The 71556-nt window shown below is 36.3% G+C and overlaps 5 protein-coding genes across 6 annotated transcripts in view; 1 reads left to right on the top strand and 4 right to left on the bottom strand.

The window, feature by feature from the left end:
- Positions 1-25232: 25232 nt before the first annotated feature.
- LOC113750458 (wall-associated receptor kinase 5-like) lies at positions 25233-28094 on the bottom strand. Its single transcript, XM_027294429.1, has 3 exons — positions 27224-28094; positions 26957-27133; positions 25233-26395 (listed from the first exon to the last, which is right to left on the bottom strand). Exons 1-3 carry the CDS (start codon positions 28092-28094, stop codon positions 25233-25235), a joined length of 2211 nt encoding a protein of 736 aa, XP_027150230.1.
- Positions 28095-30529: 2435 nt separating this feature from the next.
- LOC113750045 (dihydrodipicolinate reductase-like protein CRR1, chloroplastic) lies at positions 30530-32958 on the bottom strand. The gene is made up of 10 exons (XM_027293961.1): positions 32746-32958; positions 32501-32623; positions 32321-32395; positions 32169-32234; positions 31938-32033; positions 31592-31708; positions 31372-31464; positions 31168-31269; positions 30983-31069; positions 30530-30882 (listed from the first exon to the last, which is right to left on the bottom strand). Exons 1-10 carry the CDS (start codon positions 32866-32868, stop codon positions 30850-30852), a joined length of 915 nt encoding a protein of 304 aa, XP_027149762.1. The 5' UTR covers positions 32869-32958; the 3' UTR covers positions 30530-30849.
- Positions 32959-51643: 18685 nt separating this feature from the next.
- On the top strand, positions 51644-53586 carry LOC113750878 (BAG family molecular chaperone regulator 3-like). Its single transcript, XM_027294815.1, has 4 exons — positions 51644-52132; positions 52244-52500; positions 52724-52876; positions 52986-53586. Exons 1-4 carry the CDS (start codon positions 51883-51885, stop codon positions 53403-53405), a joined length of 1080 nt encoding a protein of 359 aa, XP_027150616.1. The 5' UTR covers positions 51644-51882; the 3' UTR covers positions 53406-53586.
- Positions 53587-54122: 536 nt separating this feature from the next.
- On the bottom strand, positions 54123-60296 carry LOC113748578 (protein COFACTOR ASSEMBLY OF COMPLEX C SUBUNIT B CCB2, chloroplastic). 2 transcript variants are annotated; one of them, XR_003464414.1, is made up of 8 exons: positions 60056-60296; positions 59850-59968; positions 59600-59671; positions 58646-58789; positions 58307-58460; positions 57693-57878; positions 57241-57443; positions 54123-54771 (listed from the first exon to the last, which is right to left on the bottom strand). XR_003464414.1 is itself a non-coding variant. In XM_027292048.1 (7 exons), exons 1-7 carry the CDS (start codon positions 60258-60260, stop codon positions 54755-54757), a joined length of 897 nt encoding a protein of 298 aa, XP_027147849.1. In that variant the 5' UTR covers positions 60261-60296; the 3' UTR covers positions 54123-54754. The 2 variants fall into 2 exon arrangements, 1 of the variants encoding a protein (XP_027147849.1); XM_027292048.1 differs by lacking the exon at positions 57241-57443.
- Positions 60297-68685: 8389 nt separating this feature from the next.
- Positions 68686-71556, bottom strand: part of LOC113749652 — a 3047-nt gene continuing 176 nt past the window's right edge. Inside the window, exons 1-3 of the mRNA XM_027293471.1 lie at positions 70388-71556; positions 70214-70305; positions 68686-70138 (exon numbers count right to left, since the gene is read on the bottom strand). The exon at positions 70388-71556 is cut by the window's right edge and continues 176 nt beyond it. Coding sequence (XP_027149272.1) covers positions 69709-70138; positions 70214-70305; positions 70388-70417 — 552 coding nt within the window. The 5' untranslated portion in view covers positions 70418-71556 and the 3' untranslated portion in view covers positions 68686-69708. The remainder of the gene's footprint in view (positions 70139-70213; positions 70306-70387) is intronic.

The following is a 71556-nucleotide window of genomic DNA, read 5'->3' as shown; positions in this document are numbered from 1 at the left end:
TATTTCAGGGAGTAGATCGAAAATACCATAATAAAAGCCAATTTGATGATTATCAGGAAAGAGCTCAAAGGGCAGGCGTCCGGGGGTATTTTTGGAATATCAAGACGTGACCTTCTTTGGTAATTTACAGTAATTTGCAGAAGACAGCATAAAAGAAGAAGAGGAACGGAGGGCTTCAGTGTTCTTTCCCTTGGGGGCTAGAGCCGCCGCGCAGAGGCCAGGGGGCTATCTTGCTTCCTTAGTTTTTCGTCTTTTAGCTTAGCTTGTTTTTCACTTTTTCTTCTTAGCTTTTGGGTAGTTATTCTCCACGGATGGCAGGAGGAATTGGAGCTTCTCCTTTGACTTTTCTGCATGGTCCTTGAATAGTTTCTCCCTTCTTCGTATGTCAGACGCATTGAAACAATCTATTGCTTCTTGTAATTTGCTTTTCGCCTTGAATAGAACGAATTGAGTTTTCCTGATTCTTGGGCACAATGGCTGCAACTTTTGCTTTAATTTGGTGTGGATTTTGTTCATTAATTATGAACTAATCTCCTCACTCTAGTCAAGAAACAACGGAGGCTTTGGCTTGCCTGAAATTGTGAGATCGATTTAATTTTATCTTTTTCTTTTATTTATTGGTATTCGTATATTCTTTGATTGCTATGCTTATGGTTATTTAATTAATTGATTGTCTTGGATCCGGATAATTAGTCGATTGGGTAATCTATTGTCAATTAGGGCATTAAATCCGTAATTGTTTAATTGCTCTAAAATAGTGACAACTGGCATGATTAGGTTTGTGTCAGGGAAACACGCGAGCTAATCTAAAATAACCCTGGTAGTGCGTTATTTGATTAGAATAGGGCTCCTCTAATACGTAAGGCAATTGGGGAATTAAATTCTATGGGCGTACCTAGGATTATTTCTCAATTAGAGCAGTGATTAACGGGCGTACCTTAATCATCGACACAGTAAGGAGGGATTGACTGTCATCGCTTGTTTGGCAGTTATAACCTATTTATTAGTAAATAATTGGAATTGCCTTTGCTTATCGATGATCAATTAGGTGAATCATTACTGAAGTTATTCCTTGGCTAGATCCTTAATTATCGCTCATTTGATTTTAGTAATTTGTTATTTAATTTCTAGTTAGCTATTTTATTTTTATTATTTTACTTTTAGTTGAATTGTTTAAATTGTCACCCCTGAGATAAAAACACCCCCTTGTCACTGAGAATTCGAAAAGAAACAATTACTCCCAGTCCCTGTGGATTCGACCCTGCTTACCGCTATCTACAGAAATTACTTTTAGTTTGAGCAGGTTTTATTATTGCACAGGCTTCGACAACCTGTCAATTTTTGGCGCCGTTGCCGGGGACTGGTGTCAGATTAATTTGTTTCTTTTTGAGTTCACCTTGTTCTCATTTTTAATTTATTTTCTCTTATTTTTTTTATAGTTTATGGCTGCTAACATTCCATATTTTGATGATAGACTGGACTTTGTTCCTGAATGGGGTTATGAGACTCATGTTTTTCCTAATGATCAATGGGCTGTTGCAAATTGTGGAACTTATTTTGATTCAGGTTATTCAACTGACACATGCCCCGCATTTCAAGATAATCTAAGTGCTCCAATTGATACTTTTGGAGATTTTTCACCCCAATATCAAACGCAGCATGACCCTTATTCAAACGGGTATGATCAAGGATGGTGGGATAATTCCAATTTTGATTATGCGACCGGGCCAATGGATTTTCAACAGCAAGTGTCTCAGCAATCATCCTCCGTGTCAGGCATGTCTCTTGAAGAAATGATGGAATTACTAATTGCTAATACAAATCGATTTCATCAGGAGACACAGAGCCTAAATCGATTTCAGCAGGAGACACAAGCGAGCCTTCGCGACTTGGCAGATCAACTATGTCTATTGACATCCAGAATAAATCGATTGGCTTCTCAAATGGAAGAATTGCCCGCACAAACCAATATCAATCTTGAGGAAGATGAGAGTGCAATTGTCCGGCCAAATGACATGGAACTGCAAGAGTTTCAAGAAAACGGATTTAAAGATGCAGTTGAAAAGGAAGCTGAAGTGCAAGAAATGGAACCCCAACCGCAACCCATTCAAGTGAATGAATCCAGTGAACAATCTCCAAATGCGGTGACATCTTCTCCACTCCTTAATCAATATTTTCCTGACTCCTATTCTTCAATTCCTATTACTGAAATTGATTTTATTACACCAGAAAATTTGAAATTTCATGACAGGAATAAGTTAAGAGTGGCAATGGAAAAATATCTTGAACCGAAGAATGCGTGTGATGGAGGAGTGAGTGGAGAATGCAGATCATTGTTGACTTGTTTAGCGCCATTCACTAGTCCATGGAAGCTCGTAGCTCGTGTGCTCAAGGATTATTCTATTTATGAGGGTTATCAGGACTATATAGAGGATGAAGCAGTAAGACGAGCCACAAGATTTTATCCTCCATGAGCAAAACATGATAATGTCTAGCCAAAGTCATTAAAGAAAGGCGCTCCTTGGGAGGCAACCCAATTATTTTTTTTAATTGTTTGTTCATTTTCGTGTGGTAGTTTAGATGTATTCTCCTTGAATTCGACTGATTTTGGATTTCAATTTTCGTTTTTGCTGATTTATAGGTGCCCTTCAGTCATGACGCGCCCGCATGGTGACAGCAGGATGCTCACGATCAGAAACTTCTGAAACTTCTGGGAGCTCTCTTGCCCTCATGACGCGCCCGCGTCACGTTCGCGGGAAAGGTAAGGATTCAAAAAAAAAAAAAAAAAAAATCTTCATCGCAGCGTTGGTTTCCAATGTTAAAAAAAAAAAAAACCAAATTCCTTTCTTTTTCCCTTCTTTCTTCTTTCTTTTTTCTTTCTTTCTTTCTCTCTTTCTTCTTCTTTTTCTTTTCTTTCTTTTTTCTCCCCTGTTTCTTCTTCCTCCCTGTCGACCGAAGCTTCTCACCTCGCGCGCCGCTGATCTCCCCTTGTGCGCCGCGCCCCAGCTCCGACCACGCCACACGCAGCTCCTCCACTCGCAAGCGGCCGCCCAAGCTTGTCACTGCCCCAGCTTGCGCCGCCGTTCCTCTTTGGCCAAGACCCAGAGAATCTCGCGCGCAGGCCAGCTTCTCAGCCTCGCAGCTCGCCCGGCAGCCGGCCACCCGCGGCCTCCGCCACCACTTCGCAGGCCGCCGTAGCTGCTGAAGTTTCCACTGCGCGCCGCCACCGCGCAACGCACACCTCCACCAGCTTATCGCAGCTTCTACCTCCACTAGCCATCACCTCCCGACGCCAGCTGCCGCTGCTCCACAGCTCCACCACCCAAGGTCACTGCCCCTCCATCATGCGACCATCATCTGCTTGGTACCTTTGATATGAGGCGCAGGTATTTGTTTTTCCCAATTTATTGGCTAACTTTCTAGGGTAAATTACTTATTTTTGAAGTACTATTTCTGAAATAGATTTCTAGATTGAATTGGGCAGAGACTCTGGGTTCTATATTGAATTTTGGTTTACGGGTCCCTGCTAAATTATTTTACTGAATTCTTGAGATTGATATTTTCTAGACCCTCTGATAGCTATTTTATTTGGAAGATATTGGGAGTTGATTTTGGGGTTTTCTGCTTCTGTGGGGCGTTCGTTGAGATTCTGGGTTGGGCATTTAGGTGCCGCTTCTGTGTACCACTGGTTGCAATTTGTAAGAGGTTCTTGTGGCTGCTTTAATTTTGCTCTGTTTTGATTTTTTGTTATGCACCATTGATTGTTAGGCTTTTGTGCTGAAAGTGTTGCTCCTGTTAGTCTCCGAACTACTGTTGCTGGAATTTCCCTTTTCTTGGGTCATTTGCTGATTTTGATAGGATGAGTTTGGTATTTGACTGTCCAATTGGAGACAGTTGTTGAGGTTATGGGTGGAATTGTGTCCAATTACTGAAATTTGTTATTTTGATTAGCACTAGCACCGCTCTTAGTTTGTTCGATTTGTTGTTTTGGTGCATTGTTGGGAGCTGTGCTCTGGTATTGTGGGGCAATTTCTGGGTTGTTTGTTGAATCGGAAGGGCATTGTGACCCTTGCATCGCTTCTTGAAGTTGGTTAACTAATTTTGGTTTACTGGGTGTGTTTAGCCTCTTGATTTCACTTGCCTTCCGTAGTCGTTGCAATTGAGTTCATTTGCTGCCTTTGTTGGAGTATCTGTTGCGAGTGTGGCATTGTATAGCTTCTACTGTTGGCTGATGCATTGGGGGCCATAGGTAGCATTTACTCTGCTCTGTTATATCTATTTCATTGATTGTGGACTACGTTTTACACCAGTGGTACTGGTTGGGGTATTTTGCCTAGCATTTGTTATTTCTAATTGGTTGGCTGCCTGATTGAAAAGAGAAAACTTGTAATTGTGTGGTTATTCTCCAACTTTTATACTGCTATTACTGGAATTGCTGCTTTTGAGTTGAGAAATTAACTGTCTACTTGGAGGCTTTGTTGAGATTTTGGGTGGACAGAGTTTTGCATTTGCTGGTTGAATTGAGTATGATGTCTCAGAACTTGGGCGCGTACTTCCACCACATTGGTTTCCTCCACCGTCCCCGCCTACCTCTTGGCCACTCAAAGAGGGAAGTTTCGTTGTCCTCTTCACTTTAATTGCTTTAATTCCTCCATTGAGGACAATGTAGGATTTAGGTGTGGGGGGAGCAGTTATGGTGCTAGTGTCTTTCATTCATTTCCTTTTTCTTCTTTTTAGTGATTAGCTCGTATGTGATGCCAAGTTTGATGTTGGATTGTTGCCTCTATTTCTGCTTTTGCCAAGTTTTTAAAATAAGAATGTATCAAGTTAATGGGGTTGAATTCAAGAACATCTCTTTGGTGAATATCGATGATTGTTTTACTCTTATAATTTTTGGTTAACTTTCCTAGGCATAGAGAATGATTATTGGCATTTTCATGTGAATTGGTCCGGTTATTAACTTTAGTTCTCCATGTTTGAAAATGAGGCTAGCTGATGCAAATTTTCTTTTGATTTTTGTTTTATATTGAGTTTTTGTGTTATTAGTTGTGAATAAGAGTTGATTGTACTCCGATAGTCTTTACTACCGAGTAACCGGGGATTTTCACCAAAAGTGTTGATTCTCGCGTCAAAAAGTAGTAATTCCTATGAGTACGTGGTCACGTGGCGATAGAAGCTGAGTAACCGGGCTTCTTCATCTGGCCAATGTCGGAGTTCGCGTCAAAAGGCTCAAATGGCTAGCGACTAAGTCTTTTGTTACTATTGAAAAAAAAAAAAAAAAGAAGAGAATAAAAAAAAAAAAAAAAGAGAGAAAGGTAGAAAAAAAATTGTGGAAAAAAGTGAAGGTTGTGTTAGTGTGTAATAAAAGTCAGCTTGCCGAATTATGGATTTAATGTTGAGATTTTGGTTAATAGTTGGACCATTTGCTGATAAATGTTATGTATTATTCCTTCTTCTTAGATTAGTTAACATGAAATTAGAGGAGTTTATGGTTTAGAAGCTAACCAGGAGTGATGTTTCTTGGACTTGACCATTGATGCTTGATTATTATTTTTCTTGGTATCTTGGCAATTTGGTGGATAGAGCAGTGGCCATTATCAAATTTTGGTGTTCGTTTACTACTCTTATGCTTGAGGACAAGCATGGTTTAGGTGCGGGGGGAATTGATAGGTTGCAATTTTATCATTTATTTTATTATTAATTCTCCCTATTATCTGACCTAATGTGGATTAATTGTTAGATTCTACTCACTTTTGATATTTTACATTTATTTCAGGGAGTAGAACGAAAATATGATAACAAGTGCCAATTTAACAAGAAAAGAGTCCAAGTAATAGAGCTTATCCCAGGGGCATTTTTGGAAAAGGAACACTGGAACCCAATTTGGTAATTACCGCAAAGGCTAGGACGGCTGGAGGGTTTTCTTCTTGCTGGTGGGCCGCCGCAGAGAAGGGTCACTTTTGGATTGCTTTTGTTGACTTTTCTCTTGTGGGCTTTTGGCTGAATCTTCAACGTGGATGAGCGAATGACGAACATCACCCGCCAAGTGGCAAGGATGTCTCAGAACTCGGTTTCCCTCCACTGTTCCCTCCTATCCCTTAGCTGGTCAATAGGGAAGTTTCATTGTTCTCTTCGCTTTCATTACTTTATTACCTCCATTGAGGACAATGTAGGATTTAGGTGTGGGGGGAGCAGTTATGGTGCTAGTGTCTTTGTGTCTTTCGTTCATTTTCTTTTTCTTCTTTTTAGTGATTGGCTCGTAAGTGCATGCCAAGGTTTGATGTTGGATTATTGCCTCTATTTCTACTTTTGCCAAGTTTTAATAATAAAAGGGTGTCAAGTTAATGTGGTTGAATCCAAGAACATCTCTTTGGTGAATATCGATGATTGTTTTACTCTTATAATTTTTTGGTTAACTCTCCTAGGCATAGGGAATGACTGTTGGCATTTTCATGTGAATTGGTCCGGTTATTAACCTTAGTTCTCCATATTTAAAAATGAGACTGGCAGCTGCAAAGTTCCTTTTGATTTTTGTGTTATTTTGAATTTTTGGTATTATTTGGCTGTGAATAAGAGTTGACTGTACTCCGCTAGTATTTACTACCGAGTAACCAGGGATCTTCACCAAAAGTGTCGATTTTCGTGTCAAAAAGTAGTAATTGCTATGAGTACGTGGTCACGTGGCGATAAAAGCTGAGTAACTGGGCTCCTTCATCTGGCCAATGTTGGAGTTCGCGTCAAAAGGCTCGAATGGCTAGCGACTAAGTCTGTTGTTACTATTGAAAAAAAAAAAAAAAAAAAGAGAAAAGTGGAAGTTAGAAAAATGTGAAAAAAAAAGTGAATGTTGTGTTAGTGTATAATAAAAGTCAGCTTGCCGATTTATGGATTTAATGTTGAGATTTTGGTTAATAGTTGGACCATTTGCTGATAAATGTTGTGCATCATTCCTTTTTCTTAGATTAGTTAACCTGAAATTGGAGGAATTTGTGGTTTAGAAGCTAACCGGAGTGATGTTTTTTTTTGGATCTTGATCACTAATGCTTGATATATATTTTTCTTGATATCTTGGCAATATGGTAGATAGAGCAACAGCCGTTATCAAATTTCGGTATCTGTTTACTGTTCTTATGCTTGAGGACAAGCATGGTTTAGGTGTGGGGGAATTGATAGGTTACAATTTTATCATTTATTTTATTATTAATTTCCCCTATTACCTGATTTGATATGGATTAATTATTAGATTCTACTCACTTTTCGTAATTTGCATTTATTTCAGGGAGTAGATCGAAAATACCATAATAAAAGCCAATTTGATGATTATCAGGAAAGAGCTCAAAGGGCAGGCGTCCGGGGGTATTTTTGGAATATCAAGACGTGACCTTCTTTGGTAATTTACAGTAATTTGCAGAAGACAGCATAAAAGAAGAAGAGGAACGGAGGGCTTCAGTGTTCTTTCCCTTGGGGGCTAGAGCCGCCGCGCAGAGGCCAGGGGGCTATCTTGCTTCCTTAGTTTTTCGTCTTTTAGCTTAGCTTGTTTTTCACTTTTTCTTCTTAGCTTTTGGGTAGTTATTCTCCACGGATGGCAGGAGGAATTGGAGCTTCTCCTTTGACTTTTCTGCATGGTCCTTGAATAGTTTCTCCCTTCTTCGTATGTCAGACGCATTGAAACAATCTATTGCTTCTTGTAATTTGCTTTTCGCCTTGAATAGAACGAATTGAGTTTTCCTGATTCTTGGGCACAATGGCTGCAACTTTTGCTTTAATTTGGTGTGGATTTTGTTCATTAATTATGAACTAATCTCCTCACTCTAGTCAAGAAATAACGGAGGCTTTGGCTTGCCTGAAATTGTGAGATCGATTTAATTTTATCTTTTTCTTTTATTTATTGGTATTCGTATATTCTTTGATTGCTATGCTTATGGTTATTTAATTAATTGATTGTCTTGGATCCGGATAATTAGTTGATTGGGTAATCTATTGTCAATTAGGGCATTAAATCCGTAATTGTTTAATTGCTCTAAAATAGTGACAACTGGCATGATTGGGTTTGTGTCAGGGGAACACGCGAGCTAATCTAAAAGAACCCTGGTAGTGCGTTATTTGATTAGAATAGGGCTCCTCTAATACGTAAGGCAATTGGGGAATTAAATTCTATGGGCGTACCTAGGATTATTTCTCAATTAGAGCAGTGATTAACGGGCGTACCTTAATCATCGACACAGTAAGGAGGGGTTGACTGTCATCGCTTGTTTGGCAGTTATAACCTATTTATTAGTAAATAATTGGAATTGCCTTTGCTTATCGATGATCAATTAGGTGAACCATTGCTGAAGTTATTCCTTGGCTAGATCCTTAATTATCACTCATTTGATTTTAGTAATTTGTTATTTAATTTCTAGTTAGCTATTTTATTTTTATTATTTTACTTTTAGTTGAATTGTTTAAATTGTCACCCCTGAGATAAAAACACCCCCTTGTCACTGAGAATTCGAAAAGAAACAATTACTCCCAGTCCCTGTGGATTCGACCCTGCTTACCGCTATCTACAGAAATTACTTTTAGTTTGAGCAGGTTTTATTATTGCACAGGCTTCGACAACCTGTCAGGGTTCCTGAACGTTACTAATTGCATTTCAGCGCTATTTCCTTTTTTAACACTACGCCATCTTCTGTATATGGACTCTTTACTTTTTTTTCATCATTTGTGCTACAATTGCAACATCAATTCATATGAGCACGAACTCCAGTCATCGTGGTGGAGGGAACGGAATTTTATCAACTTTTCTGTGTTGAAAATTGTGGAATCAGATGATTGACTTTTCCCTCTATCACCTCTCTAGATAATAGAAAAATCGCCAGTAGAAAACTTGGTTTTTTTGTCCCATTAGTTTCCCAGCATGTACCCTACTGCCACCACTACCAAACAAATGAACGAAGAATTGCAATTATAGTAGATGAACAGAATAACCTTAAGATTTACCGCGTCTTGGCTGTTGCAATCGTGAATGAACTTATGTTCTTTGCCACTCTACCTTGGCTGCTCGGGATCAGCCGTGTGGAGCACTCTAGGAACTTATTCTCTCGATCCCAAGTATTCCCATAAGTCTAGTCAGTCTCTTTCAGGGACTTCTACCAACTTTTCTGTTTTGAAGATGAATAAATCCGAAGAGAAAAATTGATTGACCTTTTCATCTATCACCTGTCGAGATAATAAGAAAATTTCCAATGGAAGAGTTGCTTTTTCCCACAGAAGAAATATAATAGTTTTGGTCCTAAATGTTTAGCACCTGTGGGATTTTAATATCTAAAATTTTTGATAAAAATAAATCTGGTTTTCAATATTTAGAATTTGGACAATTTTAGTCCGTAAAATTTCAATAAAAACTAATCTGGTCTCAAATGTATTTAATCTGAAACCAATCAAAGTACCTAACTCATATATCCAGAACTCATTTTCACTCTCTATTCCAACCCCACTCCCCCTTAAGCAAAAGATTCCCTACAGGTTTTTGTATATAATTTCACAAATTTCTTTATTTTATTTCTATTTTTGTGGTTAATTAATTACTCACGTGTCATCACATAAGTTAATATTCTTATTGTCTAAAGTCAGGTGCCTTTTTATTCTCTTTTTTTACTCAATCTAGTGAACATGTGACTGCAAATAACATGATTTCGTTAGTAACTAGGGAAAATCCGTCAATCACACTAAATTTGCTTCAATTGGAAATATTGGGAACCATATTTATTTTTGCTGAAAGTTAGGAACTAAAATTACACTGGTGCCAAACATTGGAGATCGAGGACTAAATTCACACAAGTGCGAAACACTAGGGACTAAAACTTTATTTTTTTTCCTTTTCCTATCAGTATGAAATAACCCTAAGTTGGTTCACCACATCTTAATTAGTCGATGCAATCGTGAATAAACTTGTGTTCTTGGACACTCTAGTCTCATAAAGACTGCTTACCTTGTGCATAAATGTTGCCTGCACATGCATTTGCTGAGGGCATGTGAAGCACTCCTAAAACCTAGGATGGTTGACATACAATTGAACGCAGTCGTCAAGATTCCAATTGGATTTTAGATATCTCTATGGGGATTATTGAGAATAATTAGGTAGATTGTAGAAAGAATCAAAGGGAGAGATAGAAGCAGAAGCATGGAGCAAGAATAATAGGGAAGGATGAAAGAAAGAAGAAGGTGAAAGAAAGAAACAGAGATGGAAGAATATTCAATGCAAAAGGATTGGGACTTTCATTCACTCCGTAGCTGATTACAGCTTCCTCATACAATGACTATTTATAGGCTAGTATACTCTCTTCCATTAGTAGGATCTAACTAACTGCTATAACAACAAACCTAACCAATTGATACAATTGAAATTGAACTATTGGCTAATATATGATTGCTAATGTATCCTCTGATGAAGCTTGATGCTTTTTGCTAAGACAACAAATGAAGAACTGTTTGTTGGTCTATGATTTCGAGCTTGATTTGCTTATGGTGTTTACTGTAGAAGTTGTCACAGTAGCCTCGGACGCCTTCGAGTGGTTGCTCATGCTACAAGTCTACGACATAACAAAGCTGTCAAGGAAAGATTTCCAAGTCCACCCTAGTCTTCCTATTTATTCATGTTTTTTTTAAAAAAAAAAAATTATTAACCATACTTTGTCCATAATTTTCACTTGATATGCGTGAAAATTCACAAATGTGTTTTTGGATGCAACGTATGTCATGAAAGTAATTAAGATATATGTTTGTAATGCATATCTTCTAATATTTAGTATGTGGAAACCAATATTTTAGTAATTGTGTGTCAGTGTATTTCTCTCTAAAATTCATTCTCTCTTTCTTCTCTTTAAGGCTCCCCTAACAAAAATGGCCTTCAAATCTGATCTTTCTCCATAGGAGAGAACCTTTTTTTATACCTTTTATTTGCTTTTTTAAAATAAATTCCCTCTAGCAAGGAATTTTCTTTGCTAGCATTTCTTGGTAAGTATTTCTTCTCTCCTAATTTTTTCTAGTGAAAATTTTATTCTATCCTAGGATTTCCCTTGTAAGAAATTTTTCTCTTTTTTTTGTCTTTTTTTCTATGAGGTTTGAGATTTCATATGGCTTCCTAGATTTGAAAATTTTCACATCTACCATGTTAGCTGAATTTCTCCTTGGGCTTCAATCATTTTTTAACAAATGTTATTTTTAAAAACATGCACAAATCTTTTGAGTTATAGTGATTCACCTGGATGCATGGAAGATGTTTTGGGATTTAATGTTTTTCATATTCATTAATATCTATTTGCTCAATAGATAGATTGAGATTTCATATTATTTACTAGTTTTGGAATTTCTCACATCTCCTATGAAAGCTAAATTTCTCTTTGAGTTTTAGGCATTTTTATCAGATGATTGTTAGAAAATACGCACAAATCTATTGGACTGCAATGATTTATCCAGATGGAGGATGTTTTGGAGCTTCTACTTTAAAAAGGATGCTAAGGACTAATGGCATTTGCCATTCTGTTACCAAGCTTTTTAGGTATATGACAAAAACCTTCTTGAATTACCAAACTATCTTTAGAAAGAAAAAAAATACAAAATTAATGGAGTTTATTTCCACAATAACCTCATTCTTTAAAACTATTCCCAAACTAATGCACTTTCAAAATATATTCCCTTGTTAACCTACTTATTGCCATGTGGACTTTGAGTATGGAAAGTATTCACATTTCCATCTTATATTAAGAGGTACAATCCACATCAATAGATTTTTAATAACTTTTCAATAGTTCAAATTTTGCTACTTATGTACAATCTTAAAGATAAATAAAAATATTTCTCTATCTATTATTGAGTTTATTAGTGTTTCTCACATTAGATTGGCTCATATAGCGTGTTAATTTTGATACTAACACTGACCTAGTTATATTTTCTGTCTCCTATGTTTTTGGGATGAATTTTCTTTTGATAAGTCAAAAAATGCAAGAGAATTTTTTTTCGAATTTTCTTTCCTCTTACAGTGGAATTTTTATAGTTCATGTAAACTATGATTATTATGTATCTTGAAATGTTTATTCGTACTTCAAACAATTTGAGTTTCTTCATACTTCTTAAAATTTACAGAGTTAGGAGACTACCGTATAAAAAATTGCAAGTAACAAGAAAAAAAGAAAGGAACTTGTGTATAATAATCAAGAGTAAAGATAGGGAGGAATAATGGCAGCAAAAAAAAAAAAGGTTCTTCGGCAAAATCATTGCAATTTGGAGGGTGATCAACAATTTTAAAACACTAATTATGGATCCACTTTCCTTTTTTAATTTGTTTACAGAATGTCCTTAAGGCACTAAATAAAGAAAAACTATGTAATATCTAAACAAAAGATTTACAAGCTATTTTTTTCCTTTGATGGGGAGTCTATATGGCAATAACTAGATTAATAAGGGAATAAAAACTGAAAGAGCATTACTTTGGAATTATTTTTTGAAAAGTAGATTATTTTAGCCAAAAACTCAAATTAATGATATACTTCATTGGAACTCAATCATTTCATGAAATCCTAATTACCACTTTTTTCGATTCCACAGTATTCATCTTTTCAGTCATAACCAAACCCTAGATCCTGAGCACTTCTATGGCAAAGAAAAAATGAAGGAAGACAAGTGCACAATTTGATAGGTTGACTAAAGATCAGAAGTGTTCAAAATATTCACCAAAACAAAACGCATATGACATTGTCTCTACGTTCATTATTCTATTTAGAATTTCAAGCAGCAAATTTCCCAATAGTGGTTTAATTTTTTTGAACGACAACTTCATCATTTTGTTGCTTCTAGTATCGATAGTAAAAGAGTGGGATTAGCAATAATGGAAATCAGCCAAAGGCTTTGAGATGATAGCTTCTTAATTCTCTTCTAGTACATAAATATTATGATATGATTTTATTGTTTGTTCAATAAATCAATAGGATTTATATCAGGAAAATTAACTTTTATTAGTAGTGATAAAAGTCAAAAAAATATGAATTTTTCATGCAATAATTGAAAATGTCAACACAAAATTCCATCTACAGCTGTTAACCTCTGTTTTCAAACTCGGACTGGACCGGCCGGTTCGACCGGTCGAACCGGGAACCGGCCAGTTGGCCGGTCCGAGTTAATCTTAAAAACCGGGAAATCAACAACTCGGTCAAACCAGGTCAACACCCGGGTTTGACCGGGTTTTGACCCGGTTTGACCGGAAAAATGAACCCGGTCTCTTTTTTTTTTTTTTTAAAGGGCAGAATATTTTTAATATGATGTTTTGATCCTTAAGTTGTTAAAAATTATTAACATATCTCAAATATTTCATACTTTATAAATGTTGTCTTAAAGTTTGGTGTTATTTTTCAATTAAGTCCATAATTTTAATTCTAAACTTGTTAATGCTTATTCAATAATATAAATTGCTACTTGATTGCTCTAATTTATTTGTATTTTCTTATTAAATATATTTGAAACATCAAATATATATGAATATACCTTTATTAATATTAACATGTTATTAAGTATTTTACATATAATATTTTAATTTTTAAATAAATTTTATTTATGACGTCATCCGGTTCAACCCCTATCGAATCCGGTTGAACCCATTGACCCCTGACCCCTGAGTTCGACCGAGTCGATATCCGGTCCGGTTCTGAAAACATAGCTGTTAACTCCATTAAGAACTGTTACATGCTATGTACATGATAATTTTCTGGAACAATTATAGTGAAGATACAACATAGAATTGTATGTGCCTGTCAACTACAGCTGCTGGAGAGTTTTTGTGTGTGACTCTGGCCAATAGCAAGCAAAGAGGGTGAAGAATACTTGTCTACATCTTCTATGAGTACTTCACCCACAAAAACATAGGGTCACCAAAAACTTAAACCATTGAACCTATAAAAAGAGCCAGCACAAATGAGAAAATAGAAGTACATTAGAGATTTTAGCCAATGGAACACTTTCAAAAGTCTATTTACATTTTACTGTATATCTTATCAAATATCTTCCCTTCAATGGATGATTAACTTCCACAAATATAGAGTAGCCTCTTACTTGAAAGGTTCTATTTAACGAGTGCTCAATGGGCATTCATTAAAATATATTTCAGGTGTTAGATTTTCAAAAAATTAAGATTAATTAGAGAAAGTGTATAAATGCAAGAAAAGGTGGTAATTGTTAGAGCATGTCTATACATGGTAAATTAGGTGAAATGTAGGCGTGCTGATGAGTGTCAATTGAGCACCCTTTAGAAAAACTCTACTTGAAAAAGTTAAACAAAAAAGGAAAAAAATCATATAAGGCCATTTCTCAATGCACGAGAATAAGACTTTATCTCAAAAACATTATTAGGGCCTGCAAAAAATTGTAACTGCAAATTCAAACACAACTAGACTGTGAATTAAAAATAAAAAAATAGGACAACATGATTAGAAGAAAATCTAAAAGCTCATGATAAACGCATAGTCAATGATGCAGAGAATGATGAAAAGACAAGCGATGAACATTGTTAGATTGTATTAGGATGGAGAATAAGCAGAAGAGAAAAATCCAGCTAAAATCAAGGGATTGGGTGAGAAAGAAGGCGGTAAATATGGGGCCAAATTATCCGTTTGACCCTTAAACTTTTAGTTTAGGTAAAATTAAGCCCTCAAATTATTTGTAGTCAATTTTCAGCCCTTGAACTTGTAAAATTGGGAACCCGTAGCCCTTTTGGCTAATTTATCTGGTTTTGCAACTGGAAAGCCAAATGATACGAATTTGCAATATCATCCCAATACATTGACCTCCATTTGTAGCATCCCAGCAGAGACTCCAGCTCTTTTTTTCTCTGTAAGTATCATTATTATAGCAACCAACCAACTCACCACAAGTACCCTTACAAGAAACTTATTCAACCATTTCTGCTACCATAAATGCTCCTCTGTTTCTCTTAATTTTGCTTTCAACTTAGCAGCTTTTGCCTCAGATCTTGATGATGCAGTTTCAAATTTCTCTTTTTGCTTTTTTGTTGCATTGATCCTTCTTAGAAGGCCCCGTACATATGTATGTATATCTAGATTTATGTACGTATGTAAACGTAAGTAAATATATATAATTGTGATTGCCTGATTGGTCAACATTTAGTTTCTTCTGTCATGAACTTTATGTTTTTTTTGCTTGTTCTATAGAGACATGAAAGATGTTGACTTCGACGTGGATCGCTTCATGAAGGACATGGAATCAGTATTGAGAGGTCAGGGTTTTGAAGATACTGGCAACGATGTTGATCATGGAGAAAGTTCATCATCCGACATGGACTTTGGTAATTTCTTGGACTAAAAAACTAAGAAATTTCACACATTAGCAGCTCCTAAAAAATCTGCCTGACTGAAAAATTTAATCATGTTATCTTAGGTAGAACGGTGGGAGTATCAGCTATTATGATTCTGGGGAAATATTCTGATTGAAACTTTAACTTGTATTTGTATTAGAGAGAGAGAGAGAGAGAGACGCTGTAGAGAGTCGTTGATCATGATTATGTTTTTCTTTATAGTGCATATGTCTTATTTTATAAAAAGATTAGCAGGATCATAAGCATTTGGCATAACATTATCTGTGGAGTACGAACTCTACTTAGCTTGGGCAATTCCAGGAGATATATTCCAGGAGATACAGATCGGAAAACTTACTTCCAGTTCTCTTCATAATAAGCAACTGATGCCCTCTTTTAAACATGGATGCATTGGTTTCTTAAGTGTTTAGGATATTACTTTCTAAAAATTTGTCAGCATGTTCAGCTTGTGATGTACCTTCTCCCTGGGTTTCTATCAGTCCATCAAGTAATCATCTTTGTAACTTTACCGCAGGGACAAATAGGAAGCAGAGGGCTGCGATATGCATTTTTGCTTGTTTCGTGGCACAATTCTCTCCCTTCCCTCTGCAATTCATCTGTTGAGATCTATTAGCGATTTGGGTTAGGAAAAGGAAAGAAAATGGAGTTGTTCACTTTTTGATTATTTCTATGCAGATAAAAAGACCCTTCTTTAAAGCATACTGCCATTCGTGTAATTTGGTTTTCCGATTGCAAAACTGGATAAACTAGTCAAAAGGGTCACGAGTTCCCAATTTTACAAGTTCGTGGGCTAAAAGTTGACTACAAATAGTTAGAGGGTTTAATTTACTTAAACTAAAAGTTTAAGGTCCAAATGGATAATTTGCCAGTAAATATGGAGAAAATTCTTGAAACCGCTTCTCAAGAACTTTAAGATTTAGTGGGCTGCTGAGTTACTTGGATAATTAAATTAAAGTATTGCAGAAACAAAATCCGTTCAAGGCTAAAAAACAGATCAAGGCTGTCTTTCCACGTATCCCAAAACAATTTTTCTGGATTAAGGTCTGATAAATAAATTTAAAAATGTGTATACATATTTGAGCAGTACATTATGCTACAAAAGGCTAAAATGATGGTCTCAAATTGCTGACATTAAAAAAACTATATAGTCGTAACAATAGGAAATAATCCACTTCACTAATGGACATTAAAAACTTATTAACAACTACTAAATGATTAGTTACCATAAACTTCCTGAAATCCAAGGTTTTTAAGATAAATAGGAAACTTCACAAGCAAATTTAAGGGAATGAAAGTAAATTGGCACAATGACCAACAGTTAATAACTCTTTCCATCGTGAACACACTCTACCAACACATAAAGATTCAAATGGCCGTTTTAGACAAACCTCTGCATCAGACTCTTGTACAACGAGTTTAACCAAATTAACAGAATTGTTCCAAGCGACAAAATTAACCCTTAGTGGTTCAAATGAAATTGATAAACATCAACCTAGCTTTGAAATTTGAAGATGGGAGGACAGACCTAACGAAAGAAAAAGAAAAGCCAGCCGTTGAACATTCGTTTGGACCTATTTGGGATTGCTATACTTTTGCTAAAAAAGTGTTTTTCGAGGATAAAAATACTATTTAAAAAGTCGACCTTTTGGTCATTAAAGCATTTTTAGCATAAATTCAAAATTGGCGCTTTTAGGGCAACTTTGACATTGCAAAAAAATAAAAAACTAACTTTAGCTATTTTATTATAAATTTTGAACTACAATTATCAAATTGAAAAAGTACTTATGTAAGTATGCACCTAAATGATATGATTAAACACTTAATAAAAAGTTTGACCAAAAGCTCTACTAATTAAAATGCTTTTAGACAAGTTACTGCAACCCCAAATGGGATCCTAATAAAAAATTACTAAAAGCGCAACCAGTCTTTAAAGCTAAAAGATAAGAAGGGTGAACATGTTCACAATGCAATATGTATTCACATACAACCCAATCTCAAATAATTGCTTTCAACGAGGTAGTTAAAAGCATAACCAGCAGGTGAAACCAAACTACCTTTTTTATATAGTATAAGGATATTTCTCTTGCTGTATCTCCATCCCAATTTGGTTGACTTGATTAGTTGAGATATCTTCCACTACTTAACTCCAAAAAAGACGACAACAAAGTACAGTCTAATTGATAAGACGTTTCACTGTAATCGAATAATAAAGAAAGTAAGTGGAGAACTATTATTAATTCTCTAAAAATTAAAAAAAAATTAAAAACTCCAAAAAGACAAAAAATAAATGCTTTGTACCCTGTCCTGGTTTTCATTGCGGCATCCCTGACTCATTCAGTCAATTGTAATTGCTTACTCTTGCCTGCCACATAAAAACGGTTAATTGCAATATACACCATTGAACTACTATAATGTTTCGGTCTGCTCCTCTCATTAAATCTGTCAATTGCAGCAAGTTAGCATATTAAAATATCAATCAATAGCACCTACATTTTTTTTTTCTTTTTTGGTCAAACGTCAATTTTGTATTTTAAAAAACTAACTTGAAAATGCAAGAGTTAGTTACAAAACAGAGGAACTGCTCTTCTGTCATTTTGTGCTGCTCCTCTCTAAGCGCCACAGGGAAATCAGATTCCCATTGAACATCTTTAGTGAGTCTAACTGCAAATTTTGCATTTCTATGATGATAGGGTATAATTTGTTAGTATTTTTATTATTAATTTTCCCTTCTATCCCTGACAAATATTGTGTTAATTGCTGATATTTACTCATATTTGGTATTTGGAATCAATTTCAGGAATGAAGCAGAAAACTACCAAAAAGGAGGGACTTTGTGAAAAATATGGAGACTTCTAAGGGCTTCAATTCTTGGGCCCTTGAATTGGTGGGGGACCACAAGCTAGTGAAAGGCATTTGGTCATTTGGGCTTCAAAGAAAGCAACGTAGAGAGACTTGGAACAAGAAGTACTTGGGAGGCTTTGTCCACATGTGTGGGGATCACCTAGATAGCTTTTAGTCATCTTTCTTTTGTTGCTTTAAAAGGGGACAACGTACAGAAGCAAAAGATATCGAGGGCTTTAGTTTTAGTTTTTTAGTTTAGTTCTAGTTTTCTTTCTTTGGACTGTTCTCTGACACACGCCAGGTATTCGACAATATTCCCCAACGGGGAGATTTTCTCATGAGGCGTGGTTAAGCTTTTCTAGTCAAGGGGACAACTGACGATTTGGTTCGACAATTACTGTGAGATCGAATCTGTTTTAATTATTTTCTTCATTTATTGGTATTTATATGTTTCTTGATTTTAATTGCTATGGCCTTGTGTATGATTGATTAGTGCGCAATAATTAATTATTCATATAGGCTATTTTTGCTAAATAGGGGTAATTGAATTCGTAATTGTTCGTTATCTCTACCTCAGTAGCAACTGGCATAATTGGGTTTATGTCAGGGGAGCATATGATCTAATTTAAACAAACCCTCGTAGCGTGTTTGTTGATTAGGATTGGGCCTTTCTAATTATTAATGCAATCTAGAAATTAAATCCTACGGTCGTACCTAGGGTTATTTTTGGGTTAGAGAAATAGCTAACGGTCGTACCTTAGCTATCGAGAAATTAAGGAAGGGTTGGTTGTTTATCGCGTGCATGACAACTATAACTAATCTATTGCTAAATGTTGGAATTATTTCTGCATCAATGATCAGTGCATGAACCATTTCTGATGTGTACCCTTGGCTAGAGTTTCCCCAATCATTTCTTTTAATTAATTATTTTCTGCAGTTAATTTATTTAGTTAGCATTTAATCCAAAACCCCCCATACTTTGGACTCTAGAAGAAACAAATTATCCCCAATCCCTGTGGATTCGACCCTACTCACCGCTATATACAAAATCTGTATTTTTCTCGAGTAGGTATTTATTATTGTACAGGTTCGGCACCTGTCAATTTTTGGCGCCGTTGCCGGGGACTGGTATCAGATTAATTTGTTTCTTTTTGAGTTCATCTTGTTTTTATTTTTATTTTTTTTATTTTTCTCATATTTTTTTATATAGTTTATGGCTTCTAACACTCCATATTTTGGTGATAGTCTGGGTTTTGTTTCCGGGGAAGGCGATGAGACTAGTTTTTTTGCTAAGTTTGCATATTCAGAGGCACTAAACTCTATTAGAGAAAGAATGGCTGCTACAACCTGTAAAATTTGTTATGCCAGGGATCATTCAACCGGTATGTGCCCCGAATATCAAGATAATCTGAGTGTCCCTCTCAATAATTATGGAGATTTTTCACCCTGGTCTCAAACGTGGTATAACCCTAATCCAAACGGGTATAATCAAGAATGGTGGGATAACTCCGATTATAATTATACAACGGGGCCAATGAATTTTCAGCAGTATGAGTCTCAAGAATCGTCATCTATGTCAGTTATGTCTCTTGAAGAAATAGTTCAATCAATAGCTATTAATACATATCAATTCCAACAGGAGACACAAAGGAGAAATGAGATGATGAAGGAGGCAATGAGTAATCTGGAAGATCAAATGTGTCTATTGACATCCAGAATAAATCGATTGGCTTCTCAATTTGAAGAATTACCCTCGAAAACCATTGGTGATTTTGAAGAAAATGAGAGTGCAATTTGCCTGACTAGTGATGAGGAGCTGCAAGATTTTCAAGAAGAGAGATGTACAGATGCAGTTGAAAAAGAAGCCGAAAAGGAAGAAATGGAACCCCAACTGCAACCCATTCAAGTGAAAGAATCCAGTAAAGAATCAGCAAATGTGGTGACACCACCTCCATTCCCTAACCTGCATTTTCTTAACTCTTACTCTATGATTTCTGTTAATGAGATTGATTTTGTTATACCGGAGGTTCTTGAGTCTCATGGCAGGAATGAATTAAGAGTAGCTATCGTCAAATATCTTGAACCGTTGAATGCTCTTGACGGAGGAGTGGATGAAGAATTGCGATCAATGCTTGATTATTTGGCGCCCTCAACTAGTCCATGGAAGACCGTAACTCGTGTGCTCAAAGATTACTCCATCTATGAGGGTTACCAGGATCACATTGAAGATGAAACATTAAAGCGAGCCACAAGATTTTATCCTCCATGAACAAGCATAGCATGTCTAGCCAAAGACATTAAAGAAAGGCGCTTTTTGGGAGGCAACCCAATTGTTGATTTTGTTATTTTAGTTGTTTATTTCTTTCGTTTTGTCGTTTCTCCATTGGGTAGTATCAAGGCTAATATCTCCTCCACTGTGACCAGGAAGTGAAATCTTGGCATGCCCACGCGGTGTTTGTGTTTTCTGAGACCAGAGGACGAAGACCAATCTTGGCGTGCCCGCGCGGTATTAGACGACCCAAACCATGTTTTTTATAAATAAAAAAAAAAACAAAAGGGAGTTAAAATTTCACATTGAGAAATTTCAAAAATTCAAAAAGCATTTTTTTTTTCTTCTTTCCTTTTCTTCAAAAATTCAAATTTGGAGAATTTAAATTCGGAAAAAAAAAATTTGAAAAAAGACATTGAAAAAAAAAAGAAAAACCCAAAAACTATTTTTTTTTTCTTTCTTTCTTTCTTTTCTTTTCTTCTTTTTTCTTTCTTTCTTTTTCTTTCATCCTTCTTCCCCGCTGCTGTCCCTCTTCCCCTTTTCCTTTCTTCTTCACCCACCTCCCTGGTGAACGCCGCCGCCCCTGCTCCCTCTGCTCTCTCTCCCCGCCGCAATCTCGCATCGCCGCACGCCCAAGCGCGACCATCACCCACTGCTACTGTCCGCCACCACCCAAGCAGATCGCACACCAGCAGCCAGCAGCGGCAGGCGTGCGACTCCAGCTCACCTCCAGGCGGCGCTCGCACCGGCCGCACGCTTCACCCAGCCAACCAGGCGCACAGAAGCGCACCTTCCTTCTCTGCGCCCAAGCCCAGCTCCAGCTCTCAAGCAGTCCAGCTTGTGGAGCACAGCAGCCCGCCGCGCGCGGCAAGCGGCCAGAGCACCAGCGTACGCAGCTCGCCCCCATCGCGCGCGACTCAGCCCGACAGTCCATTGCACGCCGTCCATCGCAACCCAGGTGCGCATCGCCTGGCCGAGAGCAGCAGCAGCCCGCGCGCCTGCACCTGTGCGCCAGCTCCAGCCTCAGCCCTCGCGCAGCTCAGCTAGCCCTTCTTCCTCGCGCGCCTCTCGCCGCTGACCAGCCGCCCTCCACCAGCAGCTGCAACCTCGCGTCTGAAGCCTCAGCCACCAGATCTTCCTCTCTCCCTCGCGCGGCCTTCTCCCTTTCCCTGCTCCATCTCCTCCACTTCACCCACTACCGTCGAGCTCCCCCTACCCAGCCGCGCACCACCACGCAACCTCCTCCAGTTCACCACCCTCTCAGCCGCCTGCCCACACTCTCCTCTCCACCTCACTCCGCCTGTGCTCGGCCACCTGCGCGCCGCCACCAGCCTTCACACGCACACCCACGGTCTGCCCCCGCCGTCGCCGCTTCCATCACCCACTGCCACCAACGACACCGTTGGGCAGTGGGCAGGTATCTTTGAGTCCCTCTGTTCCCAAGTTGCTCTTTAGTCTACTGCATTTTTAATGTCAATTTTTGGGCTCCATTGACGGCTCTGTGGTTTATGTGCTCCGTGAGACATTTCAATAGCCGTTGTGTGCTTCCTTGGTGCTGTTAAGTTGACTTGCTGGTTTCCTAAATTGGAGACATTTGTTGATTTATTAGCACACTAGCACTGTCCCTAGTCCCGTTAAGTACAATTGGTGCATTATTTGGGGTTGATTTGGGAGTTAGTTGCCAATTGCTTCTCGTTTTGATTTCTGCTCATTTTTGGTGCTATTGGGTGTGTTCGGATCTATCAGGTGCAGTGGGTTGGCCATTTGATTTACTTTTTCCCCTGTGCATACACCAGTGGCATTGGTGAGGGTAGTGTACGTACCATTTGTTACTCCTGTGTTATTGGTTGCCTCATTGACTACTGGGCATCTTTCTTGAGTTATTTCTGTTCAATTTCTGAATTGTTGTTGTTGGAGTGCCTGTTGCTTGGCTCAAGTGCTAATTTTGGTCGGCTGAATTGGGTTATTAATTGTCCAATTGGTGGCATTTGTTGAGGTTCACTTGCTCAAATTGGTTGAACTCACTGCTCTGTTGGGGTCCCTGTTGGTATCACTTGAGTTCTATTTTGCTAGTTTCTGTCTTGCGTCATTTGAAGTGCCTTTGGGTGGGCATTTTCTGCGTTTGTTTGTTGAATTGGAGGGCTACTGTGCCACATCCTTTGCTTATTGCTGTTGGTGGCGTCTAATTGACTTGCTGGGAGTATTTTACCTATTGATTTCAATTGCTAAATCTTTAGAACATTTGTTGCGATTTTGGATAGAATTGGGTTCATTTGTTGAGATTTGTTGATTTATTTAGACTCTATTACCGCTTCTAGTCTGTTTGATCGCCATATTCGTTGGAATTGACTGCGTTCAAGCACATTGTTGGACGTCCTCGGCCATTGATTGAAACTGCTGCATTGTCTGGAAATTTGCTGGTTTGAAGTTCTCTGTTGCACTCTAGTTCGCCTGGATCAAGACGCACGTCGGAGCTCTCCTTCCCTCTGCAATCTTTCACTGCCGCGCACTACCGTAGCACCATTTTCACTCCACCGTTCCCACCTATTCCACCACGTATTCAGGGAAGTGTAGTTGTCCTATTCGCTTTCTTTACTTTATGATCTCCATTGAGGACAATGTCGGATTTAGGTGTGGGGGGGGAGAGCTGTGGTACAGCTGGTATTTCTGGTGTTCAACTTTTAGTTTTTTTTCTTTTTCTTTATTTTCGTTGTTATTTGTTCTATTTTTCGTTGTTATTTGTGGGGGGCGATAGCCATTGTCAAAATTTTGGTGTTCAATTGCTGCTCCCATGCTTGAGGGCAAGCATGATTCAGGTGTGGGGGGAATTGATAGGGTATAATTTGTTAGTATTTTTATTATTAATTTTCTCTTCTATCCCTGACAAATATTGTGTTAATTGCTGATATTTACTCATATTTGGTATTTGGAATCAATTTCAGGAATGAAGCAGAAAACTACCAAAAAGGAGGGACTTTGTGAAAAATATGGAGACTTCTAAGGGCTTCAATCCTTGGGCCCTTGAATTGGTGGGGGACCACAAGCTAGTGAAAGGCATTTGGTCATTTGGGCTTCAAAGAAAGCAACGTAGAGAGACTTGGAACAAGAAGTACTTGGGAGGCTTTGTCCACATGTGTGGGGATCACCTAGATAGCTTTTAGTCATCTTTCTTTTGTTGCTTTAAAAGGGGACAACGTACAGAAGCAAAAGATATCGAGGGCTTTAGTTTTAGTTTTTTAGTTTAGTTCTAGTTTTCTTTCTTTGGATTGGCCTCTGACACACGCCAGGTATTCGACAATATTCCCCAACGGAGAGATTTTCTCATGAGGCGTGGTTAAGCTTTTCTAGTCAAGGGGACAACTGACGATTTGGTTCGACAATTACTGTGAGATCGAATCTGTTTTAATTATTTTCTTCATTTATTGGTATTTATATGTTTCTTGATTTTAATTGCTATGGCCTTGTGTATGATTGATTAGTGCGCAATAATTAATTATTCATATAGGCTATTTTTGCTAAATAGGGGTAATTGAATCCGTAATTGTTCGTTATCTCTACCTCAGTAGCAACTGGCGTAATTGGGTTTATGTCAGGGGAGCATATGATCTAATTTAAACAAAACCTCGTATCGTGTTTGTTGGTTAGGATTGGGCCTTTCTAATTATTAATGCAATCTAGAAATTAAATCCTACGGTCGTACCTAGGGTTATTTTTGGGTTAGAGAAATAGCTAACGGTCGTACCTTAGCTATCGAGAAATTAAGGAAGGGTTGGTTGTTTATCGCGTGCATGACAACTATAACTAATCTATTGCTAAATGTTGGAATTATTTCTGCATCAATGATCAGTGCATGAACCATTTCTGATATGTACCCTTGGCTAGAGTTTCCCCAATCATTTCTTTTAATTAATTATTTTCTGCAGTTAATTTATTTAGTTAGCATTTAATCCAAAACCCCCCATACTTTGGACTCTAGAAGAAACAAATTATCCCCAATCCCTGTGGATTCGATCCTACTCACCGCTATATACAAAATCTGTATTTTTCTCGAGTAGGTATTTATTATTATACAGGTTCGGCACCTGTCATATGACTACAATCATTTCGAACTCTACGGGTAAAGGAAAGCCGCAGACTCGAAACAACATCCTCAGCTTTGCTATATCTTCCAGGATAGTGCCTATGATGCTATTATTCAGCCCTTTACCTTGTAATCTGTCAATGATATATTTTCAATCAGATTCAATATCAATTTTGCTCCATCTTTCTTCCTTAGCCAGAGTCATAGAATCTACTTGAATTCACTTAAAATCCGTGAATTTATTGCCATCTTTTTGAATATAAAGACTGGACAGAAGCTGCCTTTGTAGTAGGAACCTCTGGCTTTAAGGCTCTTTTGTGTCACGGCAGCGCTTGTCAGTCAAGGACCAAGTGCTGTTTTTTTTTCCCCTTTTTTGAAAAAATAAAATCACAGTAAGAAAATGACAAATCAGGCTTTACGTGAATTCGAGCATCAAAATGTTGAATTGTTTGGTCTACGAGGTCACCAAAATCCATCAAACATGTTGAAAAATGTTACAAGTCAGTAGCATTCATGAAATTGCCAGTCTCCTGTACAAAATCCATAGGCATAGCTATTTATAATTTGATCCCCCATGAAGAAAGAGGACAACAGGAAACTGTAAAAGAAAAAGATAAATAAATAAAATCAACTTAAGTTTCCTGTGGACAATAAATATGTTGATACTGGCAAGAAAATTCTCATCTGCCATCATTTATCGGCAAAAGAACATGTTTTTTGGGGCTAAGAATGATTGTAACATCACTAAGAAGGGATTCCATCTCCTCTAAAACTGTTGCAGGATGTTGTACCCACGAATGCCTCGTTGATAGACTCATTCCTTCTAATTCCAATGCTACTTCTTTCATGGTTGGCCTGTCTTCCCCCTTCACATTTAAGCATCTTTTTGCCAGCATAGCAACTTCTTTCAGCTGCTCAGCATTTCTTTCAGTGTCGATATTATCATCCAGAACTTCAAACAAACGGTTATCCTTTATTGAAGAAAGAAAATAACTCGCCAGACTTCTCTCCCTTGCAGATCTATCAAAGCACAGTACCTTCTTTCCTGTCAATAGCTCCACAAGAACAACCCCAAAGCTATAGACATCACTCTTCTCTGTTAATTGACTCGTCTGCAGGTACTCAGGGTCTAAGTAGCCAATTGTTCCTTGCACCATTGTCGGTATCTCAGATTCAATCATGGGTACCAATCTTGATGTTCCAAAGTCTGACACTTTCGCGGTGTATTTATCATCTAGGAGTATGTTGACCGACTTTATGTCTCGATGAATAATAGGAGGAGAAGCAGCAGAATGCAAATATGAAAGCGCCCCTGCATTTTCTGTGGCTATCCTCAAACGAGTATCCCAGCATAGAACCGTGGCCTTGGCTTTGTCCTGCATATGATCGAAAAGTGTTCCATTGTTGATGAATTCATAAACTAGCAAAGGGACTTCCATTTCTAAACAACATCCAAGGAGCTTGACCACATTTTTGTGATTGATTTGGGAGAGAACTATAACTTCATTGATGAAGTGGTCAATTTGGGATCTATCAACTACTCTAGATTTCTTGATTGCTACTACAGTGCAATCTGTCAAGTTTCCTTTGTAAACTGTGCCATAGCTTCCTTGGCCAATGACCCTTTTTTCATCAAAGTTGTTGGTTGCTTTTTCAAGTTCTTTAGCAGTGAATATCTTGGCAATATTTGTGCAGTCTTTTTGCTTGATTAGTTCCTGTTGCAGGAGCAAACCACCATTTTCTTGAAAGAATTTTTGCTTTTCGATGATTAGCTTTCTTCTCTTGAATTCAAAGTATAACCAGGAGCCAAATGCAAGTAGAGCTGCTGTGACGAGCGCAATACCTGCAGGTAAGTTGTTTCCACAAAAATAATAAAAATGATAATAAGAAATGAGGCTAACAATAACAACATACTCTTGGAAAACATAGTTACTTGAATGATCATAAAAATATGGCTATTCATCAAAATCAGCAAGAAGGTTTTGAGTTGTTCAGACTTCAGAACATGATGCATGAGTAGATGTACAATTTTAATGTGAATAATTTCAGCTTTCTTGGAAAAAAGTTTGGTGAATGATAGCGTTTACTTTCAAGAATTGGCATTTCAGAACATTCAATTTTCCAAAGTTTCAATTGGAAGTTAACCCTTGTTTCTTGCAGTCTCGAGAAGTTAACCCCTTTACAAAAGGTTTAAGATCCAGTAATCCTATGTACTTGAAGATCTTTATGGTTAATAACATATCAGATTTTTCATTACCACATCATCATTAGAAAACATATGATAGGAAAGTCAATCATGTCAGAAGTAAACTCAAATCAACATTGGTGATGGTATTTTCTTTTCAAAACTGTTATCCTTACTTACTAAATAACACAAAAGCGGAACAGTAGACATGGTTCTGACCTGCAATAATCCTAGTAACAAGTAGCTGCTGGTTTTTCCTTTTGGGGAGGCAAGGTGATATCTTCCCATCACCCTGATATCCATTTGGGCAAGAACATTTATAGCCGCCTATTTCATTTTTGCAGAGGCTTTTGAATGTGCAGGTATTAAGATTTTCATCTTGACACTCATCAATATCTGCAAAAAACATAATAAGATTGGAAGGCACCAATAGAAAAACAAAATAACGTGAATGACATTTGGCATCCCAATTAGTCGATTCTGTACCTTGACAAGCAATGTAAGGGTTGCCTTCATAGCCCTCAAGGCAAGAACATCTATATCCAGGATAACTATCAGGTTCAGGATCGTTTATGCACTTGCTGTTTTTCTGGCAGGCATAGGTATCCAAGTTCTTTTGAGCAATTTCACAAGTCTCATTCCCAATAGTCCAATCAAGCGCTACAGGGAGTTTATTCACATTTTCTATATCCCTCAATAGATCCATAGAGAAGTTGAACCCACCTTGTTCAACAACAAAGACGGAGCTGCAGGGATTAAAGTTCTCAACAACTGAGTGGTTACGGAAGCTCCCCACTGACAAACTAAACTCTGATGTCCCTTTTGGGATGGATGTCTGGCAGCACCCTCCACCTGAACATATCCCATCAACAACTTCCTCTGTGCTGTAGCAGATAGACATGCATCCAGTAGTATACCCCTGAACACCATGAAAACCTTTGATAAAACCGTATGTGTCACAACCTACTGCTGTAAACTTGTTGAGGGTATGGTTTAGGGTGAATTTTGCGAGTGAAAATGTGGTTACCATATGTTTGCTGGGCACCACACTGGATTGACTAAAACATTTGCGCGCAACGAATTGCAGGACATGTATTTGACCTTCAAGGGATATTCTTGCAACATCGATTTCACTCAATTGCGAAATTGGTTTAGGAGGATTGAAGGAGGTGTTACAGATGATCTGGAAAGGTTCATCAAGATAACATCCTTCAGTCATGCCAAAAGGGTAGGGGATTTCAACGTCCCCACAGCTACTATTGCAGCCTGGTTTGGCTATAGGAAACGCTGCAGCTGATGCAACCACTATTCTTGAAAACAAGATTGCCAAAATTACTACAAGTATAAGCTGAGCCATCATAATCGTTTGCAACACCATTGATGAAACTTGTACCAAAATTGTGAGATTATCAGTTTCTTGAACATTTTATTTGGGTTGCAGGCCTTGGAGACTTGGTCCATTGACAGGAAACAATTGCAAGAAGTTAACTAAAATGTGTGAGACAAAGACTAAAGACGTTTGTACGAGGAGTCTGTGATTGGTCAGCCCGTATGAATACTGGCCGGCTGAAAGTTCTACTTACTTTTGACATATATATATAAGTTGTGTTTGGATTGCATTTTCTGTCATTTTTCATGAAAAAATTACTGTAGCGATTTGATATATATGAGGGAAAAAGGTGATAGGGAAATGTGATCACGGAAAACGATAATATTTTCCGACGGAAACAAGCAATCCAAACAAGGCCAAGAGACAAATGTAGTTACACGATAAATTTATTCTGAGATAGCTTTACTGTAACACGATAAATTTACACGATAAATTACTGTAGCAATTTTATTCTGTAATTACAGAATAAATTTATTCTGAGATCCCAAGCCAAGAGACAAATGTAGTTACACGATAAATTCAGGGTTTTACAGATTATCTGTACCTGCCAGTTGTTTTTTTCCTTTTTTATTCGTTAGATTACATAGCAAGAATGTTCGGCATCGAATTATTGGTTGCTTTTCAGTGTCTTTAGGAAAATGGGCTCAGTAGACTGATTAACAAAACAAAGGATAAACCACACTGATCTACACACATGACTGTCACGTTACCAAACATAATTCTTACTAAGCTTTGCAACCAAATAACCTGAAAAAGCACTTTTCACACTAAATTTTACCATGTGTTGCTTGCATATGGATTTTACAAAGCTTCCCTCTGAATCAGTGGCGGAGCCAGAAAAAATTTTCAGTGGGGGTAAAAGTAACTTTAAAATTTTTTATCTACTCTTTTTTTAGTTTTTTAAGAAAAAAATATTTATCAACAAGTACAAATGATGCATATATTTCATGAAAAACATCAAAAGACAGACTCAAAATTATTACTGTAATAATAATTTTATTTCAAAAGCAAACTGAACCATTTACAATTGCTCATGACGGGTTTTTATATTTTGATAACGGTTTACAACCTTTTCATTTTAAATATCACGACGTATATTTTTCTCAATATAAGTAACTAAACAATTATCCATCCAAGTATCTTCCATTTTATTTTGTAACCGATTCTTCACTATATTCATCATTGAAAAAACCCTTCTACGGTAACTGTAACAACAGGTAAAATCAAAGACAACTTTAAAAGCATATACACCAATAGATATACAAAATTCCAGGAGGCACACTTGAAATTACATCAAATTTTTACAGGTATTATAAAAATTTAAGAGAGACAGTAAGGGCCTATAAACCAATAGATACACAAAACTTCTGGGGATACAATTAAAATTATATCAAATTTTTATAGATATCATAGAAATTTAAGGGGACAGTGGGCCCGTGTCCCAGTGCCCCAAGTGTAAATCCGCCAGTGCTCTGAATGGACTACTTTTGGACTTGTGATAAGTTTATAATTGTTATGTGTACCTCTTTTTATTTTTTTATTCTTTATTTTTTTTCAACTTGGATTTGGAAAAAGTCTATGCAACTTAACATTGAAATGATGAAACTCGAAGGGGTGTTGCCGTCCCCCTAACCTTGACAAATGTCGAGACAGTTAAACTTGATTCTCATAAGAAGAAAAACTGCAATGGATTAAGGCAATAATATACACAGTATTATATAGTTTAGGTCGGGAGAGAATTTAACTACTTGAAAGACCAGTTAGTTCTTGTACCATATATCTTTCTACGGTGACTGATTAATTTGTTTGAGTCTCTAATTACTGCTTCTAATATGTGGGATTTCTGAAAGCGTTCTTGTACAGGTTTTGTTTTATATATAAAAGTACATTAATTGAATTTTTCATTATATAAATTCTGATGAAATAAATTATAGGAAAAAAGAGATATTTTTCCTCAACTTTTTTGTTCTGTACAGAAGGAAGTTGACTGATAAGGAGTATGGCTAGGCTAAGGAGATGGAATTTCAACTTATTCTGTAAAAGATAGCGTACCAATTTGGTGTCAAACCGGAATTTCTGACTAATTTTTAGCCTAAATCATGCTCACAATATCACTATTCCAAGTTCATTTTAGCTTTATGTTGAATTTGTTTTTGCCTCTTGCATCTTCTTCTGCCAATTCTATGTATGCAATTATGCTTTGTCCCTTCTTCATTGTCTTTCACAGTCCATTTTGTTCTACAAGGAAGCATAATAATCACCGCTGAGTGCGAACCCTCAACAGAGATCCCTTTCTTCTCTTTCTTCTATTTTCATGGTGTTCCCAGTTTGGGCCATCGTAACAGCATGCAAATGCAATAGTTCGTCTCACCAGATACACCAGTTTGAGCCATCTTCGCGGATTCAGGCTAATCAGGATATGACCAAACCATAGTATACTCATTGGTTTCATGACAACAAGTGATGCCAACACTATCTCTGGCATATTGAGCTAATTAAAGTCGCTTCTGATAGAGATGAGTGCTCCTGTTAGAAACTCAATAAGTCAAACTTGATTGAAAAATGCATAAATAAAATTCCAATCAAGTGCAGCTCAGCAAGTATATCTGCTTTGAATATTCTCTAATCTTCGCCTTCAGAATGTAGCTTCAGAAAAAACCTGATCTGTGAATAGTCAACTGGATTGATCCCAAATTGCGAGGAGCTCAACCGGTATCAAATTTCACAAAAGCTTTTCTAAGCCAAATACCAGATTCTGCGCAGGGAAGCACAAAAAAAAAAAAATACTCAGGGCAGGCAGGGGGAAAAGTAAACAAGCATAGACAACAAAGATAATGCAAGTTAATTTCAGCCACCTTAAAGCGCACTACTCTTCTAATGGCTAGGATTAGGCCTGGCATGAGAGATTGCACATCCGTAATATCATGTTTGATCGTATAGACCTGAATTCAGAAATACCAGAGATGACATTATCACAATTGAAGAAGAGTCTAGTGTTCTGCATTTCCTAGGGCAGTTTAACAATGGATATTCTGCTAACCTCTCCGGGCCTGGAAAAATACACTGTGGTACTAGACGGTAGCCCTGGAACAACTAGGCTGTGCACTCGCACTCCATCTTCTCCAAGAACCTGACCTCGTGCCTAACATGATAACAGAGCCAAGAGGTATTATGTCATCAAGTATGTAATAGGATTGGAATGCTTGTAGCTGTAAATACTAAACAAATGGTAATTGTTTCTTACCTGGACTTCAGTCGAGATATCTTGTCTGTTGTATAACTGACCTATATTGGAGATGTTGTTTGCAATTTGTATTGCATCTTGTGTTGGAAAATCCTGTCAAGCAACAACATCAAATCAAGACAAGCTTGATATACTTCTCCCAGAACAGATGCTCAGAGTCAGAAATCAGAACGGCTCGGTTATTCAACTAGCTGCAGAATCAAAGCATCTGTGAACTTACAGCAGCATTTGCCCTGGATTCAACTATTTCTACATTGTTGTAATGGAAAGAAGCTGAAATCGCAGCTTGCTGAAGGAGTATCGATCCTATTGATAATGTTGGAGCCACCAGACACCCCTGAACATTACATTCCTAATTACCATGAGAATGCTACTTAATTTATGTCGAATAGAAAATTGAATTAATCAGTTCTTGCCTACATAAGTATCCTTGTACAAATCACAGGTAAATTTTTCATACCATTAACGTGTATGTTTCTTAGGAGAAGTTCAGGATACACAGAATTTGATAGCTAAAGCAGTAGAATTACAATGATTCAATAACATAAATCTCACCCTGAGCTCACCATGCTGGCCTTTTCACAGAATGATGACAATGCCATCACTGTGTCCTGTTTGATGCGGGGCACATAAACCACACTATTCATGCCAAATGCTGTTGCCTATTTTGTACCACAGGCAAGAACACAACAAAAGACTAGTCAATTCCCAGGATTATGTAATGTACTGAGAGTAACAGAATTGAAACTTATCACTTTTGCCATCTGTTTTGATGCTGGAGCTTATCTAGAATGGACCTGTTTAACGTTGTCATAGACTGTTGTAGGATCTGTGAAATCAACAACAACTGCCATTCCTTTAGACTGCAAACAAGGTCCTAACCATGTAAACAATCGATTTTGTTACCAAAGAAATGCATTTTCCTTTTACTTGATTTCTGTGTTGTTACCTGAGATATGGAACCCAAGACCATGGTAAGGTCGTTCATTATAGGAATTTCCAAAGCTTCTTCCATGTCACAGACCTGAAAGTGTAATTAAATAAGGATCACCAAACAAAATTAAATAAACCAGAAAAGTTGTAAGAAAAAAAACAATAATGATTCAATATAAGTGGGAAAGAAGATAACCTTTCCAATATCTTCTCCAACAAGGTAGGAATCCACTGCACCCGCCACTTCCATCCCCCTTGCTTTTGTAACAGCAACTACAGCTGCTCTTCCTATTTCCTTGGCTGCCCCATTTACGATTACCTCTTCCCCATGATACAAAATGTATTTAAAAAAGAAAAAACTCTTAGCTTCTTTTTATTACTCTAATGCATGCAAATTAAGCATACCTGATAAAATTTCTGCAATTGCAAATAAAGTTCTACCTTGATGTTGCTTTGTCCTCCAGGCTGCATTGAACACGAGATGGACGGTGCCACGATTTTCTTGACATTTTGGAGACTGGACGTATAGCTCATGGGATGAGAATGGCAGCTCAAGGCTGCCATGGATGCTAAAAGCCTCTCTCGCTGTAAAGAAGAGGGTGTGGTTATAGAAACGGATAAGTTTATTTCTGGCGATGTTTTGCGTTGTTCTCAGGATAAGGTTTCTGCTCTTTTATTGTCTTCCTTGGTCCTTAATTATCAGGCCAATTTCAGGAATACTTAATACTAATAGCATTCATTCTTTACCCTATGTTGATCATGTCATCACCACAATGCCATTTGAGCTTTGATGGCCACCAATTATTCCAAAAGCTGTGTAATTCCAACCTTAAAATTGATATGAACAAATAAAGGACTAACTCTACTCAGCACCCCCTAAACTTGTACCACTTTCTTGCTTTGACTCTAAACTTCAATTTTAGACAATTGTACCTTCTAGTCTCAAGTTTGTCCCATTTAAGTATAATCAATAATTATGTTCGCAAAATTAACGAGATAAAGGATGGTAAAAATTAAATGACAAGATATCATTTTGTTCAAACTATGATCCCTCAATTTTTCTTAACCACTCTCAGTTTATTGTCATTAATCTATATAGTTACAATCACTAATACTGTTAGCAAAATTAGCGAAATAAAAAGTGGTACAAATTAATGGAAAGCATTATTTTATTTTTGTTACGATATCTTGACACTTTTTTGACCATTTTGGCACATTTTCATTGATTTGTTGATGCTGTTAATTTTGCTAGAGTTGTCATTGATTGGATTTAAATAGAACAAATTTGGGAGTGTAGGGTGCAAAATGTATAAAACTAAAAGTTTAGAATACGAAGTGTTTAGAATTGCAATTTAGGGCGCAAAGTTAGAAAATGGTACAAGTTTGGAGGTGCAAAGTAGAGTTAATCCACAAATAAATGACTCTATGGGCAATGTTCATTAAACTTTTTCTTTTTCCTTTTCTTTTCTTCTACAATCGAATTCATTGACTTTCGCAGCGTAAAAGTACGACACTTTTATATAATTTAAGACAAAGGAAGACAAAAGGCAAGTAAATAGAATTTGAACGCCAGGTGTTAAACTTGAATAAGCTTTAGGAAAAGAATTATGGCTGTCAATAATGCTTTTACAGGCCCGATCTCACTCCATCTAGCCCTATAATTTATGGGCTAAACTTTTTAAAAATATGACTTGGGTAAGCCCAAATTTAAAATTAGTTAAGTTTCAGCAACATTGTCCCTAGCCCATACATCTGTATATTTAGATGTTAAACTTAATATACATGTTAATTAACCAAAATTAATATGATTGTAAATAGGAGGTTTTGGGTTCAAAACCTCTTTTAAAAAAATACTCATTATTTCAAGAACTAATATTATTTATAAAATTTGCAATCATAATAATGATTACTCTTGTAATAAGTATCTTAAACTTTGATTTGCTTAATTAATATCTTAAACAAAATGTCTCTATGAGCAAAGTTCATTGAACTTTTTTTTTTCTTTTTTTATCCTACAGTCAAGCCCATTGACTTTTCCAATTAAACAGATGATACTTAGAAAATTTTCACTCATGCCCAGTTTCTTAAGGCTAGCAAAGAGTGTATTTGTCAAAGCAAGAGCATAGAATTTGAATATGATTGCGTCTGGGGTTAAACTCGGATAAACTTTTCAAAAGGGGCTCTAATGAGAGGAATCGTAATCTTTTTTCAGGTTCTTATGTATCTAGTCACCAAATTGTTCTAAAGTAAACAAATATTCCACTAGCATGTATTTAAAATAGCATAAAAATCATCAATTCTTTGTAGCCTTTACTATGTAGGCAAACATTTAGTCTGTCATAGGTACTCAAAATTTTAGTCTAATTTCTTATATTTTTAAGAGATATGGTTTTAGGTAAATAGCTGAAAGAAGACAAAAGTTTTAAGGTGAAATTACAATTTTTAAAAGGTATGCCAGTGAAAATAGAAATTTGGAAAGATTTTGGCTAGCTAAAAGATAAGCTTTCTTATGTTGCCACACATATTTTGTTTATTTCTAGAAGGTGTTGGGTGCGTATTTCGGATTTTCGGAATCCAAGTGGAATGACAAATTTCACCTCGGGTATAGGCTTTCGTCATTCTTCTTACATGTTTGGTTTGGAACCAAAATGAGGTTTCATTCAATCAATAATTTAGTGATTTTGAAACCTAAGTAACAAGTGTGCAATGATAGGGCAAAATTTAATATTTTCATTCATATTTAACAATTCTCATAGTGATCTATCAAATAATCTGTACTGGTAATATCAATTTCGCTATCCATCCCTAATGCTCAAACTCATTTACTAAATATCATCTTTTTCTTTTCAAGTAACTCTCACCATTGCCACCACAAAAGAGGGAGGGAGCGGTCTTCACCTTGAAGTGTTAGAAAAATAAGTTCTTCTTCTATAATAACAATAACAAATTTTTAAAAATCTCCTCTATATTTATAGTTTTTGCCTCGCTAAAACTTGATAAAATTCTATAATGCACTGTCTAGAATACACATACATAAAAAGAACAATTTCAGAAACCTCTCCTAAGGTTTCACAAAATATCATTTAACTCCTCCAATGTTTTCAAAATTTTTCTCAGCTCCCCTGAAGTGATTGTGGAACCATATGTCGCTATTATAAGGGATCAATTGTCAATAATATCCTCAATTCTTCTAGCAATTATTTATTCTGCTAATAAGCAAAAAAATTAGACAAAACTATTAGCATGTAATAACAAAAAGCCCGAGAAACAATTTGGTGCCACTTTTCTTCTATACCAGCAAAGGCACGGAATTATCTCTGACAAAGTTTCAAAGGCACACAATTCTTTTGTTAGATGAAATACTAACTATAAAAGGACTCTTGTTTCTATGATGTAGAACCATCCTTTTTTTCTCGTTTCTGTTCTCTCTTCTGTAATGAACAATACGAGAACTTGGAGCAGAGGTAAAAGGATTCCATAAGTTTGAAATGAAGGCATGATTCTCAAAACAAAACTGCAGAACAAGTAAAAATCCTGACTGGAGCTTTAAATGATCATCTAGTACTTAATAGGAGATGATCCGAAGTTCAATATCAAAATAGTTACATAAAAATGAGAGATTGATGTAATTTTTATGTTCTGATGAAGGAGCCTTTGTTGATTGTGAGGTATTCTTGATGATCAGGCCATAATACCTATGTTGTCCTTTTATTTTTGTATTTTGTTGGACTTGATAACTAATTTTACAATTTAACTAGCGTTTTAGTAAGTATTTTTGATATTGAATGCCGAATAATATATGTGATTTGATGATAGATGTTTGATGATTATGTTATTTATGTCAGCGATTCAATGACTGTTTAGTGATGCAAAAAGCTGCAATACATAAGTATGGAGTAAGTTCTTGATAAAGAATCTGCTTAGGATCATAAAAGCTAGTATTATTCCTTTATACAGCTTGTGGAGAAAATTTTGTTTTGTAACTTGAGTTTTGCTTTGAACATCATATACGTTGACTTACAATGTGTATAGCTCAGGATATAAATGGATGAATGAAGAAATGATGATTACAATGAATTAAAAGTATGATGCATATGTAAACCTTTTATTGTGCTGATGAATAATTATACACATGGTATACTATTTGCAATATTCCAAAATGTAATTCTTACAACAGCTGATTGAAACTTTTCTTGGAAACACATTGATACGTTCTACGCCCTATTTCAGACGGAACCCATAACACGCAAGTCCTGGATCTAGAATCGGATGGTATCAACGTTTGAATAGCGAAAATCTAGACAAACTTAGACCACACAAGAATATCAAGATTGGTAGATGACGCCACAATCAAGGTGACTGCTTGATGGATAAGTCAATGAGCACCTTAGAAACCATTCTTAAGATGTTCAAAAGTATCTTTCACAAGTCAAAAGAATTGTTTCACTCGAGAAATTGAATGTTAGCAATTTCTCAAAATCGTCTATAATATAAGTCAATGAGCACCTTAGAAACCATTCTTAAGATGTTCAAAAGTATCTTTCACAAGCCAAAAGAATTGTTTCACTCAAGAAACTAAATATTAGAAAATTCTCAAAGTCATCTATAATGCTTCTAAAATTCGGCTATTTATACCCAACTTACAAATCTAAATGGGTCAAGATTTAAACTCTTAACTAACCGGACTAATGAATTAATTAAGGCCCAACTTAGACATAAACTGGCCAATTTATTCTCCTAACCTAAAAGTCTCATTCGACTCAATTAAACAAGCAACTATGTGGATCCAACTTGCATGCAAGTTAGCCCAATTTATTCTTGAAATAAACGACCGAACTAAGCTGGAGAAACTAAGCTAAAAATGACTCCAAAGCAGAAAACTTGATCCGCTTCATTTGTAAGCCCTTGATGTGAACCTATGAACTGCAACTGGATATACGAATCTTAGGATCCAATGGAGTTTGATCAACATAGATGAGATTAATAAAGATTGTTTCAACATGCTTAAGCCCTTCAATGGATCTTGACACTTCATTTTAGTCTGACAGCCCACACTGGAGCTCGAAATGCTCCTTTAAGTGTCATAGCTCTTGCTCTAGTGACCTTATTCACGAGAACCCACATTGGATTACCTTGAACATCTCGCATGCTCACATCACACATTGACATGTAGAATGAGAAGAATTGTTGCATATGATATTGTAGTTCATTGCATGGGAAACAAAGTTAGAACTTCTAATGTAGATCCAAGGAATTTGCAATATATTGACCTATTCAATGATATTACTGACAAGGAAATGAATGACTTGCCTGGAAATTTGAATATACTTTTGCACATGAAGTGTGGGATTCCTAGGACAACATGCTTTATGAACATTACTACAAACAAATCAGTCTTTGTTATATTCAAACTCCATGAAAAGGATCTTGTTGTCAACTTGTATGTGCCACACCTGGAAATTATTCCTACAACAGAGGAGAATACCGTAGAAAACAACCAAACTAAGAATGCACAGAAAACTTAGAAATCAAAAAAGCTCCTATTCATGTGGAATACATTGAGGCTAATGATGAGATTTATGATTCTAGGTCTAATGACTCTTGGAAGGATAATATATATAGTGACTTGGAAGATGTCATAAATGAAGATAGGGTGTCAATTTCTTCCAATGATGAGGGTGAAATTAACTTGTCTAATTATGAGAAGAATAAAGATGGCCTTGTTGTGCTTGAATCAAAAATTGAAAAAGAAGTGGATCCTATTAGAGCAGTCATGAAGTCCAAAACAATAAATTTGAAAAAGGATACTTTCTACCAATGTGGATGCATTTAGGGCAGGCTTGAAAGACTATGCAATTTAGAAAGGATTGCTACTAATGAGGTTAAAAAATGAAAAGAGTAGGTATACTGCCAAATATGGTGCTCAGGGTGGTAACTGGAGGATTCATGCATCCCTAATTGCTAATACAACTATTTTCATGATTAAAACGTATACACCTAAGCATGTATGTGTCATGAATAGGAAGAACTCAAATGCAACTCTTGATTGGATTGTAAAGAAACTAATTTATGTGATGAGAGACCACCCAGAGATGACAAACAAGGAAGTTATTGTTAAAATGATGAAGCATGGAGTGTAGCCAAGTAAAATGCAAATCTACAAGGCAATAAAGAAAGCCTTTGAAGAGATAGAAGGATCACAGTATGAGGCACATGGAAAATTGCCAAAATATGCTAAGCTTTTGATGATTAATAACCCAAGTAGCATCATGAAAATTTGCTATGACAGGCCCAACCTTCTTATGGAGTCTAAATTTTTGAGATTGTTCAAAAGTTTTGAGGCACAAAGGATAGATTCCTTGCAGGTTGCAGCTTATTTATTCACTTTGATGAATGCCATTTTAAAGGTGCATTTGGGGGTATTCTGTTGACTGCTGTTGCTCTTGATGGAAACAATGTTGTTGTTGAGTATGAAAACAAGGACACATGGAGCTGGTTCTTTTATTATTTTCAGTAGTTATTTGGCCCATTTCCTACTAACATTCCACTCACCTTCATGAGTGATAGGCAGGAGATATGTTACTTGTTTCAATCTTTCATCTAATTAGTCTTCATAATGTTTCATACAGTTTAATGCTTGTTTATTATTTATGACTATTTATGCAAATATTTGTACAAGGTCTTAATCTTGCTTATAAGGAACAAATGCCACAAGATAATGCAAGCTATTATGATTGACACATCTATAGCAAATTCAAAATGAAATTTCTAGGATTGCTTCTAAAGAGATATTTTTGGCAAGTAGCAAAAAGCTATGATCATACAGACTACAACGAGGCTATAAAGATTGTGACAGCCCCACCTTCGCCTAAGGCGAACCAAAGGGTTCGGCGGACCGCCTGCCCAACTCTCGCCAGGACTCGATCACTCTATTCAGATAAAATAAGACAAAACCTTGAGAAAAAGTAAAACAAAACCAATTTCCAAACTTGAAACGCTTACTTACATTCATTTCTATCTCAAAAGTAACACAATCCCAAATGTACAAAGCTTTAGGTTCCCAATACTTTCAACCCTAACCAAGCACTAGAGTGAGTACAATTGCAAAAAATAACTTCAAAAGGACTAGGCTATACTATTCTATACAAGTCTCTCGCCCTTGCTCGCATCCCCTGTAAGAAAAACAAAACTAACGGAATGAGTTAAAAGCCCAGTGAGATTCCAGACACATAAACAAACAATGAGTTCAATGCATTAACCATAGATAGCAAGTAATTCCAGAAACATGACAATATAAAGCAATAATAACATTCATTAAAAGGATATGTACTCACATGGAGCCATTCACTCATTTATTCATTCTCCTTTCACGTCCTTATTCCTCCATTCGTTTGAAAATGCATTTTGATAAGTAAAACCCTTCATTTACATTGACATTCGTTCATTCATTTCATTTCACCCCCTCCTGGACGTTGGCCAGGCTCCACCAGACTACAAGGTAATACTCGAGTATACCAAACGTTCACCCAGGGTCACCAAATCGCCCGACCGAATCTGCTTCTGGCTCGAGTCGACTGGCAACGAAGGGCAAGGGCCCAGTTCAGCCAAACGGCTTACATTCATCCGCAACTAGCATTTAATTATTTAATCATTGAAAATTTCACATTCATTTAGGTCGAGTGCGATAAAGTACACACTCGCCTAGAAAACTCATTTTAAGCAATCATTGAAAACATTTAACATGTTATCATTCGTTCATAACAAGTCATATAATCAAGAACAAGCCACATAGTCAATGAAAATATAACAAACAAGGAACACTCACCTATTTACGCAAAATAACGTCTAAAATATCCTTCCGGATAACACTATCAATCACCAAGGAACCCTAATATAATCAAAAGAACACATTATGCTTCAACCACCAATGATTTAAATGATTCAAAGAAAATTCGAATACGTACTAGTATAAAGTATAAATATGGTTTTGGTAGTGAAAAGAGTACATTTAAACCAAAGGACATAAATAATGTAAAACTTATGCTCACTCGTAAAACTTTAAAATCTCCATTTGAGTCGAAGTGACAAAGAAAACGTATTTCTATTAGTCGAAAATTTCATTTTTTCAAGGGTACAAGTTTCGGCCGAATTCTAACTTATATACCTCAATAAAAGAAGACGTAAATACCCTAGATGGTTCACGTGGTATTCGCTCTCAAATCTTACTCAAGTCGCAAGTATATCGACCTAGTTCTCGAGCGTAAATTTGGGCAGCACGCCCTTTGTATTTACCTATTTTCCAGCCATTTATGGCTTCATTCTTTTCCTCAATCAATCCCAAAGTCACACACAAAATCATCTCATTTCAATAGCCATTCCATAGGCTCCAAGTCATACAAGTACAAAATCAAGCTAGGAACATGTGCGGAAATGAAGGTTGAGTCAAGAAATAAAAGACAGATTTGATGTTGTTTTGCGTAACGGACACAACCGAGGCTACACATATCGGATTGGGGTGAAATTTATACCGTTTTGAAGCTAATACAGAGGGCTACAACTTTCGTGTTTTGGCTAAATACTAGTTCAGTACATATCATGGTGAAAAGACATGACCAGATTGGTGAAATATCCAAAACGGATCACTGGATTCACCTAGGGCAGTCAGGGTATTTCGGTCTTTTTACAAGCTACGTTGCTCTGATTGAGCTGAAATTTTGTAGACAACTATAAAACATCATTATCTACAACTTTCATGTTTTGTACTAAGCCTAATTCGGCCTCTAACCTAGTCAAACAAAACCGATCAGAACAGGGGAGGTGAAAAACCCTAAAACTGAAATTTCTATAATAATACTTCCAACTATGAAATATGCTCATAACCTACCCAAAACTACAACTTTAAACCACAAATTAGCAATTAATTGAAGTAAAGAGGAAGTTCTTGGCAAAATACCTTGGAAACTCAAGAAAATGGTAGCTTAGACTTTTCTCCTCCAAAACAACTCCACCAAAACCTTTAAACTTCCTAGTTGAGCACTTGTATGGTGTAGTTTGTGATTTGGGTGGTTGAAACTCAAGATTTGAGCAAGAATTGAGACTAGAAAATGAAGAACTTTCCTTTCTTGTTTTGCTCCTCAAATGGGTCGGCCAAGACTAAGAAAAATGGAAGAAAATTGGGTCAAAAATTGGTTTTTAGTAAAGGTGTAAGTTAGGTCAAAATCCAACCTCTAATGGGTTTGCAACACTTGGCCCTTCTAGTGTTTTCTCTAATCCTTTGGCTTCCAATGGTTACATCATATAACAAACCTCTAATTATCCTCTAGCACCTTGTATAATAATAACACTTAGCACAAAAATCACTTAGTCACCAAAATTATATCGCACTAGTAGATCCCACGTCTATAACGCACTTCAAATTAACGTACACTAACTCATACTAGGAAAATGATTTTAAAACTATACTTGCTTGTAAAAATGCATAGAAATTTTAATATTTCCAAGAAAAGTATAAAATGCAGGCAAAGAAATAAAATAATGCTGAGAAAATGTGAAAATTTTTGGGTTCTCACAAAAATGATAAAGGATAGTAGCTTTGGAAGAGGTAGAAAAAAGAAGGGTCACACTGTGAAGCACATGAAAAGTTGCCAAAATATGCTAAACTTTTGATGATTAATAACCTAGGTAGAATCATGAAAATTTACTATGATAAGCCCAACCTTCTTGTGGAGCCTAGATTTAAATTTAAAGGAACAAAGGATGGATTCCTTGCAGGTTACAGTCCATTTATTCACTTTGATAGATGCCATTTTAAAGGTACATTTAGGGGTATTCTGTTGAATTTTGTTGCTCTTGATGGAAACAATAGTTTGTTTCCATTAGCTTTTGCTATTGTTGACCATGAAATCAAGGACACATGGAGTTGATTCTTTTATTATTTTCAGGAGTTATTTGGCCCATTTCCTGCTAACATTCCACTCACCTTCATGAGTGATAGGCAGGAGGTATGTTACTTGTTTCAATCTTTCATCTAATTAGTCTTCATAATGTTCCATACAGTCTAAGATTGTTTATTATTTATGACTATTTATGCATACATTTGTACAGGGTCTTAATCTTGCTTCTAAGGAACAAATGCCACAAGCTAATGTAAGATATTATGATTGGCATATCTATAGCAAGTTCAAAATGAAATTTCTAGGATTGCTTCTGAAGACATATTTTTTGCAAGCAGCAAAAAGCTATAATCTTATAGACACAATGAGGCTATGGAGAGGATAAAAGATATTAGCTTAGAAGTTTGGAGATACTTAGCAAACATTCCCAAGTCTACTTGGGCAAGACATGCATTTTCAATTGAAATTAAGTGTGATCATGCACCGATAATTTCAATCTTTCAATGCATAGGTTGGTGAACTTAAAGGAAGGAATATACTGGCTCTAACTAAAGGACTAAGGGAAAAACTCATGAAGAAACTGCATAAGAAGTATCAAAAGGATGCACATTGATATCTGTTGTTACTCCTACAAATATTGCTAAGTTGAAGGAAATTGCAAGCCGATCAAGAAGATGTGAGCTTACAATGGCTAGTTAGAAGACATTTGAAGTAGTTGATATGGATAAGTCCTACATAATTAAGTTGGATGAGAAGGCGTGTGAGTGTGAAGCTTTCTAATTGATTGGCCTTCCTTGAAAACATGCTGCACTAGAAGCAGTTTATAGAAGGGAGAAACTGGAAAGTTATTGTCATGCAGCTTTTTCAAGAGATCAATATCTAAAGACTTATGTATCAATGATGAACCCAATTCTACATGTGAATAGGCGGCCTCCTATAAAGGAAGTGACACCCAAAATAGTTTTACCGCCACTCAAAAGAAGAGTTGGTAGACCAAGGAGAAATAGAAGAAAAGCACTTGATGAAGGAATTCCTTCATCTCAACACAAGCAATCAATCATCTTCTGGTGCTCTAAGTGTGGTGCATTTTGACATAATAGGAGAACTTGTCAAGGAGCTCCTACTGTTGAAAAAAAAAAGACAACTCCACTTCTGCTAATCAGGTAGCATCTTTGATTTATGGCTTGCATATTTGTCGCTAGGATTCATATATTTATGCATCTATGTTTGTATTGTCAATTTAGGTGGTCAGTCAAAGAGGAAGACCAGGAAAGGGTATTGCCAATATAAGATGGGTAAAATTTCAATCTCACATTACAGCATTTTTTGTATTTAATACCTTATAAATGAACTTCTTTGTATCATGATTTGCTAGGATCATGCACAAGGAAATGTACATGTGGTTGTATCAAATCAAAGTAGTAACATAAGCACTCAAAATCAAGCTAATGGAACTAATGTTCAAGTTAATCAAACTACTAATACTAGTACTAGTGCCAAAAAGGTATATGATATCAGAAATTAGCTACACAAAAATCCTGTACTGTTTTTTGGTTATGAACAATTCACTTATAGATTTTGTATAATGCTATTAGAGAGGAAGACCTTTTGTTGGAATTGGAACCATTACTGCCAACAATAATAGGAGAAGAAGACCAAATAAAGCTGGTAATCCACAACAAACTCCAACAGTCACTGTATCTACAATTACTCCCAATGATGATGCATCTCAAACTGAAAGAAATGGGAGTTTCTACTACTACAACTATGGGATCTCACAATGATAGTAGCAGTTTAAGTAAGTGGTTCTAATTATGCAGATCTAGTCCATCTTCTCAATGAAAAAAGAAGCAATATAAATAGATTTTTGTGTATTCTAGTAGAACTGACCATGTATAGTTCTTAATATTGCAAGCCTCACTATCTAGATAACCATTTCTAGATGGTGTTTTGAATATATATGGATTGCTATATGCTTTTGTTAAGTACAATGGATAGCTGATACCAAGTACTCATTTGTATTTCCCCCATCTTTGAACTACTCTAAGGTGGTGTTTTTTTTTTTTTTTTTTGCTTGGGAATTACAATTTAGGCAATGTTACTGTGTCTATTGCTGCTATTGACATTATTAGAAACTCCATGGCTTATTAGTATTATGTTTCAAACGTGTTTTTAGCCACCTATAATGGCAAGTTGAAACCAGAATTCTTAGCTTTCTTTGTCTTGTATGCTCTGCTGTTTTCCAACTAGTATAGCAGTAGAGTATTGGTCTCCTTATACATGGTGCTCTATGTTCTTGATTTGTGACTGTTCAATAACTTTTTGGTGTAACAATAATGCAACAAATCTTAGTAATCATTACTCAATAAAGAGCAGTTTCACCTCATTTTGATATAACTTAACAGTTATATCCAACTTATCTTTCATGTATGACCAGTAAGGCTCAAAACAGTTTGGCAAATTCTACATTCTTAGTTCTACTTCAACCAATTACTTTAAAGATTTGAATGAAAACATAAATCACTAAGAATACAAGATTGATGATGAACAAGATGGTGATAATTGCATTTTATTGAATTAGAATGTTGGTTTCTTGCATATGCTTTCCTTTCTTCACTGTAGAATTAGTTTCATTCTTCTCTTTGATTTCCTTCATACCGCAGGAAGTAGTTGCATTTTGAACAATTGAAATAGAGTTTATCCTTTTTTTTTTTTTTTGCTTTCTGAAAATTTTAAAGTAGCCTTATGATTCTTGATACTTAACGATGATGATGATTAGTATGAGTGCCCTCCATTTTCTTCTACCAATTTCCTTTCAATTTGCCTATATACTTTAGTTCTTTTTGCCTTTTATTACTACTACAACATCTCCAAGTAGCCGTTGCCTTCCAACAATCTATTAGATGCTCATTGCAGCAAAATTTTCTCCTTTTCACACTTTCACCCTCTTACATTCAAACTATTTTTAATTGAACACTTTTTCCCTTGATTTCTGAAATTTTTATATTTTTTGGACAGTCTAAGGGTATTAAGAGCACTAAAATACTCTCTCCCCTTCAATATGCTTTTTCTAATATTACTTTTTCTCAAAGGGCTTGACATTGTTAACAAAATGTCAATTTGAGAGGAGCGAAGAGAGAATTTGAAACATTGGGAGAACTAAGTGATATTTGACCAAAACCTGAGAGGAGGTTTCTTTGACCCTAAACATGGCTTATTCTCACCAGCACCACAAATGGGCAGACCGTGCAATTAAACAAACATCTGTGTATAATGGGTGCTGGAAAATTGTTCCAAACTCTAAAGAATAGCCTTATTAAACTATTAGAGCAATCTTCAAATTTTCTGAAAAAAGCTGTCAATGACTTTTCTCTTACTAAATATCCTAATCCTATAGTAAAAGATTTCTTTTTATTTTTGGGATAATTTCAGAAATTTCCCTTCAAGTTTTTAATAATTGCAGGCAACTCCTTTGTAATTTTAGGAATTACACTTACTTCCCATGGTAGTGTAAATTTAATTCTTTATTTTATTTTATTTTTGCAGGTGAAGGGTGGAATTTAATAAATGGAGAGAAAGAAAGGGAGATTTGCAGCCAAGGTTTCTAATTCTTGGGCCTCAACCTTAACAACTAAACACTTTAATATCTCTCATAAAACACTTAAATCTATTTATAAAAATTAAATAAAAAAATTTCTTATCCACAAGAACCAATGACCAACTCAATCTCAAGACTTCAAAAACAAATAATTTGAGATAGGTAAACAATCAAATTTTCATGCCAAAAAAAAAGATGAAATACAACCTACGTCTATTTGATACAGAGACCATGAATCACCTAAATAAATTGCTTAGCATGAAACCTAGATCAAAAATTAGTTTTGTGATTTGGTTCTTTAGTATTAGTGAACTCACTTAATCCCTCTCTTTTATTTTTTTTAGGTGCAAGCAAAAAAATAGATTCGTGAGACACTAGCCCTAGGCATAGGATGGGTGCATTTAGGATATTAAGATTTTGATGAGTTGGATTGGGGTTAATGTGGTAAGCGTGTGTTGGGTTCTAATTGTTGTTGAGTGGTGGATGAGATTCGGGATAGGAACTCCTTGGCTATGTAAGAAAGCTGCAAATTTTTTTAACACTTCGCAATCTTATTTGAATTACATATAAAATAAATCTTATATACATTGACAATACATATATTATTTTGACTGAGTGCACATGATACATATGCAAAATTTTGATTTCGTATTCAAATTTAGATTACTAATCATGCATCTAAACCTTATAGTAGATACGCTGCCAGTATATAGAGGATTAATCCTTATATTTAATATAGATTTAGTGAGTTTCACTTTTATTTGAAATATTTTTATTGGTCAAAAATTAACTACTAGACTTGTCAAATAATTGGTTCAGACTGTAATAAAATTTCTAAGATAGAGGCGAGATAGAGTTTAAAGGATCGTTGATAGTATAAAATAGCACTAGCAAGTTTGAAAGAGGTTATAGAGAAAAAAGTCTGGTTAAATTAGGAAAGGGATATTCGAGAATATTTGAATCAAAATCTGTCCTACATCATCTTTCTGGGCCTACTTTGTTACTTAAACTATTAAAAGAAGGGAAATGAGAGTAATTTCTTAAACCTCAATGGAGCTCCTGGCAACTATGACAAACCTCAGAGGTGGTTTCTGTAATTGTCTCTTTTTCATAATACCACTAGCTAAAATACACAACGATGAGTTATGTCTAGAATAGGGCTGCAAACGAGCCGAGCCGAGTCGAGCTTTGAGCTAATCGAGCCGAGCCTCGACTAAATTTTACCAAGCTCGAGCTCGACGAGCCGGCAAATTTCAAGCTCGAGCTCGAAAAAAAATAAAAAATAATTATTTTATTTTTTAAAAAATAAATAAAATAATATTTTTTTCTTAATAAATAATAAAATATTAAGGATATATACGTAATTTTACTATGAAAATAAAAAATAAAAAAATATATATAATATACATAATTTTATTATTAAATAAAAATAAAAATAAAAAATATATATATATACCCAAGCTCGCGAGCCGGCTCGTGAGCTAACGAGCTTAATATTCTGAGCTCGAGCTTGACTCGAGCCGCTCGCGAGCGGCTCGATTCGTTTGCAGCCCTAGTCTAGAAATAGCAGAAGTTTGAGTTGCAACTTGCAGCAGGAATCAGATGGAAATAATAATCTAATCTCCAATGTCTCAAACAGCGATCCGTGAAAGAAAGGAAATCTGTGATAGCATTGTCTCAAGGAGGAGAAGAAAAAGGAGTAAATGGACAAATAAAAGCCACATAAACCACTATATTGAATTGGATTCCTCGTGATAGTTGAAATTACTTGTCTATTAAAAATATTCAAACTTCAGAATTTTTTTTAGTTACTTCCATATAAATTCAAGAAGCTAATGCTACTTTTCTTCTCAAATACATGTAAAGCATAATTAGGTTTCGTTAAGAGATGAAATGCAATGTGTTACTGAAACAATTAAAGGCCCAAAGTGCATCTCAATGTTTTTATGTTGCTTCAAATATTTAATCACTCTTGAGTCATGATATATAGTCAAAAGTAGAAAAACTGAGAACTGCAACATCCATTAAATTTGATGTTGGCTTTTCAATGAAGTAATTAAAGAATTTTGGGCTGTTGATAGTTTTTCTTTTTGAAATGAACCAAATATTCTCTGCTCATCAGGTTCCATAAAAAATTTTGGACCATTGACACATCCAGATCTACATTGACTCCCAGACTGATTAAAACCTTGACCACAACTGCAAATGATACCACTCATTGGTTTATCACTCTTATTAATTAGGAATGACACCACTCATTGGTTTATCATTTTCATTGACCCACTAATCAATCAAATAGTTGAATGTTAATTATGATGATTTTGATTGGACACATCGTTACTAATCATCATCAATAATTAACTAGCTATTTTTCATCAAAAGTAGTATTAACCTTATATCATTCTTGACCTATTTATAGCTTGAAAGTTGGTCTATTTTTTTTTTTTTTAAAAAAAAAAGATTTCCCAGTAAACAACATGTTCCACCTTCAAATACTTTATGCAGTATGTCGGTACAATGCTCACTAAATGCCTGAAGGTTATAGATTTGTATTCTAGTTCCAGGATAAAAGAGCTTTCTTAATTATAATTTGTGAATTACGCTTATGCATGAAACGCACTTTACTATAAACTAATTAAACTTACACGAGTGATCAAGGGAGAGTTCTTTCCACTATCAAATTCAAAATTCTAAACTTGACATTTGAAGGAGGAAACACTTGAAGGTAGGAAAAAAACATGGGGAGAAGTGAGAAGATATTTTTTTTAAAAAAAAAAAAGAATTTTTATATAGGATACTCGTTAACACGCCTGCATTTCATCCAATCTATTATGTATATACATACATTAACAATTACTACTTTCTCTTGTATTTAAACATTTTTCCTAATTAATCTTCTTATATTTATACACTTTTCTTAATTAATCTTATATTTTCAGGAATCTAACCCCTCAAATATATTTTAACGAGTGCTCTATGAATACCCATTAGACAAACCGAAAAAAGGAAAAAAAAAAAAATCGGACCTACACAGATGTGGCAAAAGACCAGGATCCCTCCATCCATCCTTCGGTCCCTTTCCGTTTTATTCTTCGGCCGATTTCCTCATTGACGACCACAAATTCTTGATAACGTTTTCAAGAGCTTTAAATTGTAGATGACCAAAAAAATGCTTTTACTTATGGGAAAAAAGTGCATGTCACATTATATCTTTTTAAATTTGACTTCTTTTTTTTTTTTTTTTACACATCTGTTAGTGTTAAAAATAATTTGAATTGCAAATCTGGTTTAATTTTTAATAGCTATTTCAATAACTCCTTTTCCTTGAATAAATTTTCAAAATGTAGAACCAAATGAAAAGCACATCCAAAGCCTTGGCACATTTCCTCTAGCTTAATTCCTTGAGAGGTTAAAATCTATTCTAATGATCATATCTTTGTAGTGATAAAAAGGAATTAATTAATTAATTAATTGCATTATGCTATTATTATAGCAGAATAAATTAAGCAAAATCGTGCACAACATATATACCTAAACAGTGGGTTGTACGGTCTCCATCACGGAACTTCCGCACAGAATATCCCTCCCCCACTGCCACCAAACTGCGACCACGTGAGACATCTCATCGACGGTCGTTAATCTACCACGTGTACACTGGTCCAGCCGACGGCGTTGATCGTTCGGTCCAAAAGTGTCGGTGGCAATTACAAATCGCATTGAAGAGAGAGAAAAAGGTCGAAAGGATGAAGACAGCGAAAACGGTTGGTGGTTCAGATGACTGACACGTGTACCTCTGAGAGATGTGACGTAATCAACCCTGTTTTGTGTTCTTGGCAAAGGGGAAGGTGACGTAACGTGCTTGAATGCGTCTTTTTATATTGCTCTCACTTAATCCGCTTTGTCTTAAGGTGGATAAGATTTTGGCTAATGAAGCTCTAATTACGTAGAATTTTTTTATTAGTTTGCTTAGGATTTTTTTTTTTTGAAAAGACTTGATCCTATTAATTTTTATTTTCAAAATTTAAGGGTTTTTTTCTTTTTTCGACTTTAGAGAACCTAATCCGTTAAAAGTGATGATGATTCAGAAAGTTATTTGAAAAACTAAAGCATCATGTTTATGTTACAAAGAGTATTTCTGTAATTTGATGTTAAAAACTTAAAATTCTTCTAATAAATTAGTTTTAGTCAAATCCAAAACTTGCATGAAATGAGAACATTAAAATTTAGGAAAGCTAATTAATATGCAAAACGTAAGGCCTCGAAAAAATTTTTACTAAAAAAAACTATGATAATGTTAATTCTAATGGTTTATAGATAATATAAATATATGGCCAGCTTTATCTGTGGCCAAAAAATCAGAAAAAAGGCTAAATATGAATAATATGAAAATTAAGAAAAATGTATATGAGAATTCAGTTTGCCAGACATGCAGTCAATCAGACACTTAAAAGACAAAAGTAACCTCGATGAGGCTTTGGACTGCTTTACGCCTGTTGCATGCAACAGTCTTGTTTAAAAATTTTCTGTTGCTTTTTCCTTTTTAACTTTTTGGAGCTTTTTTTTTTTCTTGCATTAATCAAAAGTAAAATGATATTCAAATTATTTACAATGGAAAAATGTGTTACTGAGTCATCCTAAGATAACTGCCTTAATGGAGTGATATTGTACGTGTAATAAAGCTATTTCTTAAGACAGCATATTTTACTTACTAACGATTTACGTTTCAAAATATAAGGTGTCTTTTAATATTTTTGTATAATGTTATACATCTCTTTTTTTGAGCATGTTAACAATGATTTAATGAACATGATTGAAAACTCAAGTGAGTGATGATGAGCTGTACTTCCAATACTATGTTGATTTGGTTGAAAAATAGCAAAATATACAAATTGGATAACAATGAAATTAATAGCAAGTCCCCAAAGGTCATGAAGTAGACAAAAACTAAGTGTATATTGTATGTTGTTTGGAGAATTAAGTAATACTACTGGCATACCACGCTATCCTATACATCATTATTATTTAAAAGAAAGGGTCATAAGGAATTTCAGTAAAATAAATGCAAAGTCTCATTGATCTATTTACCAAAAAAACACATGACCAAATAATATAGATTTTTATTTTGACATTTTTATTTTGGAATTCAACAAAAGGATGATCCGGTATTGTTTTCTTAATATAAGACTTAACAAGATAACACACAAAGTTGAAATACAAGGCAAACTACTTGACTTTCACATTAATTGTAGATTAATAAGAACTTATTTGAAAGTTGTTGATTTACTAATCAAACAAAATCTATTAATTGTTAGCTTTTAAAACTCACTTCGATCACCATGAAACCTAATTATTACAATTCATGAAACAAGCATTCAAACAAAACCAATAAAAGCTCAGCACACCTTGTAATTATACTAACATTCAACATGAATTTTTCAAGCTAGTTTATCAATCAAATCCAACTCGAATACTTCACTTATCTATAAAATTCTAAATCCTTTGCCCTCTTTTTTTTTTTTTAAATTTTTGCTTTACCCGTTTAATGACGTATAAATGGTGTATTTCTTACCTTGTAATTAAACTAACATTCAATATGATTTTGTCAAGCTAGTTTATGAATCAAATTCAGCTCTAATACTTCACTTTTCTATAAAATTCTAAATCCTTTACCCTCTTAATGACATATAAACGATGTATTTCTTCTCTATTTTTCAAAAAGAAAAAGGAAAAAAAAAGTAGTATGTTACTCAAAGGGCATAAAAGACAAATCAACTAAAAAGAATTGAAAGATCTCAACTCCTCACATTCAACACCACTAACTAAATCCGGCCTCAAAGTCAAATCTTTGTCCAGCCAACCAGCCATCTTTTCCATTTCCCATATTTCCATTTTTCATTTTCCATTTTCCAGTTGTTGCCGACGCCTTCTTCTTCCCGCTATCTCTTTATATTTTCTCAGCTATGATTTTCAAGAACCAAAAGCATAAATCCTCTTTTGATCTGATAAATTCTCAGAAGACTTCAGCACTTCAGAAAATGCAATGTTAAATAGTAGTAGTGATAGTAGCAAGAGAGTATCAAGAACAAGATGATGCCTATGAAGACTAAATCTATGGGAATGGGCTTAGGACTTCCACCGACACCGAATACAGCCGCCGCAGCTGGCAGAAGGGGAGCTGGAGATGTTGATGGCGACTGGGAGATGAGACCCGGTGGAATGCTAGTTCAGAAACGTACAAGTTCGGATCAAAATCTACCTCCTCCTCCCACCATCCGGGTTCGGGTCAAATATGGTGCTGTTTATCATGAACTCAATATCAGCTCCCAAGCCACCTTTGGTAATTTTTTTCTTTTCAATGAAGTCTTCATTCTTCGATTTATTTGGGTTTTTTTTTTGATGGGTTGTTTTTAATTTTGTGTTCTTTTTTTGGGTGGTGGAAATGAAACAGGAGAGTTGAAGAAGATGTTAACAGGGCCAACAGGATTGCACCACGAAGATCAGAAGCTGATTTTCAAGAAGAAGGAGAGGGATTCAAAGGCTTTTCTTGATACTACTGGAGTGAAAAACAAGTCCAAAATTGTGTTAATGGAGGACCCAATTAGCCTAGAAAAGAGGCATATTGAGATGAGAAAAACTGCTAAAATGGAGAAGGCAGCAAAGTCCATATCAGAGATCAGCTTAGAGGTCGACAGGCTAGCTGGACAGGTAAATTTATGATCCTTTTCTTTCCTTTTTGTTTCCTTATTTGTCACAATTAGTATGTTTTGAATAGTCAAATTCACTAGCCAAGTGACATTCTTGGGGATACTTGATTCATGCACTATGGTGTAGGCTTTATAGGCTTTAATAAAAACATGCGCATTTAAGGTTGGCAGAATATGTTATTTGGATGTAATGAACTCATTGAATCTTTTCCCAAATTGAGTAGGTGTCGGAACTTGAATCTGTCATCTCAAGAGGTGAGAAAGTTGAGGAGAAGGATGTTGTAAATCTGATTGAGTTACTGATGAATCAACTTCTCAAGTTAGATGGAATTATTGAGGATGTTGATGTCAAAGTCAAAATGCAAAGGAAAATGCAGGTATGATTCATTGAACTTGTTTCATTCCAAATTTGAAATTTTTTCACAAGTAGGAGTACTAAAGTCTATTCAAGGCTTGAAACTTAATCCAATGTTTCACTTGATGAAGGTAACAAGAGTGCAGAAGTGTGTTGAGACTTTGGATATGTTGAAGATCAAAATCTCAACGCCAGAAATCAATGCAAGTGCAAATGTAGCAGGCCCCAAAATTCGCAGTCCAATTCCCTCACAAAAGCACCAATCATCCCCAATCCAACAAGGGCACAAGATTTTGAAGGAAAATGTGCCATCTCCGGTGGGGAAACAGCAAGCTAGACATCCGTTTGGGGTACAAAAGCAGCCTCAGCAACATCTGCAGCAACCATCCAGGCACTCAGCTTCGGGGCCCGTTGTGATTACCACACAATGGGAAACTTTTGATTCCATGCCTGCGCCAGTGGCACTGCCGACTGTTCCTCCGACATCAACAACTTCAACAAGTACAGCCATGGCTTCAGCTCAGCCTATATTCACTTGGGATTTGCTTTAGAAAAGCTAAAATGCCTGATTGATTTCAGTATTTTTCTCAAGTTGGTTTGGTATCCGTTCCCCATTCTTTGCTGTATGTAGAATTTTGTTAGCATACCCTGTATGTTCTTGTCCCCATTCGGCTGAGAAATAATTGGGGTCAAAATTATTACAGTAATGAGATACTTTTTCTTTTCTTGTTACCTGTTTTGCCTTGAAAGACTTGATTTTCAATCCTGCTTAGAAATTTTCTGCTATTTGACATGGTATGATGGGTTGAATTAGGACATTTCCATATGGGGAAGTGCATAGTGGAATCAAATAATGAGACTTTTCAGCCAACTGGTTAAAGATTTTTAATTCCTCATGTCCCTTTCTTCTCCACTAACTTAAGTAGGCGGATTACTAGATCCTGTTTTAGTGCTAGTGGAAGTGTATAATAAAGACTAAAGCAGTTGATATCAATGATTGAATCTTATTCCTTGCTTCTTCTTGAGGGAACAGACTGACACATGGTCACATGTAAAAGTTTCCTGGAAGTGGACTTAGCTGGCTGGCCGGCAAAACATGATAACAGTGGATTAGTTAAACCAGTGGAAACCGGTTGTCGCTCAGGCAAGGCAAGCGATCTTTCACCAGAACCCTCAAGAAAGACAAGAGGACAAATGATTACTGTATCTACTCATTCCCTTGTCGATTAAGAAATTGAATAATTAGCATGCTATTCTCGCCAAGGTAATCATTCCGAGCAAGTCTGGCAAGTTTACGTATCATACTGCCTCGGCGTAGGATGGCATATATATATAACAGACTACAACAATTGAAGCTAACGTAAAACATGGTCAAGATTTGTTGTTTCTGGATGGGATTCTTGAAGAATGAAAAACTAGCTTCCTAGACTAGAATATGTTCTACTCCAAATCCAACCAAAAGCCCTTCAAAGGTAACTCTAGATCTGAAGGAGAAGCATGGCAACTTCTCCACCAGAGAAAGCTGCAATCAATATGATTTCCTCCCCATTCCAATGTTTATTATTCTCGAAGGTCCTGTGTGTAAAAGCAAACTCTCCAACTTTATGACCAACCCTTCCTTCACTAATCTAACAATGAACATGAATGCAATGCAGGAGGTCAAGATTTTTAACTCTTCACACCACCTGGACCGGCCCGAAAGACTGAAGGAAGAAAAAGGATGGAAAAGTAGGAGAAGCTTGGTGGCTAAATAAGTGCCTTCGTGCTTGATCTTGAACATAATCGGCATAGGTGGTATATGCCAGAGCCAATATCAGCTAGAAGCAGCGGCGGCAGCAGCAGTTCTTTTTACACCAAGGTACAAAATTCAATTTCCCTGCACAATCTCTTAGCCATATCTCTAGGCTGTTGCATCAACTGTTCAGCGCAATAATGCAGACATTAATCGCACGTTTCTTGGATCTAATGGAAAAGCAATAGATGATTGATAAAGCCCGTTTAAGATAGTGGCACAGGATGAAGTTTAGATATTACAAGCAATTGCTTCCTTGTACGAAAATGAATGCAATTGTGGTCCAACAACAAAGTGAAAAGTCAAAAAGATTCGAGGGCTTGAGCAATAATCAGTTACACAAGTAGAATCTGGTAAGGACTCTGTAGACTGGTGATAAGCACTAATTCCACTTCGTACCTCTAGCAATAAATGAAATTCTCACCTACCAGCCCTAACTTTTAACTCTAAATTAGCTAAGACCTACCAAGTTTATCTCACCGCTAATCTCCAGCTTAAGGACAAAACACACCATTCACCCTTTCTCAATAAAAGACAAAAAAGAAGAAAAAAGATTCCATTTATGAAGTTGAAACTTAAACCTACTAATAGTGAAATTGATTTTTGCTGGATATAGGAAAAACCATCAGATTATTAGTCCAAATCCTAGAGTATAGGGCTGTAAAGAAAGCAAATCTAGAGCAATGCTTTCTATCCCATCGTTGTCTAAGGCACAATGGCCTAATTATTGACAGCACAATACAAAGTCCAGCAAGCCAAACAACTTTACATTAGACATTATAATGTACTAAACTTTTGACATAACATATTTCATATTTCATTATGTACATTCGCTGAAACAAAATAGTCAATCTGAACAAGAAAAGCTATACTGGGACATCACCAAAACAAAGCAGAAAAAACATCTATCCATAGTTGTATGTAGCATGCTTAACAAACTTTTTTTTTAAAAAAAAAAGAAAAAATACATACTCCGTTAGTGGATTTCCAGATAAAGCACATCTTACAAATAAGAGTAAGTTTTTTATACACTGTCAGTGTATAATTTTTTTTTTATATACTAGGAGTTTTAGATCATATGTCACATAACATAAATTCAAATTTGAAATTCAAATCATGCACATATGATATACATCCATAGCCGCTAGTGCAAAAAGTCACTACACTGTCAATGCATAAAAAGTTAATCCATTTTTTAATGGCTTATCAACAATTCAGTAAGCAACCAAAATATAGCAGACTTGAATCTAGAGAAATTTCTAAATGACATAGCAGAGTGTTTTCTTTGTAGTTCGAAAGGAATTATACTCATCATGTGGAAAAGCAAAGATCAAACCATTTGAAGGAATGCCATAACAGAGTATTTTCTCTGTAGTATGAAAAGGAAGTATACTTATCATGTGGGAAAGTAAAGATAAAACCATTTGAAGGAATATCTTTAACCTTTTTGGAGAATTTTCATTTTAGAGAAAATTCTAGGAGAAAATAATAGAATTTTTATAACAAGTGCAACAAGTTAGATTGCATACAATTAACATAAAAAATATGAGCCAGTTCTTTACAAGAGAAAATGTCAAAATGAAAAAGGAATATACTAGTCGCAAAGATCTAAATTTGAATCATGTACGTCATGAACCTTTTGGAATAAGATCCTAGGATAATTTCAAAAACCTCCCATGAGATCTCTAACAATTTCACTGCCCTCTCGCGAGGTTTTGAAAATATCTCTAACCTCTTTTAAAACCAATTTTGTTGTGACAATTCAGCCCAATCCAAAAAAAGCAATAGTAAAAAAATAATTTCAGGTCTGAGAAAATTTATTTATCCCAAAAGTGTCCCTCAGCTATTGTACTAGTTAGATTAAATATTTGATCTAACTTATTAATTTACTTATGGGGCCATTACTATGCATGATCCATAAAAAATTTCCATCATTTACAACAAAAAATAACAACTTTCAAAATTTAGTAGAACAAAACTTTTTTTTCATACCATAAGATTCTTGTTATCACCACCCTTAGAAAAAAAAATCAGCCCAAACGAAACCTCTTTATATCCGATTCCTTTTATTTGTCAAGTACATAAATTGGAAAAAGGGTGCCTTGTGTTGGATCCCTTTCTTTATTTTTACATTTCAAATTACGGTTAATAATTTAGTTCGTAACAGGCTTCATTGTTTCTTGTGTCTAAATCCTTTAATTTAACAAGTGCATTATGTCTGATTTTTCTTTTATTGTCACATATATAAATTAGAAAAGTTACACCTAGTATTGGCTCTATTTTTAGATGGCAAATTAATTAACCTTTTACAATCCAAACTATGGTTAATGTAGTCAGCAAACATTTAACTATTTTCCTTCACATATCTATGTAAATATCCTAACTTGTAAGGATAGTATAGTCGTTTCACCATTAATCATGTAAGCATTGGGTCCCAAATTACTGACATGGGAGGTAAGTGAAATTTTCAAAACCTCAAGGAAGGACAATGAAACTATTAGAAACCTGAGGTTTCTGAAATTATCTCTAATATCCTAGTAAAAACTCAAAATGTTATCTAATAATCAACTTAATCAAGGACTATATGCACTTACACATTCACGGGCATTGAGCAAAGGCTAATTTAATATCAGTGGCTTATTGGCTTCATCCAGGGATAAGAATTGTGATTCTTAGGGTACATAGTTCATTTGAATAGAAACAAAACCCCCGAGGCAGGACCTTTTCTGCTTCTTTGCAATACCCGAGTAAAGCTGGTTAGAATGAGGTAGCCAATCCCTAGATCTTTGTTGTATGGCTGGAAAGAAGTACTCAATTGTTGAGTGAAAAATTATAGCAAGGATATACAAAACTGTTAAACAAAAGCTGAATCTAAACCAAGAGAAAACACCAAATATTGTCTCCTAATTGCCTTGGAACATAGGAGGGTGGCTTTGCTTTTATAGAGGATGGATGCAAATATATCAATATGTTTAGAACATACAGAAAGTTGACTGAATAAGCACTAATTGAATGACATTTTACAAACATGTAGAGATGTTCATACCTCTGAATTTGTTCGCAACTGCTCTTATCCAGGCTCTATCTTTACTGCTATATGCATAAGTGCTGCTAGAGGCCAGTAAAACAAATCCATCGCTCATCTCTGTTTTATCAGAACTTGAGTTCTGAGTATGCAGCACTGGTTGTATCAGGAAAGAACAAGTACCTCTGGGGAGGATCTCCCATAGTTCTGTAGTTGAAAGGTAAATGAAATCTTTTAAAGCTTATTGATCATGCATATATCTTTGTAAGTAACAACATAGCCACAGGAATCTGCTCTCCCAATATTCTGGGTTGGAAGACCTTGCAGAGATAAGTGTTGTATCTGAAGCTCGCTTGCAGACATGGATTGTCAAAAAATATATAAAAAATTAAAAAAAAAAGATTTGAAAACTTCAATAGCTCCTTCAAATCAAAGGTTAACTGTAAGCACAAGATATTGAGATGCAGGATGTTAATTTCACAAAATAGTGGATCACCCTATTGACCCTGTGTTCAACAATTGGCAAACGGGAAAACACAGTCGAGAATTGCAACTTATTTTCATATGAAAAACCATACTCTGTGTAATACAACACTCATCAGAATTCATAAAGGAAACTGAAAGCAACACAATACCTTCAGCTTGCGGAAAATACAATGTCTCCCTCAGATCAAAAAGGCCAGTTTTGTTAATCTCTTTCTCAAACCAGTCATGCACTTGATCCTTCGGTATATCTTTAGGGGTGTTCCAATAACCACGCACACAAAGTGCATCTTGAATAAAAATGAGCTACAATATCATCAATTCAGTGAAACATCAAAAAGTTCGACAACAAGTTTATTGTCACATGCTTGCATTTTATAGCACTCATTAAAAGATCACTTCCTTCAATAACTGAAGTTACATTTAATTATTTATCCGACTTCACTGGATTTCTCTTTTGAATACATAAAAGGGTTAAGCCAGCAACATACCACTGATATAGTGTTGGTATTACGCAATAGAACATATGTTCCCCAAGCCAAATCCCCCTTCAAAGTGTCTGGAATGTTTTGTGACATGAGAAAAATTGGCTCTGCACCTTCAGGGATACTTTTTTCATTGTTTGGAGTAGCTCCCTGAAAATATGCCCAAGTACCAAAACATTCAGAAAGTTTGAGCTCATATCTTATTCTGTTTCACCTATTACAAATTCACAATTTTCTTATCATAAAAAACATGAACATTATTGCATACATCAGACCAAGTCAATATTAACAAGTCTCGAAAATAGTCATTAGTCATTTGGCACATACTAGCACAATGTCAGATGTCACATTAACATAAGCTTTTGTATATTTGAAAAATTTTACATAGACCCCGTCTAAATAGACCGCAATTTAGGTGGTTGTACCCTGGACCTCCAAATTTCTAAATCCTGGGAGTTGCAGGCACTATAAACAACTATCTACAGGTGGACGCTTCAAAAAGGAATTTTTCACAGCATGTAAGCATTGACAAGAGTTGCATTGACCTGGTTCCACTGGACCACGACCTGTTAGATGCTTGTACCACGTGCAGAGCTATTTGTATATCCTAGAAAGGTACAACCATTTCAAGCAGCTCGGTGCACAAGACCTGTTCGTTTCATTTCTGTGTGTACTCTGATGAGCATAACTAACATCCCAAACACTCAATTGCGCATATTAATGCCCTTTGTAAATGATAATTCAACAGCATGCTTTCTTTTATTATCATTATTATTTCTCTAACATCAAATCAAGTACCTAAAAAAGAAAACACCAGATCAAATGTTTACGCCTACTGAATCTGCAATTACATGCCTTTTTCTTTCATAATCATTTTTCTGAAGATTGAAAGAAAGATAATACAAACTTAGGTAGGACTATTCACCTTGGCCTAAAAAAAAAAAACAAAAGATTGTTCACCTTGAGAAATTTCCCCAGATAGGGAAGGACAATAGAAAATGCAGCCAAAGAAAGCCCCAAAACCTCTGTTCTCTGCGCTTGCACACAAAAACAAAAAATAATAATAATAAAAAATGAATTCTGAAATCAATCAACGGCAGAACAAGAATTTATCATAAAAACTGTACAATCAATGAATTAATAACATAATAATAAAATATGAAATTAAGCTAATAGGAGCTTCTGAGGTCAAGAAAAGGTGTGAACTCACCAACTGAGCTGGAGTAATGGCGGAAAAATCCGACCCCCCAAAGTGGTTCAACAGCAACAGTGATCCGAATGCATACCCAATCCATCTGGGCAAGTATGATTCATCCAATCCAGGTATCCCTTCAAAAAAATGAAAAAAAAAATTCAAAAAAAAAAAACACACAAATCCGAGTGGGTTCTGATAAAGAAAATTATTGGAATTATTACCAAAAGTGAAACGAAGGACAGAGAGGTTGAGCTGTTGCTGCTGGGATGTGGAATGAGAAGAATTATCAGAACGGCTGCAAGAAATTTTAGCCAAAGATTTAAGTTTTCTGGTGGGAAATTTGGTTAACGGATAAGATTTGTTGCCAATATCTGGCGGGAAGCTTAACGGAATTAACGGAAATGGTGAGAGTGCAGTGCCGCTCATCCTCAGACCACTTTTGATGCTATTAGAACAAATTTGGAAAAAGAAAGCATACATTTTTGGCAGATTTTTAACTGCTGGAAGTTTGCTATTTTTTATTTTTTTGAATAATATTATTCATTTTTGAAATCCCATTTATAACCCTAAACATTTTGCATTTAGTCGTTAAGATATAGGTAAAATACCAAAACCCCCCCTGTGGTTCACCAAATGTACACTTTACCTCCCTATAGTTTGGAAACCTACAATTTAACTCCCTGTCGTTTCAACTAAAGTGAAATCTGACAGAAAACATCTACAATAACGGTATTTGAGTGCCACGCGCTTCTGCTGAGAGTTGTGGTTGCGATAATATTTTTAATTGCCAAAGATACCCCGTGTGTTTCCAAATCATAGGGAGGTAAAGTATACATTTGGTAAACCACATGGGGATTTTTGGTATTTTACCTATTCTCAAATGCATGAAACATTCTTTCGAGGAATTGACTTATAGAGGGGCAATTTTGGCATTTTTTGTTCAAACGTTAGTTTAGATGTTTTCTGTTAGATTTCACTTTAGTTGAAACGGCAGGGAGTTAAATTGTAAGTTTTCAAATCATAGGGAGGTAAAGTGTACATTTAGAAAACCACAGGAGGGTTTTTGGTATTTTACTCTTAAGATATATATCAACCCTCCACTCTAGTTTTTATTATTTATTTTTATGGAGAAATGCAGTTGGTCCCTAATTCTTGGCACGTGTGCGATTTTAGTCTTTAAAGTTTCGGTAAAATTAAATTTGGTCTCCGATGTTTGGAACTTGTGCTATTTTGCTCCCTAAAGATTAGACAAAACAAAGTTGGTCCTCAATATTTCTAATTTGGAGCAAATTTAGGACAATTGATGAATTTTGCCAATTACAAATAAAACCTAATCATATTTAGTCGTGTATTTGTTAAATAAATTTTGAAAAAAAATGAAGCAAACCAGTGGTTAGTTTTAAATAACAAGAATAACTTACATCATGGCATATGAATAACTAGTTAATCAAGAAACTGAAAAAAATAATTTTGTTAAACTACATGCAAAAACCAGGTTTTAGGGTTTTTCGCTTGGAGTCAGTAGGTATATATAGAGAGATATTAAATGTGTTTTGGATTGACGATGAACTAGGTGAAAGACCTATTTCAATTTTATAGTTTAAAAAAATTTTTGTTTTACTAGTTAATTAGTTACTCACATGCAAGTATGTAAGTTTTTTTTTAAAGCAAAATATAACTTATTATTTATTCAAGACAAGCAGACACGAGTACATGGCGCTGAAGCAACCCAGAAGCTAAAGTGTGGGGGATCTACTCCCGTAAACGTTGGACCCGTACATTTGCGAATTCTCTACAATCTAGTAAAACTGTTGCCCTTACTTCCCCTGGGAGGTTAGCAGAGGATGTTGTGACCCAGTCCCTCCCCAATTTAGACCCTGCTAACCTATCAGCCGAACTGTTCTCCTCCCTAAAGGTGTGACGAACAGAGGCCAAAAAGGACGTAACCAAATCCCTGATTTGACGTACAAAATTACACAGAGGCCATTTTGACGAACTCCTTGAATTGACCAGAGAGACGAGAGAACTCGAGTCCACTTCTACCAGCAGTCTCCACCTAAAAGCCACTGAGCACAAACGGAGGCCATGCAGAAGTGCCAGGCTCTCCACCGTTAGAACGTCAACCTCCCCGAACTTCTTATAGAAGGCGAAGATGACCTTACCTTCGTGGTCATGGAGCAAGCCTCCCCCCGCTCCTTGGCCATCGCAGACGCTCGCGTCTATGTTCAGCTTCATGAACTGAAAAGGTGGTCTCTTCCATGCAATTGCCAAGCACCGAACTCTGGTACGACTCGGGGTAGCCAGAGCTCTCCATGGATCATCCGAGTCCCCTTTGAAGTGAGTCGTCGTAAGCACCTTCGCCCGTCCCAGATGTGCCACAAAACTCTCCACCATGCTAATAATACCTCGAGCGTCGTAAGCCACCCCGTCGAACCTAGCTTTATTACGGCCAATCCATAGGAACCACAAAATCAAACACGGAATCATCACCCTAATATGGTCCCGCAATACCCACGATGATGAGTAAAACCATGCCAAGCACATAGCCGAAATTGAGTTGGCGCTAGAGCTTAGTATCTCAAATCTCCCCTTGAAATGATTCCACACCTGTGTGGCAACCGGGCCATCGAGGAAAATGTGTGACACGGATTCCCCCTGGGCCGAGCAACATGAGCAACAAGAAGCAAGATGAAGACCCCGACTTTGCAAAACTGAGTCCACCGGGACCAAGCCCCTTAGAACCTTCCATACAAAAAAAGAAATCTTCAATGGTACAGTCGCATTCCAAATATGCCTATCCACTACCGACCCGTTCCGTCGCTGTCGAACCGCCGCCCAAGCCGATTCGAGTGAAAAGTCGCCAGACGACGAGTCCCCCCAAACCATATAATCGTCCTGATCGGGGAACAACTGGACTTGCTGGACTTGATGAATCAAATGGGTAGGCAACCAGCTTGCTAACCGCTCCTGGATCCATCCCTCATCTTTGTAGAATTCTGCCAGCAGTATATGTGGGGGATCAGAGATGGCCACCAACTCAGCAAGAGGCCGATCTAATAATCGTTAAGCAAGAGGCCGATCTAATAACCAACGATCGAACCAAAAGTCGACGAACCCCCTACCCAAGTATCATCGAATTTTACTCTCAGCGACCTCACGAACGTTCTCCAACCGCCGCCAGGATAATGGCGGTCTACTAACCTGGACCACAATGGGATGCATCCCCTTTACGTATTTCGAGTGCATAAAGTCAGCCCATATGGAGTCCCGCTTCCGTAACTTCCACCAAAGCTTACAGGCAAAGGCCCTGCTCATATCTGCAAACGATCGAAAACCTAACCCTCCTTCGTCAACGGGGTAGCAGCACCTATCCCAGAACCTCCACCGAATGCCTTTCAACCCCCCACGTTTGTCCCACATAAAAGCATTATAGATTCTCCCCAATTTTTGAACCACACCCTTAGGGGGACATAGCACCTGCAATAAGTACATCGGCATGGAGGTTAACACATGACGTAGCAGGATCAACTTACCTCTTGAGGAGAGTAACCACGAGCTCCAGTGAAATAGCCGATCCCGCATCTTTGCCACTAGGCCATCAAATAAACAACAGGTAGCTCTTCCCCTCGAGACTGGCGCACCTAGGTAGCGGAATGGAAGCACCTGCTGTTGAAATTGGAGCTTCGTCGTAACCAACCGCGTTTGGTCCTCCTAGGCTCGGTTCGAAATAATGAACGAACTCTTACCCGCATTAATACGTTGGCCTGAATACGCCTGATACCTACCAAATAGGTCCGAGAGCGCATCCAGACAGCCCTCCGAGCACCTGGCAAAAATCAGAATGTCATCTACAAATGCAAGATACGGAACCCAACTACCAGCCGACATATAACATCTACTCTCGTCCTGCTGAAAAAGACCTTGCAACCCACGACCTAAGAATTCTGCCACTAGAATAAATAAAGCCGGCGATAAAGGGTCCCCCTGACGGACCCTCCTGGAAGACTTAAAGTAGCCCGCCGGAGAGCCATTAACCAGAATCGAGAACCAGGTGTTCGACAAGGTTCGAAAAATGAGGTCCACGTTCCCCTTGTCGAAGCCAAACTGGCAGAGCATGAAAAGCAGAAAACTCCATTCGACTCTGTCGTAAGCCTTTTCCATATCCAACTTCAGAATAAGGTTCGGGTGTCTCAACCTCCGATCCAGATCCAAAACTAGCTCTTTTGCCAGCAAAATATTGTCCTCTATTCCCCTTCCTGGCACAAAACCCTTCTGCCAGTCAGAGACCAACCTGGGGAGTAGTCGGTTGATGCAGTTCGCCAAAATTTTGGATATCAGCTTCGAGCTAAACGTAAGTTATTATTTCTTAATTTTGTTATTTAAAGTTAGCTGTTATTTTGCTTCTTTATTTTAAAATTCAATATTATAGGCGTATGACCGCATGTGAGACCAAATTACATTAGTAAATGAGAAAAAATTTTCAATTGTCTTAAATTTACTTTATATTAGAATCATTAGGGACTAGATTTGTTCTTGTCAAAACTATAGAGACTAAAACGGCACAGGTGCTAAACATTGCGAATTAAATTCATTTTACCAAAATTTTAATAACTAAAGCATGATAAATACTAAGAAGTAAAATTGCAACTTTTTCTTATTTTTATCACTTTGTAGCAATCAAATGAGATATTATCATTAAGGGTTCCTTTACTCCGCCTAAGGTATAGGATAAAAGGTGAATTCGGTATTTAATTATGAAAATATACAAATTTTCTGAACACAAATTTACACAATTTAGAGGTAGGTGACAATATTTGAATTTTATAGTGGACTGCTAGATCTAACTCTTTTATTTAGTGTGCTTATATTGTACTATTTATGGCACACAATAGAAAATGCTTTTTATTGAATGATTAATCTTGTATATAGCAATAGTGTATATATACTATTACCTTTGTTGCATACCAAGTAATACTAATTTAAATGTGCACTTCATTTTTTACATGTGTGACATGCAACTAAGGATAATAGTATATAAACTATCGGTGATACAAATTAACCACTTATTAAATCTATATTATATATAAGAATTAATCTATCTAACACTGACATTGTAGATTTGGATAAATAATAATTATGCAAAATTTGAATTTGAAATCCAACTTTTGTACATATATCATAGATCCAACGGTGATAGTATATACACTGAGTGCATTTGGATAGTGGATTATTTGGAATAATTCTTTAAATAATTATTTGTTGACTTTTTGAAATGTAGGGGTGAAAGATAATCGTTTGGACAACATGAGTATATTCCAAATAGGTGTTTGGATAGGTTAACAATTATTTAGTGCAACGGGATTCAATTTTGGGCCGAGTGCACATTTACTATTGCAAATAAATAAACATTCAATTATGGTAAAAGCTAGTTTAATCCAATACAAACCATGCATCTGCACGGATATTACATGGAACATCCGAAACTTATTTACGATATCTACTATCTAATGGATACACCATAGTAGAATAGTGGTTTATTCATACACAATCTATAAAAGCGAGGCAACCATTTGAGCCACATTTCTTAAAACACAAATATAACTTAATGCCCCTGGTGAAATGCGGTTTTGTATTAGGTAGGTCCAAGTTACACTCCTCACTTTCTAGCGCTTTCTCCTACATTACGCGCCATACATTTCAGTTGCAATCGCATCTCGCCTAGCCTTCCAAGCCATAACCTTAGCTCAGGATGCATTCAATGGCTGAATGTTTGGCCTCTCAACGCCACCATCTTGGTGCACTAATCCAACATTGCCGTCCTCGTACAGTTGAAAGTGGGCGTCACTTGGTTGGTGTAAGCGAAGAAAGTTGTGCAATACACAGCAAGCTATAACAACACTAACTTGAGTCGTCATGTAAAGATTTGGAACCGGTCCCTTTAAAAATTTAAATCTGTTTTTCAACACTCCAAAGGTTCGTTCAATGACATTTCTAAGTTCCGAGTGGCGCTTATTAAATAAAGATTTTTCTGGACCACCCCTGGTGCTGCATTCTTATACGGCGGTAAGAAGTCTGGAACATTCTTAGATGCAGCATCTACAAGGTCGTATTTACCTTAAATATAAACAATTAGGTGTCAGTTCCTAATGACTAGAGAATTTGTAAGCAAATATTATAGTACTTTAAATGGATAAATGTTTTACTTAAAAATATTCTTGTGGCCTTAAAGTACTTTCGGTTAAATAGTACTTAATAAAGTTGCAATAAAAAAATTAGTACTAGTTTTAAAAAATAATTGTTTTTTAATTGTACTTAAAGTACTTTAAAAAACTAGTTCTTAAATAAGTACTAAGAAAAACTTGATGTTTTTCTAAAACATGTGGCCATCGCGAAGGTGAAGTTATATACCTTAAATGTACTTGCGTTTGACTAAAGTACTTTAAATGTTTAGAATACACAATCCAAAAAAGGACACAACTTAAATTAGTACTTCAACGTACGTTCATGTACTTAAACCAGAATTTTGCCTTGCATAGTTTACAAACAGGTGGCATTGGGAAGTCCGAAGGGTGTGACAGAGCACCATCTAACACTCAGGCATCATGTGCACTTCTCTCCCACCCAACATATATGTACGTGAATCGCATGTTGAAATCACAAATTGCCAGTAGATTTTGCGACTGAAACCCATGTCGATTTGTATACGCCATTTGGTGACCTGAGAGTGGGCATGCAGGAATGTGAGTGCCATCGATTGCTCCCACTGCATCCTGCATTTTCTAACAATTAAAATAGCATTTTCTCTCTTATAATGGCTCATGAGCTTTGAGTTAAAAGAACTTGCTTAAATTTGCCTATTTATTTTGGCAGAACTAACCTTGAACCATGGGAAGTATTTTATCGAATTTTTGATTCTTGGGTGTACTTGATCGTAGTAAAAATGGCAAATTATTTGTGAAGCAAACATACAAAGACCGCGTAGTACTTCCCTTACATTTCGGTTAATTGTCTCCGTTGATCTATTGAAACGCTCTGCCAAAACTCGCTGCCGGGCACTATGACTTACCATTACCAAAGTCATGGCCAGTGCCTCTTCGATTTCCATTCGTTTTTTTATAGTTTTGAGGTACGTAATTATTGTACTTTAGTATGTCACAAAATAGGAGGAAATTGTCAACCGAAATACGACAATTTTCCATTATTCATTTGTAGTGACCATTGATCAATTTCTCAACCTATTGGTGCCCTGACAATGAGCCATCATGATGTGGAATTTTGAGTTTCGGTCCTCCATACCTTTCTACCTTCGGATGTCGAAGTATCAACTCTGCTGCAAGTCCAAATAGCAAGTCGTCCTGGTCATTGTCAGATGTTTGGTCATTGCTTGAGCTATGAGTACCACTACTATTTTCATCGCGATCTATATCCCCTGCAGTAAGTACACAAAAATTAGGCAACTTTTATTACTAGTTTTGGAAAAAGAAAATTAAAGGACAGCCAAACCTTCTACTCACGGGGCGTTGTACTTTGTCTTTCGATGAACCGGAGCCTTGTCTAGGAGTCAGTCCTCCTTAACTCTATCCCCCAACGTAGAGTAATTCCGTACTTTGAAAAATATGCACTGGCCCCTATAATATAGAGATCTAGCGAGCAGATATTTTTTTGAGGCACAGGCGCACTGTTTCCTTCTACTCGGGCCCCTGTTGACAGAAGGGGCCACTGCTCCAGAAATGCATGTTCCAACTTATTTTGGCAAAGTCATTCCTTCAAACATTGGATTCCATTTTGCAGCCTCACATGCAACAACTGACCATTAGGGCGGGCTGCATCTGATAAAACAACTCGTATTTTTCAGCTTTGTTGACGAATACTTATATGTTAGATGCACTCTTATGTCTAACATCACATAATAGAGACATGACACTGATGACCAAATGCACTACCGGTTTGAACCTTAATTAAACAATGGGTAAAATACCAAAATACTCCCTGTGGTTTGATAAATGTTCAATTTAACTCCTTCTAATTTGGAAACCGACACTATAACTCCCTGTGGTGTTGACTAAATTGAAAATTGGATATAAAGCATCCAATCTAATGGTTGTATGTGAAATGTCAATATTACTCCTACTACATATAAGATGCTTTCCATTCAATTTTCAATTTAGTCGAAATCACAGGGAGTTATAGCGTAATTTTTTAAATTAGAGGGAGTTAAATTAAACATTCGACAAACAATAGGGAGTTCATTTATATAGGGGCAATATTGACATTTCACGTATAACCGTTAAATTTGATGCTTTCAGTCCAATTTTCAAATTAGTTGAAACCACAGGGAGTTATAGTGTAGGTTTCCAAATCAGAGGAAGTTAAATCAAATATTTAGTAAACCACAAGGAGTTTTTTGATATTTTACCCTTAAACAATTCCAATTAATATATTATGAAAATAGGCAGCTAATGTACATCGCCTAATTTACACAAAAAACATACTAGGTGCTTTTGTGCTATTCAAACAAACTAGCCTATCAAATTGCAAGCAATACTTCAGCTTTCAGATAACTTCGTAGTTTTGTCTCCTTTATAAAATCAAGCAATCATGGGCTACGTGTTGTTGATTCCAATTTCACAAATGAGACCAATTTCACAAACAAGGTTGCACCTGCACTAATACTACTTATTTCGGACCTGCAACCAAAGGGCAAACTCTAAATAAAGCCATAAACCATCTACCACCCATTTATAGAGCTAGATAATTCCCACAAATAAAAATGTACCCAGAAGTTGCATAACCAGCATCGAACACTCATCCAAACGCTCCAGTTTGAGTATACCAAATGCTACAATTAAGAATTAAGTCAAGAAGCAACCAAGAGGCAGTGCAAGTAAAGTTCAGCCCAGGAATTGAATTTTTAACATTATAAAACAAATTGACAGAAGTCCAATTTTGACAGTTAGCCTAGCCCAAACACTGTTCAGCCTTTTTCTCCAATAACATTTTGAACATGAACGCTCACTCTGGGGGCTTGCCACTGCCAAGCTCCTCCATGATGAGTTGAATATAATTATAGCGCTCGGCTTCATCAAAGCATACGAATGCAATTCTTTGTCCCGCATTTCTTCTTTGGGCAAAGTACATTGTCGCTTTCAACTTAACTGATTTTGGAAGTTGTATGTGCTTCACGATGTCCTGCACTACCGATACACTGTATTTTGCTTCCTCTTCATACCAACTGTGCTTTGTCTCCATGGAAGCGGTGTTGACGTGAGAGATTTTGCTGATTGCATCATCTAGTCTTTTCCTATCACTAGACGATCTTGTTGATTTAGTACCTCTAGATCCCTCACAATCACCAGTAGTGCCAAGACTTGAGAGGGGACGCTTTCCAGATGCCGCTCCTAGTACTGGAGGTACGTAGTATACGTCCTCTCATTCCCAAGGGTAATGCTGGTAGCTAGGGCCTGCCGAAGTTGAGGCTGGACCCTTCCTTTGCTCTTTTGTAGCATTCCAGCAAGTGGCCGTCAGTGTTCATCCTCGGGCACTTGTTGACTTGCAAACTGCGCGTAGTTGCCTGCTGCAGTTTTTCCCAAAGTTGTTTGAGTATAAATATTATATAGAAAGCAACTTCTAGGAGCTTTGAAGTCTTTGTAGTCTTTGTTTACCTAAAAAATGAATACCAATGAGTTAGTTAATGGCCAACCAGTAAATTTATGACTATTAGGAGGAATGTACGTTGATGTAATATCGAATCCAGAGCTGAAACAGGTCATTTTGCAGCCTCAAACATTACTCCGAGTGGTTGGATTCATAATAAGTATTTCAAAGCATGCACGTTTATTTGTACAGCTTTAGCATAAGCAATTGAGCACATTTTTCATGTTGAGCAAGTTGGGTATACAAATGGAGGATGAGCAGAAGAAAGGAATGCAAATATATAGTCGCATATCGCTTCCATTTGGGCCCAATACTCGTCGCTGGACGTGAAGCAATTACTTTCTTCGTCCCAACCAATCCTAGTCTCAGGTTTAGATGACAAACCATGAAGATTGGAAAACACATTCCACTTCTTCTTGCACCTATACAATCTTGACTGGCACTGGCCCCCGGTGACTTGCATCTCAAAATGTTCCCTCAAATATGTGGCAAGCATATCGTAATTCTGGTCATCTGTCTTGTGATTGTCCCATTTTTTCGTTTGCTTCCAGTCAACATACGTGGTGATGAAGTTGAAGTCCATAGTAGAAGTCCACTGCAATTTCTCGTTCATCTGCTGCACATAAGAGCAGAAATTTGGAATTTTTATGCTTAACGCCATTGCAAATGTCAGTTTGGACCCAAAAAAAAAAACAGAACAACATAAAGGTTGTTGGTGCCTTTACATGGTGATTGTAGTTGCCCATACATAGTTGGTAGTTATTTGAACCGCTGGATGAGTTGGAAGAGTAATAAGATGTGCAGCTAGTAGGAGAGGCTTCAAATGTAGAAATTTCACAATTAAACAAGCAATCATGAATGAATATATTCAATGACTGATAAAGGTTAGCAAGACTTACAGAGGGATTCAATTTTGCACTTAGTAGCATTCATGGGCTGAATCACTAACACATTGTAGGCCAAACAAGTGTAGGTTCAACAAATACAAATGAAACCTCCAATACCTATAAGGAAGACATGTGCAACAGTGCTACCACAAATAAATTAAGGAGTACAAATTACCGGACTCTAGAACAAGTTAAGATGACAATTTTTGTAAGAGGCTGTATGTTATATCCGTCTTTTGAACAAAGTCACACACCAACATTTGTTCAAGCATAAGAATGTATAGGACAAAAAGAAGATTATTTTCAAATCCATGGAGGGGCATTTTGTTATAAGCCACACAGATTTTTTCCAAGCATATGATTAAGCAAACAAACATGTGACTTAGAGCATGAATATATTTCACTTAAGTTAGGAATTTTAACATAAATGTATGGGGACAAATGTCTTTTATCAAATAATTATAAAAAAATTATATGATAAAAAAATGATACGATAATTGATATAAAAATCTGTTATAATTTTAACTTAATTTGTAAGATAGTAACAACAGCAATTGAATGGCTGCTGTTACTAGACCAATAGATAATTGCAACCATCTGTATTTTCAGCCTAGAACAGTACTAATGAATATGTCATCTCTTAATTTGTGCTCAAAATTGTGGCATACTAAGCGCAACTAAGGGTGAGGTTACAGATAGTATTGGTCGGGTGGTTTAACATCCATTTACAGCTTAAATGATTACTACCACAGAGTTGCCTTCAATTTATAAAAATATTAGACAAGCAAACAAACCCTAGTTTTGGAGATAAGAAGCAGAGCAACAGTACAGAACTTATAATCATGTCTTAATAACTATGCAAAAATGGAATCTTGAGGCAATTCGTACAATTGACCAACTCTACACAATCATACCGCAAAAGAGATAGAAGTATTTGCAGATTGCTATAGGTTTGGCCAGTGCACATCATTAGAATAGCAACAAAAATTCCAATTTCATGGACCGTTGGGTTGGCATTAGTTGGATACAAAATTAAATTCCCGCGAAACTAAAAAAATCCCCTTGACAGGTGTAGAAGGGGAAGACATGTTGACAACGAAAATTAAAATTGAAAACAGAAGGAAATACTTTGGATGTGGCCGGAGTTTGTCGCCGATAAACTGTTATTTACCGCTGTAGAT

This window comes from Coffea eugenioides, chromosome 10 (genome assembly GCF_003713205.1).
Source record: "Coffea eugenioides isolate CCC68of chromosome 10, Ceug_1.0, whole genome shotgun sequence".
Taxonomy (NCBI): domain Eukaryota; kingdom Viridiplantae; phylum Streptophyta; class Magnoliopsida; order Gentianales; family Rubiaceae; genus Coffea; species Coffea eugenioides.
The sequence above is the reverse complement of the archived record's forward strand: the minus strand, read 5'-3'. Positions and strand labels throughout refer to the sequence as shown.

What these genes read in the sequence shown, in the direction of transcription:
- LOC113750458 (XM_027294429.1), bottom strand. Translation starts at nt 28,094, where the DNA reads ATGGCTCAGCTTATACTTGTAGTAATTTTGGCAATCTTGTTTTCAAGA. An exon ending in CCCTTACATTGCTTGTCAAG is followed by an intron (nt 27,134 to 27,223) that starts GTACAGAATCGA and finishes TGTTTTTTGCAG; the next exon opens with ATATTGATGAGTGTCAAGAT. An exon ending in TGTTACTAGGATTATTGCAG is followed by an intron (nt 26,396 to 26,956) that starts GTCAGAACCATG and finishes ACTTACCTGCAG; the next exon opens with GTATTGCGCTCGTCACAGCA.
- LOC113750045 (XM_027293961.1), bottom strand. Translation starts at nt 32,868, where the DNA reads ATGGCAGCCTTGAGCTGCCATTCTCATCCCATGAGCTATACGTCCAGT. An exon ending in TCTATGACAACGTTAAACAG is followed by an intron (nt 32,034 to 32,168) that starts GTCCATTCTAGA and finishes GGTACAAAATAG; the next exon opens with GCAACAGCATTTGGCATGAA. An exon ending in ATTTTTCCAGGCCCGGAGAG is followed by an intron (nt 31,070 to 31,167) that starts GTTAGCAGAATA and finishes TTCTGAATTCAG; the next exon opens with GTCTATACGATCAAACATGA.
- LOC113750878 (XM_027294815.1), top strand. Translation starts at nt 51,883, where the DNA reads ATGATGCCTATGAAGACTAAATCTATGGGAATGGGCTTAGGACTTCCA. An exon ending in CAGCTCCCAAGCCACCTTTG is followed by an intron (nt 52,133 to 52,243) that starts GTAATTTTTTTC and finishes GAAATGAAACAG; the next exon opens with GAGAGTTGAAGAAGATGTTA. An exon ending in AAATGCAAAGGAAAATGCAG is followed by an intron (nt 52,877 to 52,985) that starts GTATGATTCATT and finishes CACTTGATGAAG; the next exon opens with GTAACAAGAGTGCAGAAGTG.
- LOC113748578 (XM_027292048.1), bottom strand. Translation starts at nt 60,260, where the DNA reads ATGAGCGGCACTGCACTCTCACCATTTCCGTTAATTCCGTTAAGCTTC. An exon ending in CCATTACTCCAGCTCAGTTG is followed by an intron (nt 59,672 to 59,849) that starts GTGAGTTCACAC and finishes GTGCAAGCGCAG; the next exon opens with AGAACAGAGGTTTTGGGGCT. An exon ending in ATCTGGGGAAATTTCTCAAG is followed by an intron (nt 58,790 to 59,599) that starts GTGAACAATCTT and finishes GCATATTTTCAG; the next exon opens with GGAGCTACTCCAAACAATGA.